This window comes from Carettochelys insculpta, chromosome 1, assembly GCF_033958435.1.
Source record: "Carettochelys insculpta isolate YL-2023 chromosome 1, ASM3395843v1, whole genome shotgun sequence".
NCBI lineage: Eukaryota > Metazoa > Chordata > Testudines > Carettochelyidae > Carettochelys > Carettochelys insculpta.
The window spans coordinates 226,148,716-226,209,663 of NC_134137.1; the positions used below are offsets into that span (position 1 = coordinate 226,148,716).

Genomic DNA, 60,948 nt, shown 5'->3' on the forward strand with positions numbered 1-60,948 from the left:
TGCCTCTGGGACCATGCTGGGCTACTTACTGGAGGGACCCTTGTCCAGCTCCAAGGATGCCCTAGAGGCTGCCTGGCTGGAGGGGACTGACTCTAGGATGATTGTGAGGGTGCTGCTGCTGACTTCCAGCTCCGTCTCTGGTGGGGGTTGGGTCTCCGAGTGCTGCTCCTCCTCCTCTGGGGCTTCTGGCTGCTGGGGGGCCTCCAGTGCTATGTGAATAGGGCTTGGTGGAGGTGATGTGATGTTTCCCCGCCCCCCAGGATCTGGTGCAGCTCCCTGTGGTAGGGGCAGGTGGATGGTCCTGACCCGGAGCATCAGCTGACATTGCAGGCCCAGGCGTAGCCCTGACAGAGCTTCTTCACTTTTGCCTGTACCTGCTCCATGCTCCGGGTGGGCTGGCCCCATTCTGTGAGGTCGGTGGCCATCTGGGCAGAGCAGAGGCATTGTGGTGTAAGAAGGTTTCCTCCTCACCCCACAGGTCCAACAGGGCCTGCATCTCAGGCCCGGCCCAGGAGAAGGCCCACCACTTGGTGCCCCAGGGTGGCTCCCTCCGGCTGGTCCCTCGATGGCCCCAGAGGGTCTTGGCGTGCCTGGCTGTCAGCTCTCTGGAATGGCTCGATGCAAAGGAGTGGCTGTGAGGGCATGGGGGAGCAGAGATGGCATCTTTGCTGCTTCCACACTCTCAGCTTCCTGCCACAGGGTTTCTCAGGCTCTCTGCAGCTTTAAGAGGGGCCGGAGGGGGCCAGCGGCAGAAACCATAGAGCGCTGATTGCTTTAGACAGGTTGTCCCCTGGGGCACCTGTGCAGCACCCTGGAGGCCTTCTCTGTCGACAGAAGGCCCCCGGAATGTCCAGCCTGGCATTCTTTGGACAGATCTCTGTCAACAGAGGCATTCTTGCTCATGGGGAGTGGAATAAGGCTGTCAACAAAAGTGCTGCACTCTGTCAATTTTCTGTCGACAGAATGCCTTGGGAATCTGGACACTGTGGATTTTGTTGACAAACTGTCAGTTTTGTCGACAAAACCCTCTGGTGGAGACATAGCCAAAGAGTTCTTAGGAGAAACTTTTCAGTTTAAAAACCAAAAACCGACTTGGTTTGTACATGACTAAAGGATTGACTCATTTTAACTTACTCCAAAGAGTTTTTCTGTTTGTTCTCCCTTTCTCTTCCCTCCTGCAGTGTCTGTGTAGCTGTTATGCTCTCGTCACCGATAACTGGAAATGGACTGTAAACTCATTCTATGACTCCCACTAATACCCAGAAGAAATCAGTGAATAATGAGTGTTTATTTAAGTCTTGCTTTTCTGTGATGATGATGAGTGGCAGGTGCATGCTGCCTGGAGTCAGCAAAAGAGGATCGAAATCCCTTCTGGATTCAATCAAAACCACTTTTGAACTTGGGGAAGGTTTAAAATCCAAGAACAGAATTCCCCAGCTGCTCTCTATCTCTGTATTGGGCTGAACCAAACACCCACATGTGAACACTATAGACCTCAAGAGAGTTCAAAATCTGGATGTCAATCTGAATTTTGCAGCTTGGGTTCATCTCTAAATAATAGAAATATAACTTTAGCTGCTTATGTAGATTTTTACATCATATTAATCATCTGGTAGCTAGCTATCGGTCCTTCTGCTATGATTTGATTTAACTATGTGAAAGAGTTGGCAAGCCATTAATAGAGTCAGCTGCCCAAAATACAGTTGTATTGTGTTTTTGTCTCATTACTTCTAAGCTGTCTTCCAAGCACAAAAAGCAAGCATTTAAAACTGTGGCTACATGTCTCATAAAATCTCTCACTATTTACTTCTTTCTCATGGTGTAGTTTCAGTTCTGGAAGCATGAGTGTAGACCTTCTGCTGATAGTTTTACAACTGTGTTCTCTAATCTTACTCAGATCAGGTCCAGATGACTTAGCAAAAACCATCCATCCATTATAGACTAGCATGGCTTTTTCTCTGTTACTATTCAACATGCAAGGCACTACATTTAGCTGTTTGGAATGGAGATCCATCCATTAACTACCCTAGAGCTTCCACTATTGCTTCTACTGATACAACAGTGAAACAATGGCAGATTTTCTCTCAAAATACAGTAGACCCTCGAGATATGTGCAACCAAGTTGCACGTGTCTCAGGTTAACACTACTGCCACCCCGACAGGAGTGTGAAACTGCTTCTGTCAGGTGCAGCAGCCGTGAATCAGGCTGCCATCCCTGACAAGAGCAGGAAAACCGCTCCTGGAAGGGGCAGCAGCCTGACTCTTGCCGCCTTGACAGGAGCAGTTTCCTGGTCCCTGGAGTGGTGGGGAGCTGGGAACCAGGCAGCAGCCTGGCTCCCAGGCTCCCCTCCACTCACAGAGCTGGGAAACTGTGTGGGGCAGCGGCCCTGGCTAGTTTGCTGGCTCCAAGGAGTAGAGGGTAGTCGGGAGCCAGGCTGCCTCTGGTTCCTACATCCCCTTTACTGACTGGAACCAGGAAACTGACCAAGGCTACTGCCCTGGTCAGTTTCCCCTGTCTGCCAGGGGAAGGGAGACAGGAACCAGGCTGCAGCCTGATTCACGTCTCCCCTCAACTTGCACAAAAATTCAAGTTATGTGGTGGTTGCAGAAATGCAACCCTCATGTAACTTGTGTACCTGATCTGATGTCAACAAGGCGTAAGAGTCTGAATGAACTTTTATTTTTGACTAGGAAAAAAATAACAAAACTTAAGAAATGTCTCCTACAGAGAGCACAGTGTGGAACATACAGTCTGACCTGCTCACAGAACAGTAGCTGCAGTGCAGGCAGCAGACACCTAGGAATTGAATAGCACAGTACATATGAATAAATAACACAATTTCAGTCAGTTTCCTGTGATCTTTGTAGTCAGTAAAGCAGACATGTAAAATAAAGCTGAGACCATTTTCAAGGGGAAAAAGTCCTTGTTTGGGGCAGTCAATCCATCATTAAAAGGACACTGTCAAATCCTGCTTGGATTTAATAATGATGTAATGAATTACTAAAACCAATATTTTAGGGGTTTGGGGCTGGCTTCCCTCTCACTTACTCACTTTACACTAATGCAACTCTATGGGTCAACCCCCACTCCCCTACATCCCTGCTATATTACCTATCACCAGCACCTCTCTTGGTTGTAGAAGGGGACCTGACCAGAGCATATTGTGCTCTGGCAATATCTGACCAGTGAAATGGGATGATTTTTGCTGTTCGTCTCTCAGCACCATCCAATTGGTCAATATCTTTCTGACAATGCGTGCCCAGTACTGATTGCAGTATTTCTGCTCTAATCACAGCAGAGCCATACCGAAAAGGACTATTATTTCCATACATTGCCTTTTTCATAAAAAAGAGGCTCCATTACTCAGCCGGGTCCCTGCCTTCCCTCCCCAGTCAATCCCATGGAGCTGCCAAGGAGCTGGTACTCAGTACCAGCAAAAAAAAGCACTATATACACTCATCCCTCGCTATGTGAACATGATTGGTTCCCAACTTTCTGCTTGTAGATAAAAACTCATAAGAGGGGCACTAAATTCCCATTAAAATACATGTGAAAGTCTCTGATTGTTTCCTAGCGCTCCTAACTTGGCGAAGAAGTGGCAGCATGCGGCACTGCCTTTGAAAGGTGAGGGAACTTTCGGTGTGGGGGGGGGTGGGTTGGAGAAGGTTAAAGGCTGGGGGCAGTTTGGGGCCACGAGCGGGAAAAAGGGTTAAAACCTGGTGGTAGGTTGTGTCTGTGGGGCGGGCGGGATGTTACGGTTGCAGTGGGTTGGGTCCAGGAGGTGGGCGGGGTGTTAAGGCTGCAGTGGATTGGGTCCAGGGGTTGAGCAGGATGCTGCAGATTGGGACTGTGGGGCAGGTGGAGGGGTAAAGGGTGCAGCAGGTTGGGTCTGTGGGGCCGGCGGGGGAGGGTTAGGCTGAGGTGGGTTGGAGCCATGGAGCCAGCGGGGGATTCAAGCTGCTGCAGGTTGGGGATGGTGGGGGGCTCAGGCTGCAGCGGGTTGGGTCTGTGGGGCCAGCGGGGGCTTCAGGCTGCTGGGGGGGGGCCTACAGGGCCAGCAGTGTGTTCAAACTGCTGCAGGTTGGGTTTGCGGGGCCAACGGGGGTTCAGGCTGAGGCAGGCTGGGTCTGCTGGGCTGTTAGCGTTTCAGGCTATGGGGAGTTGGGGCTGTGGGGAGGCGGGGAAGTCTTGTATTGTTGGAGGGAGTTCACTCATCTAGTGAACAAAGGTAGGTTTATGTGTCCTTCTTTTAGTGAGTACACGTCAGTAAAGTACTTGTTTAACAAGGGATGAGTGTATATTGTTTTGCTACTTGGATTAAATCAGTTTCCCTGCTGTTTTTATATTCTCTCCCAAGTCTTCTCCTGAAAAAGCAGGGGATCCAGGATGAATTTCTGATTAAAATTGCTGCTCTCCAGATCATAAAATGGTCTGTGAGGGCACAAACAAAATAACCTTGGCCAGTAAAGTGAGCGCCTCTTCTCCTACAACCACTGTTAGGTCAAGGGAGTAACCCAGCCACAGTGAACTCTGTGGCAGCTCTTCATGTTCTGCTTTCCTGGGCATGCCTTCATCCCTACAGTCCTTTGTACCCTCAGCACACTTCACTCCAATAACTGCAGTCATTAAAGGCGTCTGAGCTTCACTCTCAGACTTATGCAGACTCCTATTTTCTGTATGCCTCAGGTGTCAAGGCCAATGAACCTGTCATAAATGCCAAATCCTCTTAGAATATCATGCACTGAAGTCATACCCAATGGCAAATGCATGGCACAGTCAGTAGCAAGGCATGCTAATATTGTTGAAGCCTGGAGGTGCCCTCATACCATCAAAACTCAATGGAGCTGTTATCATCCTATGGCTGTTTAGTGGCCTATATGAAATTTGTTAGCAGATATACTAATTTCTAATACACATCTAGTATTTCTACCATCCACTAGTGCTACTTGGCACTTCGGTTGGCAGTCTCCATCGGGGACTGGCTGGGTGATGAAGGGTGAACAATCCTGTGACTTTGTCAGGTGGCCGTCTTTAGAGCCTGGGTCAGGGACACTAGTGAAGGAAGCAGGAGAAGGAGGCTCATGTTGCTGCTCAAATTGTATGTGTTGGAGGAATAAAGAGAGAACCCTATACTTCTCAGGGCTATCAATCTGATCCCTTTCACTGAAATCACTCAAAGTACCAACAGAGGCTCCCTCCTGTCTTGCAGTGGCTCAAATTAGGGAATTCACACCCAGCTATGATCCTATATAAAAGGATGGTAGCCCAGCACCAGTTTATAATCCTAGAAGCTGCAAGTTTAATTCTCACTTGATTTGATGTAGCAAGGTTGCCTCCAGCTGCAAAACTGGGACCCAAACCATAAGGTTAGGGAAGTCAAAGGCAGTCAGATGTGATGACAACAACATCCCTCCCCAGTGTAACGTGGCCTGTGTAAGCCTGATCTTCTTGGCAGTCACTCGATAATGAGTAGGGTGTCTTCATGTCACCCTCCTATTTGTGAGTCTGTTGATGGCTGCTCAGACCAATTTTGAAGCTGCAGATCTTATCACAGAAGGAGCAGGTGTTGGTAGCTGTCGGAGGGGCACAGGACAGTTTTTGACACTCTTTCCGTCTGTGCCTCTCCTCATATGCCCTGCAGTGGGACCTCTCAAATTGCACCAACCCTTCATGGATTACTGCTCTCCACTGGGACAGTCTTGGGCAAGGTTCTCCCAAGTGTCAACACTGGTGCTGCACTTTTTCATGTGTGCCTTCAGCATGTCCTTATATCGCTTCCTCTGGCACCCAATAATCCTCTGTCCTTCCTCCAACTCAGAAAACAGAATCTGTTTTGGGAGGTGCTGATCAGACATCTGAACCACGTGACCACTCCAATGTTGTTGATGAATGATAATGGCTTGAATGCTGGTCATGTTTGCCACTTCCGGGACGCTAATATTCGTGTGTCCATCCTCCCAACAGATACTTAGGATTCTCCTGAAGCAGAGTTGATCATATTGTTCAAGTGCCTTCATATGCCACTTGTATGTTGTCCAGGTTTCACAAGCACGTATTAGCATTGGAATACCACTGCATGGTATACCACGAGCTTTGTCTTGTGATAGATGTCCTGTTTCTCAAAGACCCTTTGTCTCAGGTGAGTGAAAGCAGAGCTTGCACAGCTCAGATGATGCTGGATTTTAGTGGAAAGATGACTTCCAAGGTATGGGAAGTACTCTGCATTTTCCAGCAGTTCTCCATTGACTTCAGTAGAATGTACATGAGATTGTTTGGTCAGTGAGGGTTGGTGGAGCACACTGGTCTTTTTGATGTTCAGTGTGAGGCCAAGACTCTCATATGCTTCAGTGAAAGCACTTAAGATGGTCTGAAGGGCTGCAGGAAAAAGAGTAGCAAATATGTTGTCATCCACATCCTGGAGCTCCATGATCAAGGTCGTGGAGATCTTGCTTTTAGCTTTCAGTATCCTGAGAATGAAAATCTTCCCGTTCATTCTTCATCCCATCTGGAAGCTTGCCATCAAAGAGGTGAAGGATCACAGCAATGAAGATGCAGAACAGTGATGGGGCAGCAATGACTTCCATTCTGACCTCAAAGGGGTCATTTTGGGATCCATTGTTACTCAATAATACTGTGGCAGTCATGTTGCCCTGAAGCAGCCTCAAGATGCTAATTAATTTTTTGGGGCAGCCAATATTTGAGACTATGGTCTACAGAGCACTACAACTGACTAAGTTGAATGCTTTGGTCAGGTTGAAGAAACTAACATATAAGGCTTGGTTTTGTTCATGACATTTTTCTTGCAGTTGCCAGATGGTGAAGATCATGTCTGCTGTTGCTCAGGATGGTTGGAAGCCTGATAAGTCAAGTATTATTCCATGGACTTTGATGTTCTCATCTACTGTGTACTACATTATGTATGTTCACTACTGAATTAAGGCCCATCACCCCTTTCTCCTTAATTCCTCTCCCACCCTCAGCTATAGTTAGTTTCTTTAGACAGCTGTGCTGAAGGCACAAGACAAATTTTATGTAGGATTTGTGCTCCCCCTTGTGGATAAGAACAGAGCTTCCAGAATTCTTTGTTCCAAAATATCCCAGATTTATAACCTGGTGCAGAAAGAAATACAGTTCTTTCCCCGACACAAAAGTAATTTGCATATTTCATTCTCTTCAGTTGTGTAATTCTTTGGCAACCAAACCTACACTTCATGGGTCTGTCTTATTCAGAAGACGCTTGCCCCAGGGAAACATTCAAAACCTTTCATCGAAACCACATTATATTGGCACATGCTGGTTTTTTTGTTTCTATTTCCTTTTCCATCAGTGCCAATGCCAACATCTATGAGCATGAATACCTCTTTTATAACCATACTTATCCTCTTGGCCAATGCAGACAGTTATACTGAAACATCACTATTGTTAACTTAGGAATTATTTTAATAGTTATAAACACTTGACAGTTAGTATTAAATTAATTGGATTGGATGCACTTGTAAATACTGAGCCTGAACTGCAAAGCTCAGATTTGGTTTCTAGTCTGACTTTCCCAAATTTTGGCAGTATTCAGACCTGGGGTTTTAGTTTGGTTCAAAATGGAGGTTCAGGCCTAAATCCAGATCTGACCTTCTCCAACAGTCTGAAGAAACCAATTGTAAAAATAGGGCCAGCTAGAAATTCTGATCCAGACTGAATTATCATCTAACTTCAAGTGGTCTGCAAGTCGTCTGCAACACCAATGGAATGTGAAGGTCTCAGCTGAGGCTTTAAGTCCTCCTGAAGTTATTTTATAGAGAAAAGTTACGAGTAATAATAAGATTAATGTTCTGGTCATGACACTGAAGGCCATTTTCTCAGCCCATTGATCAAAACATGTAATCCCCATCCCTACCTACATTTTGAATCTTCCTATTGGCTCCCATATTTCCCCCCATCAAATCCAAGCTTCATGCCCTTACCACTAAGGCCCCTCACAATCCAGTTTGTCCCCTCCTACCCCTTTGCTCCAATGATGATGCAAGCAGTTGGTGTTGGTTCTCCCACACATTTCCTTCTGTGTTTCCTCTTGTGCCCTCCCTGAACTAGTTATAAAACCATTACCCAGTTGTTAGTCAAATTCTTTCCAACCTACTGCTATGCTGATGCTTTGGAAAACTATCAGGTGATGTCAACTAGGCAGAGAGATAGTAGGGACTTCTTATATTCATCTAATTTACTTATGTTGTAAAACAGAATCCAAACAATCTGTGCACACAAGCAGTCTATGTACCCATGCCACTGTTCTTCTTGTCTTCTGGTTTCTCTGACCTCCATTTGCCAGAAGTGGGGAATGGGCAATTTGGCAACTTGCTGTTTACCTGTTCTGTTCATTCCCTCTGAAGCACCATTCATTGGCCTCCGTCGGAAGACATGACATGACACTGGGTTAGTGGACTTTTGGTCTGATCCAATACGGCCATTCTTATGTTCTCTATGCCAACTTCCTCTTGTTGATTCATGTCTTAAATTTAATTGTACAATCTTCAGGGCAAGACCTCTTTTCTTTGTAGGACTTTCTACACACACTATTGGATTCTGTTCCTCCAGACACTCTAGCAAGAGTGATAATTAATCTTAAATGATACAGTGGGTGCTTGGAACATTCCCCTGAGGACTTTAAGGTGTCCATGGTTTTCAGAGCACAACCAGCCGTTTACTCTGAGATGCATGACTTCTCCCCAGAGAGAAGTTTTTGAAAGTTTCTTTCATTACATTAAAAACTGAGACTACTGGGATTGAAGAAGGGGGTGAAGCTGCCTGTTTTCTTGAACATCAGGAAATACCTGAAATTCTCTCTCCCCTTTTTTTCCGTGGTGCAGGATCAGTTGACTTTCTTTGCTGGGGGGAATGGATGTTTGCAAGGTCTCTTCCTGATACTGAAAATTGAGAGCCTTTTCCTGAAGACGACTTTGCAACCCCCTCTATATCATGCTGGTAGCCCTTGTATCTGAGATAGCCATGGGTTCTTGAGGGGTCGTAGGCTCTTAGAATTCTTCTGACAGGGAGATCCTTCAAGATGTTTATTGATTGGATAGAAAAATGCTCTGTTGCATGTGTGCAGATAGCTAATTCATAACTCTCCTGCTGAAGAAGTCCCTGGGTCTGTCCCATGAAAGCTCATCCCCTAGTAAATTATTTTGTTAGTCTTTAAAGTTCTACATGACTGCTGCTTTGTTCCCCATGTCTCTGTTCCTCAGCTGGGAGCACCACATGAGGCTGTTGTGGAGCAATTGAGAGGATTAGCCATTAGTATCCTGAAGGTATGTTTACAGTGAGAGTATCATCAGGGTATTTCTCAGTCAGTTTCTGCCCTTGCAGGGGCCTCAGACATTAGCGCATCACAGTCCTCCCTATTCTTTTCCTGTGGCACACAATAGTTTAGTCACTATCCAGCCAGAAGTTAATTTTCCTAGATCCAAATGTAAAGCCAAAAAATACCTCCAAAGGAATTGTTTGTTGCACTGTCTGCAAAAATGCAAATGGTGCATCTGAGAAACAAAAAGCCCTTAGTGGATTGTTTGGTGGAACAGTCAGTGCATATTGTAATTCACCATATGCTAGGCTTCAATAATATTATGGGATAAGTCTGCTGAAACACAGATTAGTCTGGTTAGAATTTTCATGTACAGTAAGGTAAAACCAGCAAAGGAAGGTACCATGAGCAGTATCATTACCACTTCACTGATGACATTTTGGACTGCTGATGTCATGCTGCTGGTGCATGTAGCCTATAATGAAGCCAGAGGAACTCCAACACTGTTACTCATCTACGAGAGGGACCTCAGAATTATTCATAGTGGACACTGTAAAATGAGCACTAGGATTCTGATGGGCTGGAATGGTCTTCCAGCATTAATAAGGTGGTTTTGCCTGTTTTCCTAGAGAGTGCAAACTTGGAAAATGCATCTGGCAAGTTAGGTACATATATGCACGTCTAGCAATTTATAAAACTGAGAGGGCTGAGCTTACAGCCTTTCCTCACTGGAGTTGTGTTAGTGGGTTCAATAGATTGCTGAGTGGCTGCTTCCTTGCACTGCTAAGTTTTCAGTTTAAACAAAGTTTCTAGCCATCACAGTTGTGAAGAGAATTTTTAAAATGTGAACCATACGTAATCATAAGTGGAAACCGTTGCCAGTCAAATCAATGAGGGGTTCACTAAAAATGTAGTGATGACATTTTAAAAGTTAATGTTTTAACTGTTTCACTGCTGATGACAGCATGCAAGAAGAGGGAACAACATTATGGCCCGCCCAACCTGGCCAATCTCTGTTTCTTTTTGCACTTAATGTTAATGTCTTGAATGGTATACAGTGGAAGTAGCAGCAGATATCCATATCCCTGCATGCTGCTGAAGTGCTCTCCACAACCATCCCTTTAGACTGGAGTGTAAGGCAAATTAGAAGGCATTTCCACAGTTCTTCTCTTACAAAGATTCAAGTATTGCGGGTAGCTGAGTTAGTCTGTATCTTCAAAAACAACAAGAAGTCCTGTGGAATCTTATAGACTAACAGGTATTTTGGAGCATAAGCTTTCGTGGGCAAAGACCCACTTTGTCAGATACATCTTCCTACAAAGTGTGTCTTTGCCCATGAAAGCTCATGCTCCAAAATATCTGTTAGTCTATAAGGTGCCAGGGGACTTCTTGTTGTACATGGATTCAGTTTGTTAAATGTAACAGATCAATAGTGAGGAATGATAGCTATCTGAAATAATTACTTTTGGTTGGCCATAGGTATGCAGATTTCATAAGTAAACCACTACAGGTTACAAAACTGTGAGCATTAAAAATCATTGGGAAAGGGTTCTCTGTAATAAGAGAACTTTTGAAAACCGCATTGGATCAATTCCAAAATTCTATGTATTCATAGGCATCAATAGAGCTGGTGACTTTGATGAAAACCAAAAAACTGGAAAAGCCTGTTTTCCTCTAAAACCACCAGTGGATTACCCAGACTTTGTCTACACTGCCAATTAAACATCAAAACTTTTGCCATTCATAAGTGTTTTTAAAAGACTCTTTCTGGCCCAGGGCCCTGTAGCTAAAATCCTCACGTTACAGGGTTAAGGCATGTCCTCAAAGACCTACTGGAAGGGACCAGTGCCACTCCAGAGTTAGAGGTGAGGCAGTAAATCCCGGATGTTAGAGTGAGAGCGTAGGTTACTGGCTTCCTCATCTATGCAGGCTAGCTTATTCTAAGAAAGTCCCTTGTCTCCCCACCCCAACCCCCAATTCTCACCATACACACACATTCTCTGGTCAAAATCCCTGGAAAAGTATGATTTTAGAGGAAGGGGTTTCTGTTTTTCTACTTTTCATCTAAATAAATAGCTTTTTCCCCCCCACGCCCACAAAAATTCACAAGGTTTTGTCCAGGAGGCATATGCAGAGAGGTAGGGTTATTACCCAATCATAATGGGGTAAAGGCCTGGTTGAGTATCCACTTCCTATTTGCGTAACATGTAACATTAAGAAACAACAACTTTGGAGCAACAGTGGCAATGCAGCTAGGGTTGCCAGACATCCCACAATGCGCGGGAGAGTCTCGAATTTCCTTAACAAGTCCCCCATCCCACATTTATGCAAAATGGGGGATGTGGGACTTGTCAGGGAAAATCCATCCTGCAGCTGGGGCTGCCGACTGCAGATCCCACAGGGCTGCTGGGTCCCTCTGCCCCCACAACCGGGGACCTGGCTGCCACCCAGAGCTCCGTGCCCCTGATGGTTGCTGGCTGCAGGTCTCTCCACCCCAGACAGGGATTATGTGGCTGGGGCTCCCGGCAAGGGCTCCCAGCTCTGATGCTGCAGGGTCCCCAGCTTCTGGGTTCCCTACTCCCAGCTGGGGACCCTGCAGGACCGCTAGGTCCCTCTACACCCCCAACTGCAAACCTCCATTCCCAGCTGCACAGCTACAGGGCACAGCCATGGCGATTTTTGGGAAACTAATGCAGAACAGGCAGCCCTGGCTGGGCTGCCTGACTTGTGTTAGTCTTCCAAAAATCTGGCAATCCTAGATATAACTCGAATCCCCCTCCTACAAAAGCTTGACCCTTCTCACCTACATAAACGCAGTGGTGACCCTGTGACACAGTCAACATACAATTACAGTATTTCTGCATTGTCAGGAGGGCTGTGGGACATGCAGACACTCGACAGATCTTTACAGGATCATAGCATGCTACTTTTGGGCTCAAGGGTTCTCTGTAGCTTTCAGGCAAAGCTGTTTTTTCCCTCAGGGAAGCCTTGACACAGAACTGACCCAGCACCTTCCAAGTAACTCCTGCGGACAGACCCCTCCCACGCACCGCAGCGACTCCTGAAGCGGGGCACCAAGCACACAGCCCACTCGGTAAACCCCAGCCATGGGACCTGTCACGCTGAGCCACGCCCCCCGCCCCCTTTAAACCCTCAAACCACGCCCCCTTCCTCAGCACCAATGGCCGCAAAGGTGCGTGGGCGTTGTCCAAAAACGGCCGCTTTGCGCACGCGCCGTCTCTCTGCGTTCCTCATCAATAGCATATCGGATCTACGTTACTGTTCCGCACACGTCATGCGTATGCGTCACCTTTTTCGTTATCTCTCCGTCCCCGGGAGTGCTGTGCGCATGCGCCCTTCCCGGTCCGGCGCTGTCTGGCCTGGTGACCTGTTGAAGCTGCCGGTTGCTTCCCGCCTGGCCGGGGATGCGCTGCTCGCGGCCCTGGGGCTGGGGCTGGCCGGGCCCCTGGGGCTGTTGCTGCTCCTGCTCCTGCGCGGCGCGCGCGGGCCTGGCCCACCATGGAGGTGGAGGAGGCCTTCTCGCTGGTGGGGCAGATGGGTCCCTACCAGGTGTATCTGTGCGCGCTGCTGGCCGTGCTGCTGCAGGTGGGGTCGCCCGGCGCTCTGGTGCGGGGGTGACGAGGTCTGTGGGGTGCGCTGGGGGGATTCAGTAGCTGGTGGTCGTATGGGGGGTCTGTGTCGGGTGTCTGGGGTGCGGGGGGTTTGTGGCTGGGGGGCTGTGACTGGGGAGGTTGGGTGAGGAAGGCTGTAGGATAGGAGTGGTCTGGGGCAGAGGGGTCTCGTGGTGTGTGTGGGGGGGTATGTGCTAGGGGCCTATGGAGTGGAGGAAGTCTGTGCCTGGTGGATGGGTGTAGGGTTATCATTTGGGGGGATGTGCTGGGGGACATTTGTGAGGTGTCTGTAAAGTGGAGGAATGGCTGGAGGGTCTGTGGGATAGAGGGTCTCCAGGGAGGTGTGAGTGGTCCTGGGTTGTGTGTGAAGAGAGGGGCTGTGCATTGAAGTGTGTGGGTTTTGTGCTTACATGTTTCTGTAGTCAGTGAAGTTGAGAGAGTTGAGTCTTCAGACTTTTTCCTGCCCTTAAGAGGAGTCAGGATTTTATAGCAAATCTCACGGTGCCGTTATGGTTAGAGTGTTAAATACTCAGAATTGCTCATTTCTCTCTTCAGCATAACTGGGCTGCATTGCACAGATGGAATATCTTGCTTTGCTAGTCATGCTTTTGAGGGCATCCCATGTCAATATACAGTGACTTCACTTCTGTCTCTAGGTGGATATGGACAACTTAGGTGGATTTTTATTGAAGTTACACACAGCTAGATCTATGTATGTAGTGTGGCCTAGTGCCAGCGGTTACAGAAGTTGAAATTTTTTGAACATTTAAAATTATTTGCTGCATTAATGCATATGGTCCTTATATTTGTATGCTGTGTGTGACAGTGATGCCAGCATAGTTAATACTGGCATCATATGGAAAAGTGCTCTACTGTGGTGGAGGAGATAAGGGAGTGCTCCTAAGAAACCTTCTATAAAGGATTGCAGAATACTTCTGTGACCCTTTCCTAGAGCTCTCTATGGAGTATTCTCCAGGCTGTTCCTGTGCACATAAATAGTATTTTCCAAAGATACACTCTCTGTTCAGCTGGAGAAGTATTCTCATGCCTTCTCAACTTTTTATTTTCATTTGGCACTGCTGCACTTCTCTGCTCTATCCTTTCATTCACCAATATCCTGCATGATTTTTTTTTCCCAGATATCTCCATTTCTTCATTTGGATGCTCTCTCACCAGAGCAATAAGATTTACTGTTTACTGTGTACTCCAGGCTGTAGCACGTTTGGGGCATTGTCTCACTGTGGTCAGCTGGCCTGTTGTTCTTTCCATGTTAGTCACACAGAAAATAGGAATTCAAAAGTTAGTGGGGCTTTAACAGGGAAGGTATCTGGTTGCTGTATAGTAGAGTTAAAAATGATCTCCACAGTGATCACAGAGAAGGATTTTGGGATATCTCCTGAAAGCCAATTCAGTTGACTTACACAATGCTCCGTACGCTGCCTCTCTGTTGACCCATCAACATCTAATTAAGTGCTGCGCTCTCACAGAACAAAAAAATAGTAAAGTAGCACTTTAAAGACTAACAAAATAATGTATTAGTGAGCTTTTGTGGGATAGACCCACTTTAACATTACAGGTGAGTTAGGTCAGCCAAAGTGACTTGCTGGAATAGATACATAGGTAACTTCCATCAACCTAAGTTTGTATTGTAGACTTGGCCTAAGTATTGTAGGGCTTATGACTCGGGAAATGGAGGAAGGAATTAAGCCATACTAACATAGCTATGCTGGCAAAAGTTTAAATGAAGACCAGACTTAAGGAAATGCCTCACTTCATGTTGGTAGTTTTTTGCTCCAAACTGGAAACTAACCAATCTGCCCCTTTTCCTCTTTATAATGCTAATAGAAGTAACTCAAAAGTATGAGTATCAAACTCAGAGTACATTGTTGGAAGCCCGAGTACAAACAAAAAATTGGTTTTGAGTTCTACAGTTAGATTCACCAATCGGTTTTGAAGTGTAAACTCCTTAGCTGCATTTAAACTAGCCCCGCCCCCCTTCAAAAGGGGGATGCCAATAAGTCACTTTGGGATATGCTAATGAAGCACTGCAAGGAATATGCAGCGCCTCTTTAGCATGATGTTGGCCGCAGCACTTTGAAAGTGCCACTTTCAATTGCGCACAGTTCATCTACAGGAGTTCTTTATTCTACAGGAATTTTGAAGTGTGCCGGGTCCTTTCCAAAAGGACTGTGTAGACAAGCCGTGCACAATCGAAAGCGGCACTTTGCCATTATGCTAATAAGGCACTGCATAATGGCAGTCATTGCAGTGCCTCATTAGCATCCCCCTCTTGAAAGGGGGAGGCTAATGTAGACATAGCCCTTATGTTCTGTAGCAGCCTTTTCATGATGTCATACAGGCCTCTTGCATTTTTTGCTCTATTATGCCACCCAGGTAAGTGTGCCTTTGATAGATTATTTCTTGTCACAAAAATCATAGCAATATTGAGGTTACTCCTAGTGCTGTCGGACCTATCCCTCAGTATCCGGCCAAATGCATTGAGCTCTCATGTCAAAGATAATGTTTTATTAGCTATATAAAGTTTTATTATGTAGGAAAAGGATCTTGGAGTTATTTAGAAGGCTAAAGCGGGTAAATGGAGATAAGATTGTAACGTGAAGGTTGCAAAAGGGAATGAATGCTTCAATAATCAGCAGGTGCTGTGTGTCTTTTAGAGCTAACTAAGGCTAAGCAGCTGGGGATCTCTCACTTATGCCTGCAAATATTTTGGTACCCACAGTTCAAGTAGTATGGAGAGACCTAATTTCTTTTATATGGGTTTTTAATCATTCTGCTGTTGTGTGATCTGATCTGCAAACTCAGTTGATAGTAGGAATCCGTTAGCATGACTTACCTTCACAGGCAGGGAAGGTGGATGGAGACAGCAAAACAACACACGTCTTGTAATCTTTAACGGCCCACAGCAATCCATCTGATATCAATGGACCTTTACTGTTGGGAAGGCCATAATGTCTTCTGTTGAAGATTAGTGTTTCACACTGATTACTGTCTCTCTTGTCCAGTGAAGTCACAGACACAATGTAACCGCTCAAAATATTACCTTACAATGTGCAATACAGATTTTAAGTGAGACTATTTCACACTGCAACTCACAAGCATTTAATAAAGTTTAAACACTCAACACTCTTATAGTTCTAATACCTCTGTTAACCATAGTAACACACAAGTGAGCCAAACTGACTCCAACTGTGAATTTGTGACGGTTCAGTTGAGACATGGGGACTGTAGCATGTTCTGGCATGTGATCTTCCAAAGGGTAACACACACTCAGTTGGTCGGATTGCACTTACTTTGTTTTAAGAGAGGTAATTTCACAAATTCTGTAGTCCTCAGAATTTTCTGGGCTCAAGAGGATCTGAATTTCCAATGTGCTTAGCATAAAAAAAACAACCAGACACCACATTTTGATGTCTACCTCATCCATAATAAAGAAGGTGTGGGAGGGAAGGCAAAAGGCCATTTTTCCCTTTTCCTATACATCATTGCTTTATGTAGGGAAACAGTGTGTGGTGCAAATTCAAATATTCTAGGACTAGAGGACCGAATATAAACCACGGGGCATAATTTTGACTTGTTTTGTTGTAGAGGGTGAATACCAAATGGAAAGTAAGAGACCTGGTTCTATGATCTTGCACAGTCATTTACATGTTACACAATTATCATAGAATATTAGTGTTGTGTAACATCACACACAAATGAAAGAGTATCGCTAACCCCAAGATACAAAAGTCGAATTAGGTCACCCAAATCATGATACAACAAATTTGGTGTTTATTTGCCTTATGGATTTGTTTTTTTAAATCCATAGTATTGACCTAGGTCATTTTTTTTCAAGTTTCCCTCTAGAACTATGAGAGCCAAGAACTGTTGTTAAATGAAAGGTGAGGTTCTTTTTTAAACTTCAGAAAAAAACAGTGTCTGCAGCCTCATGACAAAATTGACTTGGCAACATTGTTGCATGAGGTACTGGGAGAGGAGCTTTGAGTTATGACAATTTTATAACTGAGGCCAATAAACTAATCAGGACTGTATTACAACATTCTGAGGCTGTAAGCTGTGTGAGGTGTAAGATGCCTCATACCCTTAAAAATGAATTTATTGTCACAGAAAGGGGTTTGACTATATAAATATAAAAGCTTTATATTCTCACAGGAAAACAAGAGGCTGTATAATTTTTTTTGCCCCATAAATAAGGAGAGTAATCCTTTTCCTATGAATAAATGAAAAATAACTGATTAATTTTATTAGGGAAATACAAAGTTCATCCAGGTTATGTATAAAATATATTTGCTCTGATTTAATTTTTGCTACAAAACAATGGAGTTTGAGGATTTTTCTTTTGGCATACTGTAAAAATGGAACAAAAGTTCCTGAACTTATGGAATGAATCCAACACACATTTCTCCTCAAGATCCACTAGACCCAACTCCATAAAATTATCTTCTGCAGACTTGCAAACTGCCATGTGAAGTGTGAACAGTGCATGAATCAGAAAGGGGCGTGCACGCTAAAATACATAATTGTGCATAGATACAGATCAAAAGAAGGTGGAACATATGAATATTAAGAAAACATTTAAAACAGGACTGTAAACAAAAGATGGAGGCCTTCCAGCTATTACCATCCAAGGGAGATACACTATATATGATGTCATTCCTAGGATGAATCCCATATGAGATTGACCGGATTGCTGCATGACACTGCTGTGTCTGACTTCACATTTTTCCTGATTTTTATAAGCAGTGATATTTATTTATTTATTTATTTAAGTTATGAAGGCATGGTCAACATTTTACCAATAGCAGCTGAACAAAAAGTTGCCTTCAAATGCAGTAATTGGTTTTTTTCCCCTCAGACCTGGCCTCCTGCTGTCAATAATGAGCAATTAGGGAAGAGTAAGTGTAGGATGAGGATATCCACCTAGAATCTTTTTTCCACCCATATCTCCTTTATCAACCAATTTTGACACAATTTGAAATGAAATAATTTTTTTAGAGACCCCTCATATTGTGAGGTCTTAAACTGTATCTTCGTTAACTTATGCCCTTAATCTGGCACTGATTGTAATGCAGAAATACAGTCTGTCTTGAATAGCAGCAAGATAAGTCCCAAATATATTGAGTATTTTTTTAAATTTGGAGGACCTATTCAAGGAGTCTATTTTTAAAATACTTTTAAAAATAGTTGTTCTTCATTTGTGGTGTAACCTGTAGAAAGCTTGCAACTGAAATCTTTCCATACCAAAATATCTATCTCCTTCCATTTTATATTTATATGCATCTATTTTTGGAATGTGTGCTCTGTGAAATAGATTTCTTTTAAAAGAAAAATGAATGTTGTGCTTCTGTTCCCCAAACCAAATACATCTAAATATATTTCACTAAGAACTCTGGCTCAGACTTGGTAATAAATATATGTTGGGTTTATAATAACCTCAGAATCCTTGTTGTTCAGGGTAGCATTATTTGCTGTTTTGCTTAAATAAAGTCATACGATCCAGCAGCCCCATGAGATGTTTCTGGTAATGCCACAAACAACTTTTTAAAATCTTCCCTTATTTTTTCTGAATTGCGGTTGGGGGATTTTTTTTTTTCCTGCAGAAGTCTTAAAATAGTATTTTTCCAACCTTGAGTCTGAATACTTTGGGTTTGTCTGCATAGGTTATGTCATTCAGGGTTGTGAATAGCAGTCTGCCCCCACCCCCTGAGTGATGTAAGCTACCCCAACCTAAGCACTGGTTTGGACTGCACTGTATTGGCAGGAGAGCTTCTCCCTCTGACAGAGCATCACTGCTCAGGGGGCCGGACTAATAAAGTGGATGCAAGAGCTCTTTCCTGTTGTCACAGAGCAGTAGTTCCCAACCTAGGGTCTGTAAGAGTATTGGAGGGATTCCATGGGGAAAAAATAAAAGATAAATAAAATGATCAGAGAAAATAGGATTGGCTATGATGGGAAGTCTGCAAATGGTTTGTGGGAGTGTTTGGGGGATCTGTGAACAGTTGGGGAGGTTATTGGGGGGTCCACACTAGTAAAGATGTTGGGAACCACGGTCACAGAGCTTCAGCATTAGTAGCATTACATTGGTGCAACTGTCCCACTCTATGTTCTGTACTGTAGCAGTAGCTTCCATCTTCAAGCAGCAGTGTTCCTTATTGTGAGCCAGACTAGAGCACTTTGAATTTTCAATGGGCTTTTTGACAAAATAAATAAAAAGTATCTGCCTGACTCATGTCTTTGTCAGGTTGCACGGGTGTGCGTGGGTGGTATGGGTACTAATATAAAAAAAAAATTAATCAAGCAGATTTGTTGAAGACACCAGTGCTGGGAAAGTAGCAGACAGGAGGACATGATCAAAGTCCAGTGAAATCTGGGGAGACTTGATTTGTGATGCAGTTGTGTTCTGTAGGTAGAGAGGGTACATGTGGTTCAGATAGTAAAAGGTGTACTCCCCAAAGGGAGGAAGTGAACAAGAAAGACATAAAATCATGAAGTTGAAATGAATGTAACCTAATTCCAGTTTTCATCTTGTTTTCTTAATACTCTTGTAAATCCTCTTCCATGTATACAAGCCCTGTATTTGTCACAGTTGTCACTGGGATCTTCAGATTTGTGGGGAAGAATGTAGCCTCAAAGAGGGTTCCTGAATAAGTGGTCCACACTGTGAAAGTATGAGGATCACTTGTCTGGAATAATGATACTTGAATGTGTGATGCTAGATAATTGGGTCATAGTCAAAGCCTCTTGAGAATCCAAAAATACAGGGTGGTTATTTTAACAGTGATTTGAAATCTCTGTGGATGAAATATTGTTTTTTGGTGTTGGTTTAGCATCTTTGCTGTTTGTTTTGTTTCAGCTCTATGTAGCTACTGAAGCAATACTCATTGCACTAGTAGGGGCAACACCTCCATACCACTGGGACCTTGAAGAGCTCACAGTTAATCAAAGCCATAGCAACCAGTCGTCTTATGAAGAGAGAGCCTTTGGGGAATGGCTTCTGACCGCCAATGGGAGCGAAGTTCATAAACATGTGCACTTCAGCAGCAGTTTCACATCAATAGCTTCTGAGGTAATAAATGATGAAATGGGTTTCTCAGCCCAGGATGATATCAGTACATCTTGGTTGTGTCTACATTAGCAAGCAAGTGCTTTTGAAGGATTTTTTTGAAAAATGAGGGTTCTGAGAGAGCCCCTGGAGTGTCTACACACAAAAAAATCATTCTTTCAAAAGTAAATTGAAAGAATGTGGTACTCCTTTCAAAATTACTCTTCCTCTCCCATTTCAGGAAAGCTTCTTTCGAAAGAAAACGTGTGTAGATGCTCCGCAGGGCCCTTCTTTCGAAAGAACAGTCTTCATTTTTGAATCCTGGCCTTATTCTTTCATAATATCGGGGGCCATGTGGACGCTGTCTTTCAAAAGAGCAGATCACTGTTTTCATCTGATTTTTTTGTGTGTGGACTCACTCTTTCAAAAGAAATTTATTTTGGAAGCAATCATCTGGAAGAGCTTCTTTTGAAAGATCTTTGTAGTGTAGCCCTTATGCGTTGGAAGTGGGAGTAGAAGACAAAGTGATTGTGCAACTTTTTTGTCTTGGTTTACAAACCAATGGGTGTTTTAATTTAACAAAGAAGTTGGTGATGTAGATCAACTGAAGAACAGGCTGTCTGTTAGAAGGTATATGTGGAAACATCAAACCAGCCTTGTTCTGCTAAATAGATCTTGATTATTGGATCTCCTCCAAAACTTTAATCATGTTTCCATGTGAGAATTGTACTTTACACTGTTGCATGTTTCGAGAAGTGGATTGTAATTTAGGGGCAGGATCAGTGGCGTGAGTGTTCAGAACTCTGTATGATGGCTGCGTTCTTTCTCTGTAATTTTTCTCATTCTCATGATGGCACAAGATTCATAGTGTATGCTTAAATGTACACCAGATGGCCTTCATGTAGCATGAGGAAGCTGCTCTGGAGCTCTTCAATAACAGGAGCTGTTGGAGGTATTTTAGGTTGAGGTTCAGGGATTATAGACATGGACTATAAGTTTTTTGCAAGTATTCCTTTATAATTCCCTATATAAATTACTCCTCATTCAGTCTGGACTGGTGTGGGGATTCAGTGCATGAGATGCTGTGAAGCTGAGCTTTTAGGTACACATTAACACTAAATTAGGATAAATAGTTGTCCATTCTGAACACATTTACTATAAATATAAGACCTGAATTTAAACCTATGCAGTTTAATCAGCTGTTTGTGCTTACAAATATTTGGTCAATGTCCAGAGATATTAATTTAGCTTGGACTTGCATTTTAAAAAAATCAGGCTTTGTTGGTTAAAAGCATGTTAATAAAAATTGCCAGTTTAGCACACTCCTAACTGTATTTAGCTGCTTTCTATACTGCTTTATCCTGATGTGTATGGACAAAAACAATGAAGAGGAAAGAAGAACATAGTGTTTTTATTTCAAAATTTAAAACGTGACTATATAAAAAAATAACTTGAGAAAATTATAGTTGTCTGTAATATTTTAAAATCTTCTGTGAACGTAAGTTTTTTTTTTTTTCTTTCAATGTAACTTGTCCTCTTAAAGGCAAAAACAAGGGTGAAGAATTCAGGTATATTTGTGTGTGTAACACCGATCATGTCTTAGGACTTAGATTCTCCGTAGAGTTTTTCACATGGCTTCATTCTGTAGATAAGAGATATAAACAAAGAACAAGTGAAAAATAAATAGGGAAGTACTTCCAAATTTGTATATGAACACGTTTGTATTTTGGAAAATTTCAGAACTGGGTTTGAACTTTGAAGGACAGATCCAGCTTTATAAAAATTCTTCATCCTACTAATTCAGATACATTTAAACTACAGCATGGTTGGAGTTTGCTAGGAGGGCAGAGTATATTTGGAGGAAGATTATCACGTGGTATTCTAAAGGTTTTGGCCTAGATTTTTTCAGAAGTGATGCTATTTTGTAGTGCCCAACTTGTAACATCTTGAAGTTGCCTGATTTATAGAGGGGCTGGACAACTGCACTGTGACAGTCATCCTTCTCTAGGGCTCTTGTAATGAGCTCTGAAAATATCAGCTCTTTTCAAAATCTAGACCCTGTTTGACAAATTCTAAATGATCATGCTTCTCATGAAATTACTCGATACCATGCAATACTAGAAATTATAGATGGATGTGGAGCTAGTTTACACAAACTAAGCCACCTCACACTGGACAGGGAAAGATGGAAAGAAATAGTGGGGGAAACATCAGACACCAATGGGTGCTGAGCTCATAGTTGATGATGAATGCTTTTACATAGAGAATAAATAAATAAAGAATAAATGCACACAAATCAGACATCAGAAATGGCAATATACAAAAACCCATAGGAGAGCACTTCAATCTCCCAGGACACACAGTAGCAGATTTAAAAGTAGCTATCCTGCAGCAAAGAAATTTCAAGAACAGACTCCAAAGAGAAATTGCTGAGCTACAATTCATCTGCAAATTCAATACCCTCAGCTCAGGATTAAACAAAGACTGTGAATGGATGGCTAAATACAAAAGCAGCGTCCCCTCTCTTGGAGTTCACACCTCCAGATCTACTGATGACAATACAACTCAGCCTGCCTGACTGAGCTAACCTCGTTATCCCCAGCCTTGCTCTGGCCTGTTTATACCTGGCCTTGCAGATTTCCAGGACCAGCATCTGAAGAAGTGAGTTAACTCACGAAAGCTCATGCTCTAAACTTTTCTGTTAGTCTATAAGGTGCCACAGGACCCTTCGTTGCTGCTACAGATCCAGACTAACACGGCTACCCCTCTGATGATCAAGTATCAGTTAGACCATGGAGCAGATTCAGCTGCTGCCCAGTGGGAGCATCAGGCAGGTTCCTTACCTGCCATGCCTCCTACACACTGTTCAGAGTGGCCAGGTGTGGATCAATGATATCTCTTCAGTGCTGGTGCTGTGGGGGCCGTGGGGCAGAGAGGAATTTTCCACATTGGCCAGTTTTCCAGCCAAGGGGAGCTGCAAAATTGTACTTGGGGTGAGGGAAGTGCACAAAGCCTGCCCACAGCACAAGGTATTCAGAGAAGCACATGGGCACATAAGCATCTCCTTACCCGAGCCTGCCTCTGGCACACTCTACCCCTTCCCTAATCCCAACTCTGTGCCCCAGGTCACAACCCAAACCCTCTTTGCCCTTGCTCCTGCACCCATATCTCCTTCAGATCCTTCCTTTCAGTCTCCACCCCCTCCAGATTGTGCACCCCCCCACACCTCTTGTCCAGTTCAGAATCTTCTCCTGTTCCTATTCCCCCGCTTCCCAAACTCTGCCTCCCAGTCCCCTGCCCCAGGTCACAACCCCCTGCTACCCTAGGACACAACCAAACCCCGGCACCCCCTCCTGCCCCAGGTCTCCTCACCAGACTCCTCACTCTTTCCTGCTCCCCAGCCTCCTGCCTGGAGCTCCCTTCTGCACCCAACCATCGTTCTAGGTCCTGCAACACTTCCATTAATATCATGGAAGAGTGCCCCCCACCATCGAAAGCTGTCTGCCACTTACTTATATACATGATGATCAAGCTTAATTTACATTTATGTAAAGAATTACAGTATGATTTTTGTGATCTTGCAGAAAGAAAGCTGCTTAGATAATTGAAATCACTGTGTATGTATGTTGTTGGAGTTCTGTTCTCTAGACATTTCCACATATAGTGGGGGGAAAAAATTGAAAAATTCATGGCAGTAATTAACTTTAGAAGCTAATTTTCTCAAGCATCTGGATTCCTTATGCCCATGTTACTAACTATAACAGCATGCGCATCTCACCCATTAAGTGGTAATTCAGAATGACATGCACAGTAAAACAAAGCAAGTTATTTTCATGGTGTTCCTGAAATATTCTGTGGCCTTTGATTACACTTTTTTTTTTCTGCTTCTGCTTATTACTAGGCTTCAAAGCATACTTTTAAACTGTTAGAAATACCAAACATGTAATGATGTTTGGAGCATCTGGATACAGGTTGAACCTCTCTAATCCAGAACACTCTCGGCTGTGATCCAGCATGATTTTAGTTAGCTGGATGACAATTTATCGTGCTTGTGGCCAAGTTTCTCATGGTTCCATAAAGTTTGTTTCCAGCCACCAGTCCTGCCTCAGTGTTCTGTGTTGTAATTTAGTTGTAATTTACCCCCTAAATGTCTTCTAAGAGCCTAGTAAGTAGTGGAAGTGTTGCTAATGCTGCTAGACAATATTGTCTTCCCATGGTCAAGCAAATTCTCTCATCCGGGATCAGTCAGGTCCTGATGGTGCCAGATTAGAGAGAGTCAAGATGTGTTAGAAAAGGGAAGAGAGTTCAAAAGTATGGTTGATTCAGTAGTGGGGAGAATGGCAGAATCTTGCAGACAGCATATCAGAGAAAAGATCTAGATGCTGTTACTGGGAAATGAACACAGGAACACTGAACAGGAAAAGGTTAGCAAGGTGCTAGGTTGTGGTGGAGAGAATATAAACTCTTTCATATCTGACATTCGATTATCCAGAACACTCAAATAACCAGCATTTTAACCATGAGTAAATTTTAGTTACATTTTCCATGAGTACAGAATAGTGAAAGTAAATACACATAAATAAAGCACATACAGTATAAATTCACAGTGTACAATACTATTGTTGTTGGTAAATAAAGGATTGTGCATACACTTTTGTTCACTTCCTATTATGTAATCTTGTTTTTCTTAAGTGTTATGCATTGGTAGGTCTACCTGTCTATTAGCCAGAATATTTGAATATCCAGCAACCTCCTGGTCCTGGAGCTGCCAGATAGGAAAGAGTTGACTGTGGTAGTAGTGAACAACATAGAACACTTGTGAGGCTAATTCTGAGATTCTTTTGTGTTGGAGATTATTGCCTTATAGAGACTGCAGAATACAGAGATGCTACAAAAATGAAACTGGGTCTGATTTGTGAGGGTTTGCTCTTGGAATTGAAGAGACTTGGATGTTATCTGGTAGAAATGTTGTTAATAACAAAATGGATTGTAAAGTTGATTGAGGTAATTTTTTTTAACTTGAATGAAAGGTTATGGTACTAGGGGACCTATAAGGTGAATGTGATCAGAACGATTTCTAGCCAAGGATGGTAAAACTTCTTATCTTCACTTTCAAGGCTTTATACAAATCTCCCTGATTGTTTCCCTTCTTAGCAGTCAGTGTGAGCTTGATGCCACATTCGTTTCCTTCTCCCATTTCTTCTTTATTGCCTCTTCCCATGCTGCATCCTGTTCTTGGAATAAACTCCCTAATGTCACTATTCTGTCTCCACCTTCTCTTTTGAATCCTTCTTAAGTCTTATTTCTGGTATTGCTGTAACTCATGACTGAATTCTTGAGTTTCACGTGATCGGTGGTGGGGCTTTTCTTTGTTACATGGTTCCCGAGTCTTTAGGGTGTACTCAGGTCAGGTTTGTGGGAAGGAGCTCAAAAATATGAAGGCTTTTTTAAAATGGGAGCTGAGATTCTTATCACATGAATTCACAAGCTGGGGCTTCAAGGAAAAATTTCAAATACTGTGAGATTCACAATAAAACCAAGAGTTAGTGGCTTTGCGTTTCTTCTGTCAGGTCCGCAAATGCTAACTGCAGCTGCTCATTGTTTGTTGTGTAGTGCCTAAACATCATACAAAGATATGACCACATTTTGAAAATCAGCTGTTCAAGCATAGAGTGGCAGATAGTCCCTGCCCCCAAAGAAATTAACATTTCAGTCTTCACTCTGGGGTTTTTCATACATGAATGCTTCTCCTGTTCAGTATGACAGAAGAATTCCAGTGCTTCTAATTTCCGGTGTCCCCTTTTTAAGTTTTGGCATAAGCACCAAGTCTCAAATTTTCATAAGTACATTATAATATTGTCTTCTGTATGGAAGATTACTTATTGGTATGAGAATTATTAGTAAAAATCACCTTGATTCTTAACTTGTGATTTTAATAGTGAATCTAGAATGGTTGAGAAGACCAAGATCGGGGTAGTGTGGACCATGGGCCAAATCCAAACCATCAGATGCTTTTGAAGATATTTTAGTTGCTTACTGTCATCATTAGATTGTTATTAATATTATTATTTTATTCTTATCTGGAATTTGGACCCTTATTATAACTTAAGAAAGATTTTTTCCTTCTTGAGTCGTTCACTTTCTTGACTTTGCCTAATGCTCTTTTTTTTCTCCCCCTTCCTAGTGGTTTTTAATTGGGAGCACATCATACAAAGTCAGTGTTGCTAGTTCGTTTTTCTTCAGTGGTGTATTTGTTGGAGTGATCTCTTTTGGCCAGCTCTCGGATCGCTTTGGGAGGAAAAAAGTCTATCTCACAGGTAATCCACCGTAACCTTAACAAAATGACTAGAGAGAAGTGTCATTGTCTTGTTAGTGCCTCAGTGTCTATCTCAGAAGACAGTTATACAAGTTATTCAAGTCCTGTGGAAAGTCAAGGTGTAGGGATAAATTTTGCATCTTCTACAACACACAAGGAGCCCAAGTTGGGGCTAATACTCCATATTTGTGTACTTGGGTCAGCACTTACATGCGTGAAGTGTTTAAGGAACTGATTGTGAAGCTGGAACCCCCCAACACATCTGCTTAATCTTAAAAGTTGGACCCACATTGTTTGCTGTAATGTTCACTATCCCTAAGCACTCCAAAATGAAACTAAAATTTGAGTATGAAAAATCAATTATTTATTAACTTCTCTCTTAATTGTTGAGACTCTGGAAGTTCTAGATGAGTTTGCATCATTTCCTAAACCATGCATATGTTGCTGGATGGAACTTAGCAGAGTTTTAAAAGCCATCAACTTCAAGTACCATTTTCATTCTGTAAATTTATTCAGGAGATATACAAACTAATATTTAGGAGGGTTTTTTAAAATATTACATTTTAATCTTGAGTTAACTCAGTGCTGGTAAAAGTGCTGACCCTGAACAATGAAACCACCTAGTCACAGAGTCATAGAATGCTAGGACTGGAAGGGACCTTGACAGGTCATCGAGTCCAGCCCCCTGCCTTCATGGCAGGACCAAGTACTGTCTAGACCATGGGTGTCCAACCTTTTGGCTTGCCTGGGCCACATTGAGTGAAGATAGTCTTGGGCCACGTACAAAATATATAATATAGTTAATGTTAAAAGTTTACGATCTTGTGGGGCCACATTACTAGCTGTCCAGGGCCGCATGCAGCCCGCGGGCTGCAGGTTGGACACGCCTGGTCTAGACCATCCCTGATAGACATTTATCTAATCTGATCTTAAATATCTCCAGCGATGGAGATTCCAGAACCTCCCTAGGCAATTTATTGCAGTGTTTGACCACCCTGGCAGTTAGGAACTTTTCCTAATGTCCAACCTAAACCTTCCTTGCTGCAGTTTAAGCCCATTGCCTCTTGCTCTATCCTCAGAGGCCAAGAACAAGTTTTCTCCCTCCTCCTTATGACACCCTTTTAGATACCTGAAAACCACTATCATGGCCCCCCTGCCCCCCATCTTTTTTTCCAAACTAAACAAGCCCAGTTCTTTCAGCCTTTCTTCATAGGTCATGTTCTCTAGACCTTTGATCATTCTTGTTGCTCTTTTCTGGACTCTTTCCAATTTCTCCACATTTCTTGAAATGCAGCGCACAGAACTGGACACAGTACTCCAGCTGAGGCCTAACCAGCGCAGAGTAGAGCGGGAGAATGACTTCTCGTGTCTTGTTCACAACACACCTGTTAATACATCCCAGAATCATGTTTGCTTTTTTTGCAACAGCATCACACTGTTGACTCATATTTAACTTGTGGTCCACTATAACCCCTAGATCCCTTTCTGCCATACTCCTACCTAGACAGTTGCTTCCCATTCTGTATGTGTGAAATTAATTGTTTCTTCCTAAGTGGAGCATTTTGCATTTGTCTTTATTAAACTTCATCCTGAATAGATACAGGAAAGATAAAGGTAGTGAAAACTTCCTCCACAGTAATCTGACAACAAGGAGGAGGTATGACCTGGAGGGAAAACTTCTGAGCAAGAAGAAAATTCTGTTTGTGGCCTGTTCAGCCTTCAGCTTCTCTGCTGAAACTGCTAACAGGATGTACAGTTTACAGTCATATGTGATGGTATCTTTGCTGAAGAGAAAAACTGCCTTCTGTGAACAAAAGTGGGATACTAGTGCAGTAAATCCTGTGAAGAAGACACCTTTTCTTAGGCAATCTCCATTGAGAGTAACAGATTCTTGTTAAGTCCTCAATATGATTTGATTAGCACAGGTTTCACTGAATGTCAAGTAGTGCTCATGCTAAATGCCATCTCTCTCATTCAAGTATTTTTCTGAAATTTAAATCTTTGTCTTCCAGGGTTTGCTCTTGACATCCTCTTTGCCATTGCAAATGGATTCTCCCCCTCCTACGAGTTCTTTGCAATCTCTCGCTTCTTGGTTGGGGTGATGAACGGAGGGATGTCTCTGGTAGCCTTTGTTCTACTGAATGAATGTGTGGGCACTGCCTATTGGGCATTGGCAGGTACAGCTTTAGTTGCAACACATTTATAGAAAACTGTTAAACTCTGGAGAGTTTGGGGAGTTGGGAGGGGGGGGCTGTTTTCTCCTCCTGTTCAAAGGTGGCAGGCCCACTTTTCCTTAAACTTTGGGGGTTAAAATCAGTCTGAGAACATAAAATAGTGACAAAGTGGGTAGGGTAATATCTTCTGTTTGACCAACATCTATTGGTGGACAAGACAAGTTTTTTGAGATTCACAAAAATCTTCAGGTCCGGAAAAGGTAACAAAAGAATTTGGTCTTATATAAAATATTACCTCACCCAGCCTTCTTGTCTCTCTCTGATGCAGGATCCAATGTTGCTACAACAATTTGAAAAGAAAATCTAGTGGAAATATTTGAACATTTTAACTGTAGTTCTTGCTAACATGCAAGCTGTCGTGCAGTACCATGCGTGTAAATTACACTGCACCGAGGTCTGGAACTTGACGCTTTGATCTTTGACTAATGCCAGGAAAGAGCTTGCCTAAGGAATCAGTGACAGTTTTAAAACTTAATACATCGTGAACCATGAAGGTTATAAATTAATGTTTTATGTTGCTGGAAATGTCGTCATTCCAATAATTAGTGGTATTCATTCTTGAGTGCAGGAAGTTTCAACAAGCCAGGTGGGGGTTGTAAGATCTCATTGTTTATAATTTTTTTTCAAATTGATGGGTGAAAAGCGCTATAGAACAGCCAAATAATTATATATGTAGCATTTTTCTTTTGGTGTTTAATCTTTTTAACAGTTCTTCCCTGTTAGGGATGTGTTTTCCTGAGCTAAGTCAAGTAGCCTTTTTGGCTATGCTTCCCGCCTTCCGAGAGAATTTCTAGTCTCCCTGATCACACATAATGGGGATGAACAATATTGTAAAATGGTTTGTAACATTTCTTTTTTCCCATGTTTCCACTGTGTTAGGGTCCATCGGTGGCCTGTTCTTTGCAGTGGGAATTGCCCAATATGCTATGCTAGGGTATTTCATTCGCTCCTGGAGGACTCTGGCAGTTGTGGTTAACCTGGAGGGAACAATTGTCTTTCTTCTCTCTCTGTAAGTGTTATGGTTTTCTATCTTTCATCAAAGTAGTAGTAATTGAGAAAGTAAATCATAGTTCTCCAAGAATCAAATGCAGTGATAGGGGGAAGATAGTGATACTTATGTCACACACCACATAGATATTCCATGTCTCCCTTATACTGCAGTGCTGACATATCTGCACACTTAAGTGGCCTAGACATGCCATATTTTTATGACTTTGAATTTTATTCTTACTCTCATATGAGGTTTACAAACAGCTTAATCTGCATGTGTTATTTACTTGAATGTCCTGGATTTACACAATCCCTACAAAATAGTGCATATATGTTTCAAGGGCAGTATCATAAAGCATGCACACAAGGAACAGTAGTGAGACTGTGCATGCAATCTTAAGGTTAGGGAAAAAACTAGTTTGGTGCCATCTTCTTGTACTACATAATGAGTAAAGAAGACCTAAAAGGTTTTCATCGAAAGCACTGTTCTTTTTTTCCTTGTTGTATTTCATGTTTTGAATCTTGTGACTATTTGTCCGTTCATCAGAGTCTTTCATCCAAGACATCATAAGCAAAAACTTAATATTTGAAAGCATAGTCTTTAGTTGCTGTTTAATTTCAGTGACATTTGTAATGAAAACAAACCTTTATTACAGATTTTACACATTTGCCACTTCAGTTCAAGAGTAACAGTATAAATCCCAATGAAAACTTTTGCTTTTCCGTTAGTGAAGAGTCTCACTTGACGTTCTTTATTTCTGGGTTAAAAAAATTCAGTTTAAAAAAAAAAAACATTTACCTTTCCGGTTGTCCTTATGCAGCAAAAAATATTGTTTTGAAAAATCTTTATTCTCGACTTCACACCTCTGCTCTATAATACCTCTCTACAATAAGTGCAATTTCTGTACCAAATTTTAATCCTCCAGCTGTTCGACTGTGGAGCTGTTCAAAAAAAGTTGCAAAGATGTTTAGTGTTAGATGGGAGAAAATGTTTCTTTAGCTTTTTATGCAAAGAGAGCTGGATCACTTTTGCTCACATTAGATATGTGTTTTAAAAAAATCAGTTTGGATTGTCGTCATAGCCTGAAAAGGTAAAAGCTACGGGAAGTTATATGCCACTGTAAACAAGAGGTACAGGGTGATTTTTGTAGGCAGGAATATGGGCTGCATGACTCAGATTCTGCCAGTAGGCAGAGAGAGCTGTTTCACAGTGACAGGTATCAGAGGGGTAGCTGTGTTAGTCTGCATCTGCAAAAACGAGAAGTCCTGTGGAACCTTATAGACCAAAAGATTTATTGGAGCGTAAGCTTTCATGGGCGAAGATCCTTCATCACATAAGGTGCCACAGGACTTTCTGTTGTTTCACAGTGGTTACTCTCATGCCTGCAGGACACAATTTTGGACAGTATTGTGAAGAAGATGTAAGAAGCTAAACTAGTTTTAGTTTTTCATAACCAGCAGATGCCCATGTACTGTAATTCCTTAATTCATGCACCCTTAATTCTGTATTTCTCTAATGCAGACTCCTGTCGTTTAGTGGAATGTTAATGTACAGACCAAGTTGCTGCATGTTAGACACCTAAAAAATTGTGAAATAGTGCTCTTACTCTCCCCAATTGTGAAAGGTGCTCTTATTCTCCCCAGTTCTTAGTAAAGTGTAATTTACCTGCAACTACAGATGAATTCTAAACGTGGTGAATATTAAAGCTGAGGTATAATGCGATTTTGAAAAAATCCCAAATATCTTACGTTGAAATGCCCTTTGGTTTTATTTCAAACAAGTAAGTCCAATCATCTATAAGAGTAGGGCCCTAAAGCATCAATGAAATCTCTGTTTCAGATTCATTCCTGAATCGCCCCGCTGGTTATATTCACAAGGTCGTCTGAGAGAAGCAGAAGATACTCTCTATCTCATTGCAAAGAGGAACTGCAAGCAGAAATGTACTTTTTCGCTAAAAATCCCAGCTGACAGGAACCACAGGGAGACTGGTAGTTTCTTGGACCTGTTCCGATATAAAATCCTTTTGGGGCGCACTTTAATCATGATGTTCATCTGGTACTTACAATTCTTTTTAGGTTCTGCTCTTGAAACTGTCACTGATGCTTTTTAAATATTTGAAAAAATGTGTTGAGACAGCTTGTCATGTTTTCTGTCTTTTTATTACTAGGGTCATTGGGCATGGCACAAGATCTTTGTTTGAGTTTCTTAACTCTGGGTGCTTATTCTTAACTTGATGTAATTTTAATAATCTAGGCCTGAGGTATTTAATCCGAACACTTTTTTTTTAATGCATTTCATTTAAGAATCTCAAAGGTAGCTGAGAACTGTCTCTACCCTTACAGCCCTCCAAGTTGCCAAGATTGGCTATGTTCTAGTTCTTTGGCTAAAGCTTGTAGAGTTTTAAATCTGATTCTATTTCAGCGCTCAAATTGTTTGGTCTCTTTGGCTAGTAAGCCAGTTTTATTCGAGTAGTCAAGATGCTGGCCTGTTCAGAAAGCTGCTTTAAAAATATTTTAGCACTTTTCATAGAGGGGTCTTAAAACTCTTTACAAAAGCCCTAGTCCTTCAAATATTTACACACTGAAGGTTAAACATATCTGTAAATCCTTTGCAGGGTCTGGCTCAAAGTCAGGTAAGATCATATTTTCTACATAAAAAAGCTAAGGGGTTTCACGATGTACTGGCACTTTCAGAGATAAAAGTCAGGCCTCCAATTCTCAGTCCCCTGTACAAATAACTAGCTAATACTTTTCTGTTATTTAAATAAATAATCTGCCTTTTGTGAAACTGCCATGACAAGAACAAGTTGCGGTGTTTGTTTTAGAGGTTCATGCTGCTCCCGCTCCTCATCAGATTGTGTTCCATGTACAGTAGACCCCCGAGATACATGCTCTCAATTTGCTTTCCAGGCTGCCAGATGCCAGCTCCCCACCACTCAGAGCAGCAGGCAAACTGACCACATGCTGCACTGGTCAGTTTCCCAGCTCCTGTCAGAGGAGGGACAGGAGCAGGGAGACTGACCAGCACAACAATGCTGGCCATTTCCCCTCCCCTGAGAGCAGTGGACAGTGCAGAGCCAGGCTCTGGGCTGCTTTCCACTCACAGGAGACCAGAAACTGACCAGCTCTGCTATACTGATCAGTTTCCCCTTTCCTGTCAGTGGCAGCAGCTGGGAGTCAGATTACCACTCCTGTTAGGTGGCAGCCTGGTTCCTGCCCCCACCACTCACTGAAGCAGAGCTGGTCAGTTTCCTGGCTCCCACAAGCAGAAGGGAGGCAGTAGTCAGGCTGCTGCCTCCTCCCCAGCTCCACCCACTGGCTAGAGCAGGGAAACTGACCAGTGGAGCAGCACTGGTCAGTTTCCCAGCTCCTGCAAGGGGAGGGGAGCCAAGAGCCAGGCTGCTGCCTGGTTCTGAGATCTCCAGCACTCCCAGGAGCCAGGGAGCTGACTGGTGCTGCTGCGCCTGGCTCTGGGCTCCCCGCCGCTCACTGGAGCAGGGAGCCAGGACCGCGGGACCAGAAGGCAGCAGGATGCCGCCTCCACCCGGTCTTGACTTATGTGAAATTTGACTTACGCATGGTTGCCCAGGAACTCAACATACACGTAAGTCAGGGCTCTACTATGTCACAAAATAGCTGCCCACATCTATGCAATGCGCCCTTTGTCTCTAAACAGCTTTTTAGATAATGGGTGCATTATTCCAGCATCCCTGTACACCTCACTGTAGGAGTACAGGGATGCCTCAACATAGTGCTTTACTTCGTTTAGACAGCGTCACATGCTGAAATAACTTATTTCAAATCTACTCAAAATAAGCTATGCAATTTTGAGTGCCATGTAGTCATAGCCTTGGAGACAAGGGAGAGAATTTAGAGTAGCTTCTGACAAACCAGAGAGAGAGAGAGTGACTGTCGAGTGAAGGTGAGGGTAGAAAGATAATTTCACAGACTACCAAGTGCAGCTGTAGGACATTGAGATGCTTTGGTAGCACTTGGTACAGATCAAAACTAGAATTTCCAGGGTCACTGATCACATTTGAGGTGGACTGCCAAAAGTGTAGGAGTTTTACACAACACCTGCTCAAGCTGCCAAACATAAACCAGTGTATTTGTGCACCATAATCATGGACAAATACAAGACTGCCAGGGCAGTAATGATTTCCATAACTTCCAGAGACCTCTGTGACACTTTCCATTTCAGCCTTGGGGTAGTGAGACTGGAAGACTATGGTCCTGGAGCTCTGAGCTGTGGGGTAGCCTGTACAGCTGTCAGCTGCGTGTGCAGGGAAGTGGGGTGTAGGGCCTGGTCCGGGAAAAGGAGTGGGGGGGCAGTTCTGGACTCTCCTCCTTTCTGCCTGTAGCAGGGTTTGAGCTCTCATTCCTTCCACTCCCCTTCAGCTCCATTTTGTCAGTTAGTTTTAGTAAAACTCGGAGACAGCTCATGAGCTTCTGTGAATTTTTGTTTATTTCCTGTAACCTGTAATCATGGAGGCTGGAGATTGCTAGGCAAGTAGATTGTGGAGCTTAATGTAATGTGTATGGAAATAAGTTAAGCATTGATTATTCTAGATCCAGTGAGAAGGAGGCATTGGTGAATTAACATATACGTAATAGACCACATTATCTTGTGTTTTAGTTTTGGATTGTTTTCTCTGTGTTAACAACACTGGAGTTCATAACCAATAGGTATAAATGTGTCCCTAATTCTGAGGGACCGTAGTCAAAAATCTATATGTAGACACCTTTCAAAGATAGTGATTAATCATGTGTGTTAATTGATTCTGAAAATCTGGGTGATTATCAACTAATTTTCTAGTTTGTTAGCAAAATCATAGTCCAATGCTACTTTTTCTGCATAGTCTACATTATTTGCTATTGCTAATGTTAGCTTCTAAAATTAAATTAAACTCTCAAGCGCTTCTTTAAGTAAGCACAATGCAAAGAACCGTAAGCGGTTCGCGTACTTAAGGTTTATTTACATTCTTTGTTACAATTTTCACTGGAAACCTAGGTTTATACTAAAAGTTTTATTTTGGTTTATTTCAGTTATGTGAAGGGTGTTTTTGTAAGAAAGACGTGCAATTTTTATTTTGGTGAACAGTATGGAGCTGTGTTTATATATTTACTCCAAAACCTGAGTACATGGCAGCTTTCAGCTGCTCAAATTCAAGGGCATCAGAACATCATGTTGAATGACTTAAGGAAACGGTCACCGAAGTATGCTTATGTCTTTCTATAAAGAAATCCATAAGTCAGGACTACAAGAAAACAACGTGAAGATGCTAAGGAACAGCTAAGGAGAATTAGGGACCGTGGAAGGGTGAAGAAAATTGGAGCAAGTTAAAGAAATGAGAAGGCAGAAGCCACTATAAAAGATTGGGCAAAGGAACTGTAAGGAATTAGTCCCTGAAGTGGGAATTACAGTAGGATTTAAAAAGTTCTGGGTAATTTTATTTTTTATTTATGAGCAACATTCACAAGTGTAATCTAATTTCATTCTGAAAGTTAAATGTCAGGAGCTGACTCTGTGGCAAGGAATAATGTCTCTTTCCCTAAATCATTGCTCAGGTGACTGTATTTTAAGAATTTTTTCTTGCCTTTGAAATAACAAATGGTGACTGCACTAAAGGAAGGAGATTGGAGTAAGAGGCGGGGTTCACAAACTGTGGGTCAGGACCTCAGGGTGGGTTGAAACCCCATTTTAAGGGGGTCACCAAAGATGATGTTGGCCCTTGGGCTGTAGCAAGTCTCTAATCCAACCTCCATCATCCAGGGCTAAGGTTATATGTCCTCCTCCCACACTCAGAGCATAAGCCTTTGGACTTCAGGCAGGGCTCTAGCAGTCTGTCTTCCATTTCCTTCCTGGGGTCATGTAGTAATTTTAGTGATCAGAAAGGGGTCACAGTGTGATGAAGTGAGAGAACCGGTGTAGTAGAGTGACTAATTGCACCAATCTGACATTGAAAAGCCTTAGTCTTATACTTGGGTTTTTTTTTCTTCTTCGTCTCCCTCTTGCCCCTCCCCTTCCACAGGTTTGTGTGCAGCTTGGTATACTATGGTCTGACTCTCAATACAGGTGACTTAGGTGGAAGTATTTATGCCAACTTGGCTCTCTCTGGGCTGATAGAGATACCTGCTTATCCAATCTGTATCTACTTGATTAACCAAAAATGGTGAGTATTGAATAGTATTATGCCTCAATATCTGTTTTTTCCTAAAGGTAGTTTTCCTGGACATCAGTTAGCTTGTTCTCAATTTAGTCCTGTCACAGGAACTATTAAGAGTCCCAGCTTATTCTGTCCTCTTAGGGGAATGACTTACATTTAAAAAAAATACATATATATTGTCATGGAAAACTGAAATTCTTAACAACTCTCAAGCAGTAAATAATACTGCAGTTCTTGTGCACAAATTATACTGAAGCTCCCAAGGAGAATTGTATAGTCTGGCTGCTCTGACTCTCTAACTTCCAAGATAGCATTCCATTCTTCATACTTTTGATCACATTCCACAATGGGGAATGACCTTTAATTCCTGGAGACTCTAAGACAGCCCTGGAGGGCTGGCAACCCTACTGAACACAGGGCCATATATTCTGTGTTTGAGCTGCAGTACTCCATTCTGTCCCTGTTTTATCAGAGGTCATCTTGGAATTTTGTTGAGGTGGCTTTTTTCCTCTTCCCGATGCATTTGAGGAACAGCTTCCTCCTGCATGTGCTCTACTGCCCACTTCCACCACCCCCTTCGTGGGAAACAAATTAAGTTGGGAATAGTCAGTTTGCCTGCAAGTTCTTAGTGGTTTACAACATGCATTGCATAGGACATCCTTTGACAGGCTCGTGCACTGACCATACTAGGGGAGGACCAAAGGTTTCTGTTTAAAATTTAAAGAGGAAGAAAGCAGAAGCTCTGCCAGAGATTGTCTTTGCAATTTATGCTATGTGAGTAAAGTGGTGTAGGGTGAATTTAGATTGCTCAGTGCATTGAAGCCCTTGGATGAAAAGCAGAGTAGAAATGCTCAGTATTATTCTTTTTGGGGAACCTGCTAGGTTTGGCCGAAAACGGGCACTGGCAGCATTCCTGTTCCTTGGAGGATTGGCCTGCCTTATTGTCATGTTTCTTCCAGAAAAGAAAGGTAAATGTCTACTGTTGTTTTTTAAAAGGATTTTATAGTAGTATTGTTCATGTATATAACACTTTCTAACCAAGGAGCTAAGGATTTCACAACCTTTTAAGTTCATCACATTGATGTGATGTAAGTGATTATTATAATCTCCATTGTACAACTTGGGAAACTGAGGCATAGTAAATGGTAGTGATTATCTAAAGGCTTTATGATGAGTTGGGGATAGAGTTTGTAGTGGAACCAATGTCTCCAAGCTGTCACTTCTGTGCTGTTAATCACAATGTTAACATATTGCTACCTCTGCTGTATACTTGGAACAGGGGAAATATATCTTATGTCCTGTTTCTGCATTTTGTGAAATGGTCCGATAGTATCAATTCACCCCTGCATCCTTCAGAAGTGGATAATCAAAGTATCATTCAGATTGTTCCTTTCCAGATGAGAGCTTCAAACTAAAAGGTCCTATGACTTGCTTGAGGCTTCCCTGTATGCATGGCAAAGTTTTCTTTTTCTTCTCATTGTCATGCAGCATGTTCAGGGAGTGCTGTGTGCATGATAAAGATTCATGAAGAACTTTGAGATTTTTCTGAAATGAGATGCTGTAGAAATATGGAACTTTATTTCAGGTAGTCCTGTGAAGAGCCAATCCTGGCTTGTTTTTCAACTATTATATGCAGATACAGAAACAGAAAATATTAGCAAGAGAAATATTTCTCCTGCCAAAGCAAGGCAAATAAAATTAATGATGCTTCATACTTGCATATATATAGCACTAGTTATGAGAGCACCTCAGAAGGCTTTAGACCGTGGTTTCCCAAACTGGGGGCATGCCAAAGTTCTGAGGGGTTGAGGGGGTTTCTGAGGTGACCCAGACCTGCCCCTGTCATTCTCCACTCCCAAAGAAAAGACTGGCCTTTGCTTCTGGGTCTCAGCCCCTGCCATTTTACGTGGGTGACCCAGCACAGCCGCTATAAAAAGCAGGCAGCCGGTGTAGACCCACATGGAGCTAGCTGCCTCCTGCAAAGCTGAGTGTGGGTATGGCAGGGGGAGTAGGCAGAGGAGGATGGGGTTAGATTGGGACTGGAGGTGCCTGGCTTCAGGGAGGGAGTTGGGGTGAGGGTAGGCTGCTGGGAGTGCCTGGCTTTGGGGAAGAGGGAGGGTTCAAGCAGGGGACTCACGGGGCTTGGGCGGCTAGCTTGCAGGGCCTGTAGGACTTGTGCGGCTAGCCCGAGCAGTGGGTGGGCGGCTGGCCCCAGCAGTGCGGGGATCAGGTGGCTGGTGGGTGGGTGCCTGCTCCAGCAGTGTAGAGATTGGGTGGCTGGCTCCCAGGCAGGCAGTCCCAGCAAGGCAAGCGGCCCCAGCAGCGCGGGGCTTGGGCATGCAGGTAGCTGGCATGGGACTCAGGCAGTTGGCCAGGTGGGGCTGCACCAGGCACCCACAAGGGGCCAAGAAAAACTATTTGTACTTATTTTTAATTTTAAATAACATTTTTATATCAAGTTTTTGTGTTTATTTTAAATTACAAATTCTTTTTTTTTTTTTTTTGTCGTTGAAAGGGGGGTTGGATGATGGTAAAGAAGAGGTGGAGGGGGCATGAGGGTTTCTCAAAAATCAAAAGTGGGGGCGGGATGCCGAAATGTTTGGGAACCATTGCTTTAGACAGCGCAACCTAGCAGGATTTTAAAAGAAGAATGAAACATTTATATGGGTAAACAAGCATAGTTACAGTAGATGGTTGTGAATATGATAGATTCATTGTTTTATTTTAAAGAGAGAGAACTCAAATTTCAGGGTATATGTCAGTTACTCTGGGTTCAAAGAGAAGCAAGTTATTTTGTCATTATCCTTTTTACAGGATTTTAACACCTTCCTTTGAGGCATCTGGCATTGGCCACAGTTAAACAAGCCATGGAGATAGAGTGGCCATTGGACTGAGCCTGTATGCCAGTTCCTATCTTTTTCTCTAATGAGGCAATTTTAGATCACCCATCACATAGGAACCAAAGCCCCACCAAAAGTTGCCTAGATACTAATTAACCTAAGCACTTTTGAAAAATTTTCTGTTGTCCTTTCCATTAGCTTACCAGGAGCACAAATGTTACTTTTCAGCATTTATTGCTGTTACAATCAGTGCTCCCAGAAACAGTTAGAAATTTATTATATTAAAATTTTTCAAACCAATGTCCCTGTTTTTTTAGTTCTAACACCTAATGATTTAAAAACAGAATTTAAGTAAAAAAATTCTGGTTTTCATACTTTGGACAACAAAAGCAGAGAAGTCAGTTTGTCTTTCTGGCTCTGGTGCTGGTGGGGACTGTTTAGTCATTTAAATAACCTGTTTCCACTGGATTTCTTAATTTAATGAAAACATATGAACTGACATTAAATGTTTTATTATTCTTCCTCTTCCTTCCCCCTTCCAGCCAAAAAACTTTAGGGCAGATTTGAAAGCTTCTTTTCAGTTTAAAATTTAATTCTCAAATACTTTTCATGGGTTGTTCATAGGAAGAAATTTTTCCTCTTCATACAGTCTGACAGTATGGCTACAAAAATGGGTATACTTTCCCTTGACATCTTAACAAGACAGTTGATTTTTTTGTCACTGCTGCCTGAAGTATGGATTCTTTGAATTCTGTTGAGCTTTGAGAGCCTTACTCAAACCACTTTTAATCAATGTGTGCATCTCTGACAGATATTGTCAGTCTAACAAACTCTTCAGCAAATTTTCTTCCATTCCATTTGTAATTGAAGTGATCACTAAAGGACATTTCTATATGCTACAGATCCTTACAAGGCTCACATTTTCTTTATCAGACACGGGAGTGCTTGCCGTTGTGAACAGTCGTTCTTTGTCTTTGCTGGGGAAACTGACAATCAGTGCAGCATTTAATATTGTTTATATCTACACATCAGAGCTTTATCCTACAGTGATCAGGTAATCTGTATTTGCTTTATGGTGGTAGTTTCTCTTGCCCAGCTCCCTAATTCCTTAGTGCTTTATTTTTGTCCTGTTTACTGCAACTTCTCATAGAGACTTTCCCTTTATTAAAGAAACACTGGTGTGATTAGTCATGGGACCATCTAGCAGTAGTACCCGAAATCCTCTAGGTCAGTGGTCCCCAACCTTTTCCATATGGGAACCCATTTTGACAATTCGGGAAGACTTGATGACCCAAGGCAGTTCAAAAATGGGATGGGGGGACGGGAAGCAGTGCCAAAACTGGCTAATTTTGTGCCAGAGGCAAGAATATAAAACTGTGCCCTTTCATGTTTATGTATTAATAGTGATTCCATAAAAAAGGGAAAGTAAATTAATAAAATAACACCATTTATTTTAGTTAATCTGAGTTGTGGTCGGGGGAAAGACATACTCACCACTCCCTCTGTCCCCAGCTTAAAACCCACACTCTGAGGCTGGAGGAGCTGTGGGGGACTCACAAACAAAAAAATGAAAACTGAGAAATCAGCTACATAGAAGTGGGGTGGGGAGGGCAAAGATCACTGCTAGAGACTAAGTGGCTTGCCTGGGATCACTACAAATATGGAAGATACGGGAGCAGGCTTTGTAATGTGTATGGCAGGGGTGTCCAACTCTGTTCCACTGAGGGCCGCACAGCAATTTTTGTAAGTGTTCCAGGGGCTGAACACAAAATAGCCCCAAGTCGCTGTCGCCGCCTGCCCTCCCCCCCACCGACAGCCCCAAAGTGACCCCGGCCTTAAACACGCCCCTGCAGCCCCAACCACCCACAGGCTCAAACCATCCGCAGACTTAAGACGCCACCCCCGAGGAGTCCCAAACAGCCGCAGTCTTAGACACTCTTCTCGCCCACTCCCACCCCCTCTTCACCAGGGCTGCTAGGCTGGGTGGCTCCTCCAGACCTCGTGCTCCCAGTAGGTAACAGTCGTTAAAACCAATTAACTCAAGTTGCTAAGCTTTCAGCACCTAGGCATAAGGTAATTGCTGTCCCTAGTGATAGAGTTAACTGTGGTCTCCAGCAGCTCTCTCTTTTGTTAGGTAGTCGCCAGTGGTGGCAGCATTAAGAAACTACATATGGCTTCTGTAACAGCCACATGCAGCTTAGAGCGGGGCAACTGGCGATCCTTAACAAAGCTAATGGGGATCCATGGGTTGAGAATCTCTGCTCTAGGTGCTGTGTAAACATAAGACGACTCCATTAAGCATTCATGCTAATATAACCAGTTATGTTGGAGATAACTTCTTCAGTAGGTTGCGTTTGTGTAAAGCAACATGAGCATTCACAAACCTACTTGAGCATCTCTGACATTTGATCTAGTAGGCAGTAGTGGAGCCACATACTAATTGTGGTAGACTGGACAGATAAATGTAGCATGTAGGTGCAGTTTGCACTGGGGATTCCTCCAGGTACAGACATCCATGGGCAGCAAACGGGTTTAGGTAATAACAGCTCACCCTTAGTGTAGACGTGCAAATCTCCCAACAACGTGTGATTTGGATTAGTGCTGTTTACCCCCAATTTCAAAAAAACAATAATGTGGACTAGTCCAAATCACAGTGTACAGTGGCTTTGTCTTTACTGTGGCAGCAACACTAATGCCTGAAGTTCTGTCTGTGACCAGGTCCTCTGTTCTTCAGTGTACAGTTCCACCACTAAAACGCTTTTGCAGCCTTCCAGTGCCTCCCTTGCTAATGAACTCAGGCATAGGCATAGTACCAGGACCAAGAATTTTCTTATTGTTCACTTCTTTTCAAAATTCCTTAATTCCTCCCCTACAAACCCTTTGATTAACATTTCTGTCTTTCTTTAGGAATGTTGGAATGGGTTCATGCTCCATGTTTTCCCGGGTTGGTGGGATCATTGCTCCTTTCATCCCTTCCCTGGTTTGTCTACACTTATATTTTTATTCCCATCTTGCTTAGTACTGTATCAAATGCTTCCAGAGACTGGGAAAATGGGATAAACTGTATGATTCAAGATCTGTGAAATATTATCAGCATGGAGGGTATATCAATATAGTCTTATGCTTCTCCATATATGGTGAAGGACAGCAGGCTGTGGCCCTTATTCGGCAAAACTCCCTCTGTTTGCTTGTGTTTCGTCCATGTAAGGATTTCATGAACTGCCCCCATACACTTCGACAGCATAAAATCCTGGGTAGACAAACTTAAAATCCAAGTTAATGTGAAGGATTTACCATATCAGGTGAAATTGTTGTACTGTTATTGTCCCTCCTCTGTTTGTAGTTAAGGCTAGAGCTATAAACTCCCTCAACAGATGTGTAGTTCTGGAAATGAATAATGAAAAGGAAGGGAATGGCATGATGAGTTTATTCCTTGAAATGTGAGGTTTACTGTTTAACCTTAATATCTTAACAGAGAAGAGAAAACCGTCACTCTGGCCTTCACTTTTGCCAGATACATGCAAATTAAAATTTGTAGTGAATTGTTGTATCTCTAGATTTGGATATGGGTGTAGGGACTCAAGGTACTTAAAACCCCTTAGCTTCAATCTTGTAGTAGGCCCCAAACAGAATGAAAAATCAGGGTAAGGGGAAGTGCATATATTATGTGTGGGCTAGTGACCTGAGGTACTTATGTGACTAGAAATAGCCACATTTTCGTATGGAACAAGGAACTGGAAACTGCTAAATCTGGCCAGGAAAAAATCACCTTTGTGGGGTGGAGGGTCTTTGCTTATGCATCTCTTTCCCACCTCACTCCAGCAAAGGCATCTGTCAGGAAAGCAGGGCATGGCGAGGGTATTCTGGCAGAGGGATGTCAGATATTAACCAGTTAACTGGTAAGTGGCTGCTGGGACTCTGCATGCCTAGTTCTCTGCATATGTGTGAACTCCTTAATGGTTAACTGTTTAACTGACAGAATTTTAATAGATTACATGGTTACGTTTTTTTAAAATGCTGTTCTGGCCATCTGGCCTGTGGGTGTCCATTGCGTCTAATGGATCAGATTTTCAAAATGAACTTGCCTGGCTTCTCAGTTTGCCTGAAACTGTACATTCACGTTTTTGGAGTTCCATTCTAGGCAACTTTTGCTGCCCCAGACTTGGTTTTCATTTGATATCTGTCCATTTTGTGTGCACAGTCAGTATGCCTGTGAAAATTTGTTAGCCAAGAGCTTGAATGTATGAATTTAGCCAGCACTTGTTTAAAAGGACTTGTGGGTCCTTTGTATAAGATTGGTTCCAAGCATTTCTGAAATCGCCTGTTCCAATCTTTACATATCATACTTACCTCAAACGGCAGCTGAAAATTAAGTACTAGTATATGTAAAATGCTCAATATTGGCCTCCCTTTCCTTAACTATTCCACTCTTAATTTCCAGAAATCTGTGCAGTGGTCTCTTCCATACATTGTGTTCGGAGTGACTGGCCTGTTGTCGGGGCTTCTGAGTTTGTTATTGCCCGAAACACTGAACAGCCCTTTGCTGGAGACAGTATCAGACCTGCAGGTGTGCTCGTACTGGAGACTGGGGGATGAAGCCATGTCATTGCAAGCATTAGGTGGCTCCCGGGTATGTTACTTTCTTAATAGTTCTCCACCATTGTCATGCATTGATTACAACTGTCAACTTTGGGAGTGCCTAAGTAGATGGTACTAAGTCTGTGCATGACACGCCTGAAGCAGACATAGGGGATAATTTAGTGATCTTGTCATCCTATATGATATATTCTCTACCAATGCAGACTCAGATCCTAGTTAGGTGAATTCTTCCCTTCAAGCTATGCTTGGTGAGAAAGTTACCTTTTCCTTCAGAATGAACAATCCTAACATGGTTATCTCTGCCTCTGTCACTACTATGGGTCATGTAAAATGGGCCTGTAAGACCTTTCAAAAACCTCATCAGGCACAAGGTGCAAGAGATGGTTTGTGAGGGAAGGTTGTGCCTGTGTTCTGTAGTCTGTGCAGGTTTCCATCCTGGTTTTGGGTGCAATTTAAGTTGTTGATTTTAATATACAAAGCCTTAAATGGATTAGCATTTGGTTAACTCTGATATTTGCCTCACACTTCCTAATACTTGCTGAGATTATTTGAGATGCATGATGTAGCAACTTCCTGGCTTAATAATGAGCAGACTTGGAGGGAAGGTATTTTCAATGAGGTTTACTTGACCACTGAGTTTACTTCCCTTTGTTCATTCATCAGGTTTTACTGACCTTCCAGTCGAGTCTTGAGAGGCGAGAGTTCTTTCATCAAGTAAATAAAGTAAATGAAAGAGTGGAGAGGGGGAAACTAAGTTCAGGGAGGGATTTTAGCTTTTTGAACAATGGTGCAAAAACTCTGAGTATTGTAAAGTTTGTAAAGATTATAGATTCACTTGGAGCATTGGAAGGGTACATCTTATCACATTAAATTAAATGAAAGAATACCCACAGTCTTTAGGAACATGCTTTTCCAGATGTATGTCTGATTTGAATCTAAATGAGACAAAAGGAGCCAGAGTCACATCTGCTGTGATGCTGACTACTTCAGTGAAGTTACACCCAAGATGGCCTCTGATATGTTATTCGTTTTTAAGGCAACAGCAGTTAAAACATATGGAAAACGAAAAGCTGATAAACATTCGCCCTGTCTGATAAAAGTCATAGAGAGGCCTAGTGAAGCTGCGTAAGACTTACAACAATCATTAAGATTTTTCGATAACTTTTTGAGTTCCTCTGGTGGAATCCGTCGTCTTTGTTGATCAGCTACAACAGCATATGTTGTCTCTTCAAAATGGAGTGGGTCCCTCTAACTGCACTAGGAATAGGATTTTGAGCTCAGAAAATATCCAGTTACAGTTCAAGTCTTCTGGAATGACTTTGAGAATGCAAAAAATAGTGTAAAATAACTTCATTAATGTCCCTTCATCAGCAGTTGTTGTTGTTGTTGTTCAAAACTGTTCAGAATTCGTCTGAGTTTCTGCCTTTGCCTTTAACACATTGTTATTTTGGAAGCCCACTGGTGCAAACATAGCAGTGTCATAGAATCATACACTAAATTAATGGAGTAGTATTTTTTTTCTGGCATAGTTGTGCCAAGAAGAGCCATAGTACAGGCACAGTTATACCATCAAAGCAAATTTGCTGGAATAGCTTTTCTGCCCCTCTAATCCCCCATCCCAACAAAAATGCAAATTATACCAAATCTTTTACTAGTATGAACTCTCTCTCTACTACAGGCTGTACCTTTCTGCTCCGGGACTCTCTGGCCTAGCAACATCCCTGGTCCTACTGGGCCAGGGCTATTACTGAACCATTGAGCCCCTTAAATCAGAGATCCCTGGGTGCCAGCAGCGGAGCCCAGGGACCGGGGCTGACATAGCCTGGCCGGGGATAAAGAGGCCAGGCCAGACTGGCAGAGGAGCCCAAGCAGGAGCAGAATCCTAGCAGAAGGGGGAGGGATTTCAGCAGGTATGGCTGGGTGGAGAGCCCAGTGGCCAGGGCCAGAGACCCCAGTTGTTGGAACTGACAGCAGAGCCTGGCTAGCAGCCAGGAGGGAAACTGGACTGGCAGCCAGGTCCTGCCTTGAAGTTGGGCCAGGGAGGGAGCCTGGAGGGACCCCAGCCCAGTTTGCTGATGGGCTCTGGGGGACTCCAGAGTCCATCAGCAGAGGGTTGGGAGCTGACCTCCCCTGTACTGCCAACTCCCTTGTTAGAGACCACACAAGTCTCTAATGTGCCGGACCAGGGAGGTCCAAGCCATAGGAGGCTTTGTTGGTATAACCACTGGTAAACCCCTTAAATATAGAGAAGAATTGGGTGTAGCCACTTTATATGACGTATAATAGCTGAAATGTCTAGATAATCTCCCACTGTGCTCAAATATTTGTGGAGAAAACCTGACAGTATCCAGTGTTGTTAGTCTGTTGGGCAAAGTAAAACAACCTGTGTGATTCTATGCCAATACATTTGTTAATGTTTCCCCACTCCTCTGTGAGCAGTTACTTTGTGGGTTTGTGTGTCTGTGGCCGTGTCTACACTAGCCCCAAACTTCGAAATGGCCACACAAATGGCCATGTTGAAGTTTACTAATGAAGCGCTGAAATACATATTCAGCGCCTCATTAGCATGCGGGCAGCTGCGGCGCTTCGAAATTGGCGTGACTCGCCCCGACGGGGCTCCTTTTTGAAAGGACCCCGCCTAATTCGAAGTCCCCTTCTTCCTATGAGCAGATGGGAATAAGGGGACTTCGAAGTAGGCGGGGTCCCTTCGAAAAGGAGCCCCGTTGGGATGAGCCGCACGGCGGCGAGCCACACCAATTTCGAAGCACCGCAGCTGCCCGTATGCTAATGAGGAGCTGAATATGCATTTCAGCGCTTCATTAGTAAACTTCGAAATGGCCATTTGTGTGGCCATTTCGAAGTTTGGGGCTAGTGTAGACACGGCCTGTAAGTTACATAGGCTTAGTCTGATAATTCTCCATGTTAAGGAAGACCTGTAAATCATAATGTTGTTATAAAACTGATTCGCTGGTTGGTTTCTGCTTTCTACTCCAGAGAGCTGTGTTTCGGGGGTATTCTCTCTGAGTTCTAAAGCACTTTAGAATCTATAAAATTCAGATACTGCAAGCTGAACAAGACTGAGCTGGTACAATACTTGGATGAGACCTCCAGGGAAACCCAAAGGATATTTTAGGAAGTGATATTTGTGATTTTTCACAATTTATCACCCACTTATTAAGTTCGTGCAGAGAACATTTCCCTACCGTTGCATTAGGACTTGCATACCGCTGGAAATGCTCTGTCTGAAAGACCATTGTTCATCCAAATAAAATTTAAAATGTGTTTATGTTCATCTTTGCAACACTGAAAGCTGTGTTTGGTGGAAAAACAGTTCCTCTCATATGTGTAGTTAGGTGAAAGTAGGGCAAATTCCTTTGCTGAGGAGGGTAAGAATGATCTTGTTTCCAAAGTACAGCAGTGAGAGTAGGAAGAGCTAAATTCAGCTCCCCTTAGCAAACTGTTTCTGCAGTTCCCCTCTCCACTTCTAAATAGTCACATGACTTGGATCACAAGCCACAAACTTTTCAAATAGTGAAAATAGCATGCAGGTGTATATAATAAAGCTCACCTTTATATTGCTGAATGCAAGGGTACAAAAGAGCCTGTTGTCCCACAGTTCCTCCCTTTTCAATGGTTTTACTACCTGCAGAACCTCTTTCCCTTTGTGTCAGGCAATCTTTTTTTTTGATGTTTTGTTTTTTCTCTTGGGTAATAACTTGTTCTATAAAAACTGTCTGGGCCCAGGAGTCTCTGTTCCCCTACATTGAGCTTAATTTGTTTATTTCCATGGTGGGTAGTTCTGGCAAATGTTCATTTTTTTAAAAAAGCGAATATTGTGTAGACAGGTGTCCATGACACACTCAGGATGAATAAGAATGGAAAGGCATTTGCCCTCAAACTCTGCTTCATGAACCCTCTGCTTCAAGTAGAGCATAGAGGAACAGGAATGTTACTACTGCTTTCTTAACTCACCTTTTTAGAATGCCAGATCAAACCATCCTCCTCAGTTCACTTGTCCTGAATCCAACCTCCTTAGTCTGCTGAAGATAGCACAGGAGTTCATTATTCGAGCCCATTAAGAGGGCTTGAAGAAGTATGAATATAAAATACTCAGATCCAAGTGGAACTAGCCTATGGTAAGTCATTCAATTACTCTTTGGTGGTAGCCACACTAGCCCCCCCTTTCAGAAGGGCTATGATAATGTGACACTTCGGAATATGTTAATGAGACATCACCATGAATATGCCATGCCTCATTAAGATAATGGCAGCCGCACATGCTTCGAAACTCAGCTGCTTGTGTAGCTGGGGGCCTTTCAAAACGGCCCTCTGATTTCGAAAGCCCCTTCTTCCCATCTGGTTTGGGAAGAAGGGGGTTTCGAAATCTGGATGCCATTTCGAAAGGCCCCTGGCTACAGGGGCATTGTGCATTTCAAAACCTGCAGTTTTGAAGTACATGTGGCCGCCATTATGCTAATGAGTCATGGCATATTCTTGTCGATGCCTTATTAGCATGTCCCAAAGTGCCACATTACCATAGCCCTTCTGAAAGGAGGGGCTCATGTGGCCATGGCCTTTCAGTTTCCCTTATATAAATGGGGAAAATCCTCTCTTGTGTTTCAGTAGAGTTGTAATGCCTCTTATTTGTACAGCAGCTTGAGATGCTCTGGAAGGTGCCCTAAAAGTACAGTTTTTCCGATGTTAACCGTTGCATGTGTTAGCAAGTTTTTTTTGTCTGTTTTTTTTTTTTCTTTCCCCTAGTCTGCGGACAAAGATAGCTCTGCGGGGAGTGAAAGTGAAGATGAAGAATTCTATGATGCTGATGAAGAGACACAAATGATCAAGTAAAAAGAGGACACTTTCCTTTTTATGCCTTTTTTTTTTTTAACTTGTCCAGCCAGGACCACCCATGAGACTAAAACTGGAACCACCTCCAGGTGAATTTTAATAGGACAAGTGCCTCTGCCTTTCCAACTTTGGGAAAGGAATTAGATACTATTCAGATGCATTACAGTGGTTTGAGTGGTAACCACTGCTGATTTTTTTTTTTTTTGGCTCTGATGGGTGAGGGAAGTCAAACATTTCTGGCTCAAAATTAAGATTTCAGGCTAGGTTTGAGGCCAGAGATAATGTTAAGGGGAGGGATTTGATATATTTCTGAAACTTGACCCTGAGAACTGATTCAACTTTGCTGCTGCATATATTTGCATGTTCCTTCAAAGTTAGCTCGTATCGATTTTGAAACTGCTGAAATCCATAAACTTGAAGCATTTCTTTAGATTTTTTGCAGGTGGATGAAATCTAAAGAGTTAAACTCAACACAGAAGGTACTATAGGCCAATGTGATGAGAAAAAATTCCTGAAATCCTCTATGCTAAGCTACCTACAGTACGCTGGAAAGAAAGAAATGTGGAGTCTCTGCCAGTTCTGCATATGCTCGCTGGAATAGAATTTTATACCTCAGGTGGTAAGGGAACAGCAACAAAAGACAGCTGTATTCAGTGATGTTGCAGGGTGGGTGGCTGGAGGGACCATCTAGGGCAGATAGATTTAATTAAAACAGAAATCCCCATTTTTGCTTCTCCCCGATTTGTCACTCTGTACCGCCTCCATCCCTCCCAAAACAATTTGTTCTTTTTTCTTTTATTTTGATTCTTTCTCACACAGGTTTGTCATGGCAGTCGATAAATCTCAGGACAGCTCTGAATTTGTTGCATATTCTCTTTGATTGCGTTCCTCATCTTTTTCTCCACTTTGCCATGTACCTTGAGGGACTTGCTTTTCCATGGCTTATAGAGAATGTCCTTCTGAAGGTAATTTCACTTAGCGAGGTTTTGCACTATTGTGGGCTATCTGTGATTGTGGCTATGGGGAAGATGAGTTCTGGAGTGGCATCAAGTACTTACATTCCCTCTGCAGGCTGCTGCTAGCAACTTGGATGTCATTGCAAGAGGATGCTTGTATTTATTTTAAATTTCTTTGTATAGATAGTTATTTGGACGTTTCTTGAGTCGGCATTCAGTTGGCTACTTGATCTTGCACAGGGAACACTGAAGTCTTTTGTTTATTTTGCACTTTTTTAAAAAAGTACTGTAATTTTGAGTATCTGAAGTTTTGCCAATTAATAGATGTGGCCTTTGGCTAGTTAGTATCCTATTTATCGTCCTAGCTCTTACAGTTGACTTCTGTATAATTTTTTGCAGTCTACGCAATCTAGTTTAATGTTATAAGAGTAAAAGGTAGCTGGTTCATGGATGAAATGGTCGGGGAGAAGAAGCTATTGAATATTTTCTAGAGTCAGAGTAGTAGAAAATCAGATCTGAAACTTACAACAGGCTATCTGAACTTTGTCTTTGTCTGAGCAGCATGGGCAACTTTGTAAGAGCCCAGGAGTTGTATTCCTGTTGTCTAGGTGGGACGTAGTCCTGCCATACTCTTTCTCAGTACAGAGGGAAAGTCTACAAAGATTACACGTCCAAGCATGCAGTGTTCCAACTTGATGTGAATGGATTGGTACAGTGCTTTGAGCACGACAATGAGCTGTAGTTGGGAATCAGTAGCCTCTGCAGGCAGTACCTCATTGTGAGAGAGGAAGATGACAGATGGCTGCATTGTAGACATCAGTGCGACATATTTGACCAGCAGCCCACACTCGGATCTCTCCTGTCTCTTGCACAGAAACTATGGATATAATAGCAAAATTAACAGAATTCTTTAAAACTATTCTCAATGTTCTCTGCCTTATTCGTACATAGGAAAAAGACTGAGTTGGAGGTTCTTGGAGCTATAATGAACTTATTTTTATGCTTTTTTTTCTAGTTTGATATTTGCATTTTAAATAATGGGGATTATATGAAACATGAGGAAAATGTTTTTTTATTAAATTTTTGTGGTCTTTCAGCGGTTCCAGAAGTGCAATGTCTTGTACTGAAGTTAATGCTCTTGTACCCAGGAACGGTATAGATGCTGTCACAAAACATGAATTTTTTTAAGGGATCAGTCTCCACAGCAGAATCACCATCTCTCTCTGGCTTTGTGCAGTTGAAATGGTAACTGATACGTGAGACTGACTAGGCTCTTCTGTTCATTGTCTGTTAGATTTTTTTTTGTCTTCATTCTAGATTGCTAATGCTCCCAGACGTGTAAAGGGATCCATCCTTGTAGCTTCCATTGTTATTCATGTGGTTGCTGGGGCTCAGGAGGGTGGATTTCTTTATTGGTTCTTGGTCCAAATATGTGTCTGACTCTAACCTACAGTCTTATTCCTTGCAAAGCACTCTTTTATATATAGTTGCAAAATCAAGGATGAATGAACTTTTATGCAAAAGAAATTAGGTGCACATTTTTTAGACCATTATTCTGAGTCTGTCCCATGTCTGTGCATTCAGAAGGCGAGAACTTCCCACTCTGTCTCCCATAAAGGCTGTTGATTTGCTGTTTGTTTGTTTATTTTTGGGACAGACTTGCTAGAATAATATCTTCTAGACTCAGTGTTTGCTGGGGTTGGGTTTTTTTTTTTAACCAGATTCTGATAAATGAGTAATTAGTCTTCCCTTCCAGGTGCTCCCCTCTGGACCATCTGGTGTTTAGGTTTGTGCTCAGAGGTTGGAGGTGATACACCCTGATCACCTGCAACAGAACAGCAAGAGAATCCCGTAATGTACAGGGAACTCCTAAGCCATTTTGACATCAGATACTTTGCCCTAGTTAGCATTTGTTCTGTACATATAATGCACAGCTTTACATGGCAAGTATAGACAGCATGCACCGTATGTAAGCAGAACTCTTCAGATTAACACCTACTGTTCTGAATGCTGCAGCTAGTACTTGTTTTAGTTCGAAGCCCAAGTCACAAAATTTATATGGCTATATAAACCCTCTCCCCCGCTTATCTTATTCCATTGTTGCTATGTCAGCTTTACATATGTGATCTGTACTATTCAAGCTTCTTCCTGCATAAGCATAAGAATAAATCCAGATTGGTAGCAGTCAATCTCTTACCTATATTTCCTTGCTTGTAAAAGTGGTTTTTCAGCCAGATCCCTTTATGGGGCTGTGCTGGAGAGAAGTGAGACTTTCCCTCGGGAGAGATCAGGCCAGTGCTGCTTTCAGTGAGACTCATCACCTTCTTACCATTTCTGAGCTCTGTTGTCAGAGTGGCAGAGAGCTCTCTCTACCCTCTACATCGAGTTAACTTGGTCAGCATTTTTCTGTCTTGAAATTGCTGTTAAAGCTGTGGTGCTAGGGTTCTTCCGTCTCACTTCAATGTGTTTTAGTCATGCTTTAAAACTGTAGTAGATCCCTGTCAGTACCTCGGTATTGTGAACTAAATTCTGGCTGACAGCACACATGCCAAAAATCTGACCCCAATACCAGGACTGTATGGTAGAAGTTAACACATGGCTACACACCTCCAAGTGGACCGGCTAAATCTTTGGACACAGCTCTTCCTATATTATTTCTAGTGCAGGCCTGTGCATGTAACTGTTTTGACTCTCTGTAGAGTATAAAAGGTGGAGGAAAGTTACTCAGTTGGAGAAATCTCTAAGATTATAGAAAATGTGGAAATGGCCTATTTAATATTGTAGCTCATTCACCCCTAGCATCCACTGAAGGATTCTTCATTACCATACAGTTGCCAAAACCTAGTTCAATCTCCTGTAACCTTCAAACGACCTATACGATAGAACTGTTCTTAAATTTACTTAATTTCATCTCCTCTCTCCTCCTGATAGCTTCTTGCATCATCCTAAAATAGCTTTGATTGCAACCCTAATGAAAAGCCTTCTGAGAAAATAAAAATAGGGAATAGATTTTGTTTGATTCACTTGAAGTGTCCTAGTGTTAATAGTGTATGTGTCCTCAATCAGTTTGTACTGGTGCTGTGTATGAATAATCCTATGGAATTGATCTAAAGCAGTTGCCAAATTTCTAAACTGGAATGAAACAATGAATAAAACTAGTTCCATGTGTTCATTAGGCACTCTTGCTTGTGACTACATAACACTAGTAGTTACCAGTGTCTCTTTATGGATCTTTAGGACAATAAAAGGGAGAACTACCTTTGTTTGCTCATGCCTTAGCGCTCTTTGCACTTCAATGACCACTGTTTCTAAAATCCTTCTCCCAGATTGCAGGGCCAGTAATTAGCCAAAGGGATTAATATTAAAAACAAAGTATAGAATTTGCATAATTGGAAACAGTTGCCTGTGTTATGTATCATACACAAGTCTTCAGGGTCTTATATTGAATTGTAAATAGCAAAGCTCATTCTCCAAGATCAGGATAAACAAGATAAGACCATTTTGTAGAATTTGTAAGCTGACTCATTAGACATTTAAGAAATTTTATTTGACGACAACATGGAGTTGATAGAATGAAATATATGATTAAACTGGCCTGTTTGATTGAGAAGAGTCTGAATATTAAAATGTCTAGGCTAAAGTGGAAACTCCTTTTTGGAACTTGGTTTTAAAATAATCAAATTCCAGCTGGCAGTATGTATGTCAGGAAAAATGCTGGCAACTGAAAGAATGCACAGCAGGAATTCCTTCCTGTCTCTAAAAGATTATAAAGTGATTCTATACCACCAGGTAGGTAACAGGAATGGAACAAAAATATGAGGTGGCATAATCCATACCTTTATGTGGATTCATATAGCACAGCCGTCTGAACCAGTCATCTTTTGCATATCTGCCTTTCAATTTCAAAAGGTGCATGAGTCTCTGAAGCAAAATATTACATCTTCCCAGCTAGTTTTGTTACCTTGCTTATAGTCAGTCATGAACCAAAGTATGACAGTGATAATAATCAGTTATTCTGCTTCTAATGGTGGGATAGGTTTTATTTACAGAAATACTAAGCAACTGTAATTGAACAGTGCAATATCCAAGAATCTTTCCAAATTAATGAAGTTTTGCTTGGATTATGACCTCGAATAGTTTTAAATGATCAATACAAGTTGAAAGAGTGCAAAAGATTTAATTGGGAGCCAACATCTGCATATAATCTGAAAAGGGCAAAACTTTATGGAAACATTTAATATGGTCAACACTGATTTAAAACACAATTTGCAGTATATAGCGGAAAATAATACCTTTGGTACTGCTAATAATAAAGAACCTATTTTCTACACCTACAATTTTATGTGAGTCTCCAAATGGCCAATCTTTAATTCCAAGGAAAAGAGAGAGTCAAAACCTTTTTATTTATGTTCTTGTTGAAGATTAAATGAGATTCAGTCATTGTTCAAGTATATTCTTTTTGCTTTATAAAGAACACTTTTATTGCACTGTGAACTTAATGGTAGCAGTTTTTCCTTCCTTGAGTTAATTACATAGGTTTTTTTTAATCTAAATCTACCTCTTTTCATTATTAATCTTTATTTGGTACTGAATATTAGAGATTTCAGAACTATAGGGAAAATTTTCATTCTCTTGTTTCTTGCTTATATGCTGCTGGTGATCCACTGGTGAACCAAAGAGGAAAGGACTTACAGCTGTGATTTTTTTTTTTTTTTTAATTACAGTGAATTTTGAATAGTGAATAAGTACCAGGGTAGTTTTTTGAGGATTAGTTTCAGAAGGGCTGAACTATGGCTGCCATTGAGGTTCTGCTCTTCTGAAAACCAGACTGTTACTGTACTCTGGCACTGGTTTCTCTCTCCTTTCATAAGCAGTTAATTATTTGCATAGGATAAGTAAATAAAATTCCTGAACAGATGATCAAATTCTGCCTTCAGTTACATTTACACAGCCTCACTGATTTCAACTTAAGGCAGCATTTTGACATTATCCTGACAGAGGAGCAGTTAATTGGATGAACTTTGCTTTTTTCAACATCATGAGACCAAGTTCAGTCCCGGTGTAACTCACCTTGACTTTAGTAGCTTTGTGTCTACTTACATCAGGGTTGACTTTGAGCCTATATTCAGAAGTGTTTTTCACCTAGGGATTAAGCAGAAAGATGTCTGGTGGGGCCATACAGCCTGTCAGACAGTTTTAATGTTTGTTTATGTATAGTGTGAGAATATAGCCTTTTAAATCCTTGTTTGGACTTGAATACTTTGTGTACAAGACTTTTCAGCATAAATACGTCAACTTACTGAACTTGGAAGTTGCCCTTCTGTGATCATCCTTTCAATGCCATTTCTAGTTCACAGCTGTATTGTTTAAAGCCTGTGGGGTGGTTTTTTTAGAAAACTCAGTCCAAGAAGCCACCATGTGTTCAAGCCTAAAAACATTAGTTTCCCTGACGTATGTCTTTGGTAGGGGAGGCTTTCAGTTATACAGTTTGACTAAACCATGGGTCCGTCATCTTATCATATGATGTGTTTGCCAGAGATGACTGAACTGTTGTAACAAATGTTAAAATATTCAAAATAACTGACTCTTCTCTTCTCTCTGGGTTGTTTTTGTATTTGATGCACATTGTTTTACCAATAGCTGCTATAATTCACTGGAACTCTGCCAGGTGAAACCACCAAGTTGGTTTAAGTATGGAATCTTTTGCAATGTGAGATTTAAAAACAAGAATTCCATTAAAATGTTACGTATTTTACAGCTCCTTCACTCCCAAAATGGGGAGGGGAGAGAAGATCTAAGTAATAACACTATTTAGACAGAAGTCAATATGGCATTACACTTTATATTCTGGGAGATGTTATTTATTGCTGGGTAACCTTTTAAGCATTTTTAAGATGTTCATCTTTAAGATTTCTTTCATAGATGGTCTTCCGTGGCACAGTAACTTAAGTGATTTATAAAAAATCTGAAACTGCCTTTGACTTCTACCATTCATATAAATGTCTTTGCAGCTTATTTTGTACCTTTTCTTTTCCTAATGTAAGCTCTTTCAATAAACATAAGCTGTTCTGGAACACTGCAAACCTATGTTATTGTACTGATTCCCTGAATCTCTTTCTGGAGGATGAGATGTGATCGCCTAATAGAACAGATATTTATACTGCAGGAGGAAATTGACAAGGTGGAAAGCAGGTCATTTTCGAATGGCAATGCCACAAAACGCCTGGGAAGCTGGGATGTCAGCACTAATCAATATATTCCACTATATCTATCACAAATCATTTCTAACAAAAACAAACTGGAGCCAGTGGAATGTAAGAATCAATTTACTACCAGCTTCAATTGTTGCTTGATGCTGAAGGACTAGAAATGCTCATGGGGATTTAGCACAGTAAAATGTCAATGCTTCTGGTGGTGTTAATATTTATATTATGGTAGTATCCACAGACACTGATTGTCACTTGGGGTCCTGTTGTGTTGAGTGCTGCACAAACACATGAAAATATGATTCCTGCCCTCAAGAGTTAAGCTTAAAATTACATGACTTTATACACTGACAGCTAGTGGTGGTATTCTAACACCTGCTTTCATTAGCTGAGAAGCAAGTAATAAATAGCTGAAATGCACGTCCTGTATCTTGTCAAGAGAGAAATCTTTTCATGTACCTGAAAAAATATGACTTAGGGAAATAGGGGATAGTGTTTCTTCTCTAAGTACTGGGCAACAGGTTTTTCCTTCTTGTACATCCCCCACTGCACAGTAATTGAAGGTTTTCTAGAATGTAAGGTTCTTTGAGCATGTCTGTAAGTAAGCCATCTTTGATTTAATTTTTTTAACTTCCCCTTCAGTAGCTCCTTTTGTAAGGATACAAAATCATGGGTTAATATTTTTAATTTATACAAATGAAATAGAAAAGAGCACTGTTGTTTTCCATTCTGCAAAGTGAGGCTAAGTGAAAATGACCAGTCAGGTCCTGGTTTGTGTTCCCGGCATCAGACACTGACAAGGATGGGAAGAAGTCAGTCTGCATTAACATTGCTCCATTGTTTAAATTAGTCATCTGTTTTGGGGGCTCACCTCCTTTGTAGTCATGCAACATTAAAAAAAAAACTCAAACTTAAAACAAAGTACTTCTAAAGCTGAAGACAGTTTTTCCTCTTCTGTCACCATTAAGTGAATTGTTATAAACAATTGAAGTGTCCATAACCAAATGACCATTTCACAAAACTAATCTTTTATTTCCCATTCCTATGAGCATTACATTTGTCTCCTCTGTTGTCGTAGTGATTTTAATATTTTCTCCTTTTAAGTTTTCAATGTGGTTTTAGTGAAAGGTGTAGGCTTGAAAACCCCACTAGTAAGGGTCTTTGGCTACAGAATCAGCATAGTGCAGGTTAACACCAGTATAAACTTCCACATCCCTTACCACTAATTGCTTCAATTATGCCCTGGAGAGAACAGCTGAGTTGAAATACTAGGCACTTGCCTACTTAAAATGCTGTGCTATTGTAGTACTTCAATCCAGATGCTAAATGGGATGACAGGAGATGTTCTTCCAACCCTGTGAATGAATAGCTACTCAACCAAAAATATTTTTCTGTTGACTTGGTGCTGTCTAAACAAGGAGATTAGATTGATTTAACAGGGCTGCCCAGGAATGTGGATTTGGTAGTTGGACTGTCTTAATCTTTATGTAGACCAGGCTTAGGCCTATTTTTGTTCATATTGGGAATTTGCCCCCGTTAGTGATCTGTGGCCAGCCATTGGATTAACAAGCACTTATCCAAACCCTGAATGAGGTCAAAGCTGTGCCTTTCACTGCTGTGTTCTTCACAGACTGCAGTTTTACGGTCAATGGCTGGAACTGGAACAAATCCCCACTGTGAACAAGGGCCGTTTAGCTACCAGCCCTCATACCTTTTCAGTCAGCCAGGTCCAAATGAGAAATGCAGCTTATGAAATATCCCAAATGAGGAGGACAGACAATCCATGTGGGAAACTTGAAAGTATTGTGGCACTCATTCCTTTGTGTGAATAACTGCTTACAGTCTCAGCTGCTTTGCTCCCCATTTTTGATGTAAATTATCAGGAATAAATGTGAGGACGCCGCCCTTGTGTGGCAGGTAAGAGATGTTGGGACTAACCTCAGTGTCGTTCCTTGAAGTCAGGACTCTTTGAGAGGTATGCTGGCACCTCTGTGAAGACTGATGGAAGTGGTGCTAATTGTGGCGACGGTGACATTCTGCCTTAGGGAGCTAAACGGCCATCAAAAGTAACAACTTGTATTTATAGTAACAGAGAGGGAGCCATGCTAGTCTATACACTATCAAAACAAAAAAGCAGTCAAGTAGCACTTTAAAGACTAACAAAATAATTTATTAGGTGACCTTTTGTGGGACAGACCCACTTCTTCATGTCTGACCTGAATCAGATTCAAACCGGTAAGAGAGAGGTGAAAAATCTCTTACGTTGTAGCTTCCCAGATGGGTTTTAAAAAGAGTTAATGTCTGAACAAGGCTTTTTCCAGAATTGTCTGTTTACATCTTTTTTTTTAGTGGATAGAGATGAGACAAACAGCGGTAGCCAAATTGTCTTGGAATTTCTGAAGAGAACAACTGAAGTCTTGTCCTGCTGCTGTGAAGAGTAATTTCACTGAGCAACTCCTGGATGCTTTGGGGATGCGGGGGAGGGTGCGGCACAAGCTGGTGCTGTAGTTATAGCACCTGTCTCTTAGGTCACGTTACGGGTGGTGAGCGAATGGCTGGCTTGAAGAGACTAGCCCCCAGTCCCACCCCTGCTTCTCTGCCCTTTGAAGCCCACCCAGGTCCTATTGCAACTCCTGTCCCCTGGCTGGCACCTGCAGCTTCCCCATTGTGGGCAACAGCTGGCCCCAGCTCAAAGCTAGCACCCCCCTGCCCCCCACTGGGATACCAGGTTGTCAGGCAGTGTGTTCCCAGCCCTTCTCTGCACCCCTCCCCCACAAGAGCTGCACACCTCAGTCTTCCCAGCTCCAGAGTACCAGCTGGCTGAGAAGCATGGGCCATGCTGCCAGACCTGACCTCCAACCATCATCCCCAGCCCTGAGTCAAGAGGTGGGAAGGAGCCTGAACTGGGATGGCATGTGGGTGGCTACCCATGCTGCTTGGGTAGGCAGCACTTTCCTCTGTTTTCATTACCCTCTGGCCACAGGACACATACATAATTCACGACGTTTCCAAGGGGATCTCTCTGACTGAAACTATCTGTGCACTTTTTAAATGAGCCATTCGTCAAAATGTTATTTGATGTGCTGCAATACCACAGAGCCTGCTTTCCTGCCCTCCTGGGTACCCTCAACTGTGTCCTGCAGAGCCAGGCCCTCAGTCCCCCTCAAGCACTGACATAGTGGTGAGGTCCCGGCCATATGCACTGTAATCCAGGCACTGAGATCTGCTCAGCTCGGGGAAGATTCATCCAAAGAGGTTTGTCCCAGCACCCAAATGCACAGCCCCCTGGGACCTGAATCCCAGGTAAATCCATTTTACTACATATACAGAGCCAGTTCTTCGAGTAGTGTCCGTGTATGTGCTCCACTCTGGGTGTTGACACATCCTCACACTGGTGTTCGAGATTCTTCTGTAGCTGTGGTTTCCCATGCATGTGCAATAGCAGTTCCTCATGTTATCTTGCATGCGTGTGGGGTGGGCCCCTCAGTTCCTTCTCTGCCATCCTTGGCTGCAGACGGAGCTCTGCTCTCTCTCTCTCTGTCTGAAACACAAGGAAGAGTTTAGTTTGATAGCTTAGCATTTGTTCTACCCTTATCCAAGTTATTGCTCCAATTCAAAGTTCCCTTCTGATCCCCTAAAAAAAGTTAGTGTTAGAAATAGTAGCTGTGTTTTCGCCATGCTGGACTCCCTCGGCTTCAAGCAACGTGCAGGGAAGCCATGCCAGCCTCTAACAGCCATTCCTACCGCATTTAGTGTCAGCCACCAAAACCAATCCTGCAGCCATTGCTCCAGCCTTGTGGCCGGGGCAGGAAGGACTGAACCAACAGGCTCAAGACTCATCTATACAAAAAGACCCTTCAACCACTGGACCTAGAGCATTTCTCCACCAAGAAACTGGAATGGGACACCAAGGGTATGGACTCTGTGCATCCCTCTACCTCAGTTGGCTAGGGTCACTGCCACCACTGGGGTCATGAGGCACATGTTGTGGCTGCAGCCCATGGGGGTCACCAGTGACCTGCAGCAGAAAGTAGAGGACCGTCCTTTCAACAAACATCACCTGTTCACAGAAAAGACGGACCATTTCCTTCACTCTATGACATATTCTCATACTATGCTGCATATGCTGGAGAGGTACACGCCCTCCACATTTAGGCAGACCCGGTACTATCCCTATCAAAGACCATGGGAGCAGTTCCAGCAGCAACCACAACTCTTTGAACCTTGCCAAGGACACAGATCCCAGTGGCGAGGACCTCACCAGCAATCGCACCAACAGCCCATGCGTCCCACCCTCAAGAGCCTAAGCAGCAGTTTAGAGGGTGTGTGTAGGAGCCTGAGAGACCTTTCTGCTCCAGCCATTGCACAGTATGGTCGCCATTCATTCCACCACCGCCTCCTTCTGAGCCGCCATTACCTTGGACAAGTAGGTCCTGGAGCTAGTGGCCCAGGGGCATTCTATCATGTTTATCTCTCCCCTCCTACCCTGTCCCTCTTCAGGGACCCCTCTCACGAGCATCTCCTTGAGCAAGTGATGGAGCACCTTCTCCATCTGGGCACCATCAAGTTGGTCCCGGTAGAGTTTCAGGGCAGGGGGTGGTTCTCCACATAGTTCCTAACCCAAAAGAAAAACACAGCATGGAGGCCCATCCTCAACCTCTGGAGGCTCAACAAACACGTTCAATATTGATGGTTCAAGATGGTGACCCTTGCACCCATTATTCCAGCACTGGATAGAAATGACTGGCTCTCAGCTCTTGACCTACAAGATGCCTATTTCCACATCACAATCCACCTGGTGTACAGCTGCTTCCTTCATTTTACTGTAGGATCCCACCACTATCAATATAGGGTTCTCCCATTTGGGCTCTCCACCATGACCAGGGTGTTCTCCCAGACTAACGGATGTGGCCGCCTACCACATCGTCACAGGATGATCATCCTCCCCCATCTGGACGATTGTCTCCGTAAAAGGGCCGTAATTCCTAGAGGTGCTTTGAATGGTGATGGTCACCACAGACCTCCTGTTCATCCTGGGCTTCCACGCTTCGACCCATGCAGTCCCTCGAGTTCATCGGAGCCCACATTAGCACTACCACCACCAGGGCCACTCTCCTGCTTCGAAGATTCCAGGCCCTGCTCAGTCTCATCCTGGTGATGCAGCTGTCTCACAGTGTCACAGTGCTATGCTCCGGCCAGGGACCCGCAGTCTAAATCTGTAGCCGTACAGCTGCGCATTCTTGCCTCCCTTCAGTGGCAGATGGGCCTAGACAACATTTTCACCAGGGTGCCATTCTACTGACTGCCCCCATCTATTATCCTGACTATGGATGCCTTCTTTATGGGATGGGGGGGCCCATTTGGGTTCCTTAACAATCCAGGGCAAAAGATCCTTCACTGAGCAAGCGCACCACACAAACCTCTTGGAACTCACAGGAGTCTACTACACTTGCCAGCATTTCTGATGGCACCAAACACACAGGTCGATCAACATCCTCATGGACACCACCCACATGCATTATATAAATTGTCGAGGCAGGGTTTGGTCCCTACCCTTGTGCGCAGAAGCCATAAGACTGTGAACTTGGTGCCTTCAGCACCACGTTACTCTGGTGACCACGTATCTGCCTGGGGTGCTGGATGTGACCTCTGATGCCCTCAGTTTCTCATGCAGCGATCACCACAAGTGGAAGATCAACACGGTCGCCATCAACCACATGCCCCAGCTTTGAGACCAGCCATGCATAGACCTGTTTGCAATCCGAGTCACCAGAAAGTGCCATCAGGATTGCTCCAGAGCAGGT

The 60,948-nt window shown here is 42.7% G+C and overlaps 1 protein-coding gene across 3 annotated transcripts; it reads left to right on the plus strand.

Moving 5' to 3' along the window:
• The first annotated feature begins 12,689 nt into the window (after positions 1-12,689).
• On the plus strand, positions 12,690-55,009 carry SLC22A15 (solute carrier family 22 member 15). Of its 3 annotated transcripts, XM_075000559.1 has the most exons (12): positions 12,690-12,899; positions 19,800-20,012; positions 26,173-26,305; positions 28,317-28,481; positions 29,418-29,547; positions 31,369-31,584; positions 35,561-35,701; positions 36,578-36,663; positions 39,469-39,589; positions 41,443-41,515; positions 42,977-43,165; positions 47,896-55,009. In XM_075000559.1, the coding sequence occupies exons 1-12, from the start codon at positions 12,813-12,815 to the stop codon at positions 47,980-47,982; spliced, it is 1,641 nt and encodes a 546-aa protein (XP_074856660.1). In that variant the 5' UTR covers positions 12,690-12,812; the 3' UTR covers positions 47,983-55,009. The 3 variants fall into 3 exon arrangements, with proteins under 3 accessions (XP_074856660.1, XP_074856662.1, XP_074856661.1); XM_075000561.1 differs by lacking the exons at positions 39,469-39,589; positions 41,443-41,515 and having other exon boundaries at positions 47,896-48,024; XM_075000560.1 differs by lacking the exons at positions 41,443-41,515; positions 47,896-55,009 and having other exon boundaries at positions 42,977-43,152.
• The last annotated feature ends 5,939 nt before the right edge of the window (positions 55,010-60,948 follow it).

Bases quoted from the DNA above. Each gene is read 5' to 3' on its own strand.
- SLC22A15 (XM_075000559.1), top strand. From the start codon at position 12,813: ATGGAGGTGGAGGAGGCCTTCTCGCTGGTGGGGCAGATGGGTCCCTAC. The intron at 12,900-19,799 runs GTGGGGTCGCCC...GTTTTGTTTCAG, and splicing joins TGCTGGCCGTGCTGCTGCAG to CTCTATGTAGCTACTGAAGC. The intron at 29,548-31,368 runs GTAAGTGTTATG...TCTCTGTTTCAG, and splicing joins ATTGTCTTTCTTCTCTCTCT to ATTCATTCCTGAATCGCCCC.